A 72,089-nucleotide genomic window follows, 5' to 3' on the forward strand; every position below is an offset into this window, starting at 1 on the left:
AGGCATCCAGGCAGTGGGACCGGGTCCTGTGCTCATTGCATGAGTCGGCTGTTTGAAACCTGGGGCCTATGCAGGGATGCTTGGCTCAGCCTGGGAGGAGGGAACTGGACCTACCTGGACTGAGTCCACCAGGTTGATCTCAGTCTGTGGGGAAGGCTTTGCCCTGGAGGAGATGGGAATGGGGGGCAGGCTGGGGGGAAGGTGAGGGGGGCGGGAGGGGGGAGAACAAGGGAATCCGTGGCTGATATGTAGAACTGAATTGTATTGCAAAATAAAAATTTAAATAAATAAATAAATAAATAAATAAATAAATAAATGGATAGATAAATAAACAAACAAATAAATAAAAGAACATGTCAAGGCTGGGGAGAAGACTCAGTAAAACATTTGCTTGGCAAGCATGAGGCCTGAGTTCAATCCCCAGACTCCATTTTAAAAGGCCAACCAGTGGCAGGCACTCATGACACTAACAATGGTGAGACAGAAGGACCACAGCTTTACACCCACCCCTACACACTCACACGGGCAGAGGTGGAGAAGGAAAAGGTGCAGAACCATACACAGATTGGGTGTAGCCAGACCTTGAGCTGCCTTGAACCCCAGGATGACCAAGCTGCAAGCCCCGACACCTGCTCCCCAGCCTTCTTCACCTCTGTTTTGAGATCCCTGAAGACAGCTTCTTCAGAGGTATTGTATGGACCATGGCATTCACCTGGGAAATCAGCATGGTCAGCAGAGGGCTATCAGCAACCTGAAATGCAATGAGGAAGTAAAATCAATGTACTCAGTAGATAAGTGTAAGGCCCATGCCAGTGATCCTAGCTCTCAGTCCGTGCAGGCAGGAGGATAGCAAGTTCAAGGCTAGCCTGAGCTACAAAGCAGACCTTGGGGGAGAGGGGCAAGAGAAAATATTTCCTTTTAGAAATGAGGAAGAGGTCTTATTTGGTGACACATGGCTAATAATCCTAGCACTTGGAATGCAGAAGCAGGGGAGGTCACATGTTTAAGACCAAGAAACACTGGCTCAGAAAAACAGAAAAGATAATCAGCAGTTTGACACTAATTAAATTTCTTCTTAATCAAGGTATCTGTTTCAATAACTTCAGTTAAATTTCACTTCATTGCAGAATCACCTGTTGTGTGGCTTTTCCTAGGGACCCATAAACTATAACATTTACCCACTCCAGAGAGGGCACCAACAAGAGGTTATACCAGCATGAGGGTATGGCTACAGGAGTATGGGGAGGGGCTACAGGAATATGGGGAGGGGCAACAGGAATATGGGGAGGGGCTACAGGAGTATGGGGAGGGGCTACAGGAATATGGGGAGGGGCTACAGGAGCATGAGAGAGGGGTCTCAGGAGTATGGTGGAGGGCTTACAAGCACATGGAGAGGTAACTTGCAAGAACGTGGGTGACTCAAGGGCAGCTGCATCAGTGACTAGCCCACCCTAGCACGGATGACAGCTCACAGAAACTGCATCCTGGCCCTCCCTGCCCAACAGGCAGCTGGCAGTCTTCTCTCCTCAACAATTGTTCACTGCTTATATGACTCTGGGGAAAGGTCTCATGTGTCTTGTAAGTTTCAGAGATTTCCAAGTCTTAGAGCCTTCTGCCCTCCAGGGGCAATACTTTAATTCAGAAGAGGTATGTGCACAGCACCCCCTCTAAAAGGTATTCACTGTTATTACTTTCCTTTAAGAAAGAAAGTTTCAATGAAACAAGAATGGATGAACATTAGTCATTTTCCATAGTGCGTCATCTGCCAGGAAAGGCCACTCCCATCAGTGAGCATGCATGCTTTGCTACTTCTCGGCATCCATTCCTCTATGAGGATGCTGGCAAAAACGGGTTTCTTTCCTCTCCCACAATATTCCCTCCTAGCAAATATTAGTAGCATTGATGTGGAAGGCTCAACACCCCTCCCCTTAAGCTTCATTTCCTAGGTACACAGTTCTCTATCACATACTACACATGCATGTGTAAATGGATATGTTACATAACTTTTCTTGGGAAAACGTGAGCTATTTACCCCTGATAAGGAACGAAGAACTGACCGAGGAAACAAATCTATGCAAGACCAGCTTAGTGAACCAGGGAGTTTGTGAGGCGTACAGAGGCATGGGCAAGGGGTGATTTCCAGAAGCATGTGACTCAAAAGCTGCTGTGTCTGTGAAAACCTCCACCCCTGTGTGGGTGATGAGCTCATAAGAGCTACACTGATGGATTCCTGCCTCCTGCAACCTTCCACCTCCTGTATACTCTGCCTGCTCACCAAGACAATGTACAGCTGGAGGGAAAGAACAAGCAATGGGTGGAAGCCCAGGTAAAGGTCCTGACTCTTTCCCTCTCCAACTAACCTAGAAAGCACTGTATTATCTTCCTTTTTGTTGCCATGACAACAGAGCCAACTTTCCCTATATGTCACTACAGCAAACTCTGCTCCATGCTAACCAGTGGTCATGTCATTCCCAGACAAAACAGCTCAGTAGAACAGCATATATAGCATTCTAACCCTGAACTTGGGATAGTTAATTCTTATTGTTGAGCTGATCTGATTAATAAATACCAAGATTCATAAAACATATCTCTACAAATGTCAGTGACGGTGTTTCCGGGGACAGAGTGACAGGAATCTGCCCTAATTGATGGATTGACCTCTTAATGGATCCACAGATCAGTGGCATTATGGGAAGACAGGGAAAGGTAGGAAGTGGGTAGGTGTAGGAAGTAGGTCACTAGGAACATGCCCTTTAGGACTTTTTCTTGCCTTGGTCCCGTCCTGTGTATCCTTTTATGCTTCTTGTCCACCATGAGTTGAGAACCTCCTCATATTCCCATCATGATGATGTCCTGAGTGAGACCAGGTGACTAGGATTGACCCCTCTGAAACCTTGAGGCAAAAGAAATCCCTCCTCGTCCGAACTGTTTTGTCAGGTATTTTTTCACAGTGGGAAGCAGCTAGAACAGCTTGACCTTTGGGCACACAGGATGGGCGAGAGACTCACCCAGTTCACTGGTGTCAGTGAAGCAATCCAAGCGCAATTCTGAGTTCGGTCATTTTCTCAAACTTACAAATCCACAGCTGTCATGGAAAATCAAAATAATAGACAGAAATGAACACAGACATTTTCAAAAGTAAAGTGGAGAGTAAAAGGTGTGCACAGCTGCAAAATAAAGATGACGGGTCTCACGGTCAGTGCTGCTTTTCTGCCTGATAAGGCTGCCATTCTATAAGCAGAATGTCTTAGAAGTCTCCTACCCTATGGGACCTGGAAGCATTTGAAACTCAACTTTGGAGAATCTAGGAGACTCCCTCTATTGAAGGATTTTCAGTCTCATCAGATAAAATGCCTCAAGGTAGAACAGCCACATGGGAGTCCTCAGGAACTAGCAAGAGAGGGTGTATATTTTGCAGATCCTTGGTGTTATGAATTATTTCGGGAGGGACCCCCAAGAGTATCCCGTGCATGCAGGGAAACATGCTGGGCAGATGCACACCATGCTGGCATGGTAGTGGCAGTAGCAGCTGGTAATTCACAACCCAGATGCTGCATCTATGTGGAGAGTTTATTATAATAGAGAGATGAAGAGGAAGATAGGAAAGAAAGAGGCAGAGAGAAAGATAGAGGAATAGAGAGAAAGAGAGAGAGAGAGAGAGAGAGAGAGAGAGAGAGAGAGAGAGAGAGGAAGAGAGAGAAAGAGAGAAATATATGCACACCTCATAGGAGGAAAAGCAGGAGTAAGAGAGGAAGCAGAGGAGTTTTTCCTTAGAATGAGGTTTTTATGTCGGAACACAGAGTGGCACCAAGGGGTGGGATTTCAAGGGGCAGATCAGAATATTGACATTCCTCTGTTTTGACTATTATAAAAAAGGTGAGTTATGGGAGCAAGTAGGGGAACAAGAGCGCTGAATTCTCAACACTACTTCAAGCTGACAAGGGGCAAAGTGGGAAGGGGGTGAATTGGGAGTCGCACATACCCAAAGGTCTCAGGAACGTTCCTTGCGGGACCTGGGGAGGCAGGTTGCAGCAGTGGTGTTCCAAGAGCTTGTGGGGAATGGCACACCAAATCAGGAGTATAGAAGCCATGGCATCCGCTATTTCTCTGGAGGTCAGGTGGGAACAATGAATCTGCGAAATATGCTTGAAAAATGGGTGAGGTCAGAAATGGGCTCTGGAGATTGTTAGTTTTCATCAGACCAGATTTCTTGATGCAGTAGCAGAACTTTTCCCAGGAGCCTATAGGTATCTGTAAGACAGCTGGAATGGATTTATATCATGGCAAAAGGGTTAAAAATGCATTTAAGGACTCTTCAAAACTCTTTGTAGTCAATGTTCTATCAGTTTATCAAAGCCACATTTATCAGTATTAAAACTTTGAACCTCTGGAGTTCTATCCTGTACCCTGAAGTCTGTGAATGAGGCACAGCTGAGAAGAATAAATTTAAGAAGTGAGACATCTTTCCAGCTACCTAGGCAGCAATCCCACGTCTCTCCATGGTCATTGGGGTGGGCCAGAAGCCCCAAAGGCAGCACTTGTTCAGCTGATAAGCCCAGAAGATCTGACAGATTTTTTTCTGTGAAATAGAAATTTGGGGAGACTGACCCACCTTGACTTTGCAGTATGGGGCAATCAGTCCTCCATTGTTCCACTTACTCACAGTCTGGACAGGATCTCAGCTTATCGCCACATGGTCAGCTTTTCATAAGCTTCTGGGTAGAAGTTCTTCTGCAGCCATCTGTCTTCTTGGAGGAAAGACAGGATGCTGCCAGGAGCTGACATGTCTCTTTATCATAAAAAGGCTTTTATATTAAATGCCATATTCTCAGATCTCTACAGGTGTTTGAGGACTGGGGGAACAAAATCTGTTAGATGTGTTTATAACTTTGAGAGCATATATATGACTTAAGTCTGAATACACAGGTTTCCCAGTTAGTTACAGCTTAATGAAGTTAGCAAGGACAGGGAGGTTCACGTTCTTAAGCCTGAATAGACGTTGAGTAAGGAGAGACATTCTTTAAGCTGTTGGCAATGATATCTGAATCTCTTACCATTTTTAAGGCCCTGTAGCTGTAGTTCTGATCTTTGAGTACAGCTAGATTATAATCCTCAATGACTTATATAGAAATAATTATTTCTTAAGCTGTATCCTCAGAAGGCAAAGAAGAGTGATAGGGGAAAGATTCCAAGGCCGAATGAGAACAGGAGAAAAGGGGCTTGTGAGTCAGCCCCTGAGAAAAGGACTCTCTGAGAAAAGGAAAAGGACCCTCTTGGTGGACCCTATGCCAGGGTTTCCATCCATAACCTAGCCTTCCAGCCTGTCCTGGGAACAGGGAGCAGCTGCTTCAAGCTGACACAGGGTACAGGTGGTCAGAAGGACTCTGTCTAGTTAAAGGTAAGGAGGGAACCCAGGCATGTGGCCATCTGAACTGGCTGTAGAGGCAGGGTATAATACAAACTGCTAAACGGTCTTATTAATAAAAAAAAAAAAAAAAAAACAACCCAGAGCCAGATATTGATGTAAAAGCTGAAAGATCAGAGAAGCAGAACAAGCCACAGCCAACCTCACTTCATCAACTCCTCAGCTGATTCTTTTCCTCAAACTGAAAGCCTCTGAGTTCTCGCCCCTGAGGGTCTCAGTTGAACTGCTGCTCAGTTCCTGTCTCCTCACACCTTATATACCATTCTCCACCCAGCCACATCACTTCCTGGGATTAAAGGCATGAATGAAGGCATGTGTCCTTCCCAAGCAAAGGCATGAGATCTCAAGTGCTGGGATTAAAGGCATGTGCCACCACTGCCTGACTCTGTTCCCAGTGTGACCTTGAACTCACAGAGATCCAGGGGGATCTCTGTCTCCCAAGTGATAGGATTAAGGATGTGTGCCACCACTCTCTGGCCTCTATGTCTAATCTAGGCTGGCTCTGTCCTCTGATCCCCAGATAAGTTTATTAGGGTACACAATATATCACCACAGCAGGGAACAATTACATTTGCCTGGTCTGGTCCACATCACACAGACAAGAATCTCTGCTGACATCCGTAGCAGGGAAAGTGCTTCAGGTTATGGTCCACAACTGCTGCTTCAAGGTTTCTGCCAGGCTGCTGAAATATAGACTAGAGATGGGAGTTAAAATTTATTAATTTATTTGGAGCCTTTTGGCCCATGGTCTTAATAATTGGGAAGAGCAGGAGTCCCAAGACCAGAAGAGAGAAAAAAATACCATCCTTAGGAATAGACAAGTGAGGAAAAACTAAAAGTGTTAGATAAGTTAGTATTATCCATCAGTACTTGAATCCAAATCCTGGGAAAGCAGGTAATAGGTAGCCAAGGAAAATTTAAAATCCTGAGCTTGTGACCCAAAGTGTATCAAAATTGTATTAATATTATAATCTGAAATTTAAACTCTTAATATAATGATACTGCCTGCATGTGGTTCCGCTGATGCCCTGGAGGGGAGCACATCCGTCTCTGGGACCTGCCCACATGAGCAGCTGCAGAGGAACAAACGGCAGGCCTCAACTGGACTTCCCTCTGCCCAGATGGCTGGAGCCTGAGAGAGGCAGCTGGGGAACACCAGGCCAGGGCTGGAGGACTTTTCCTCGGGCCGTAAAAAAATGGTGAAACAATGTGTGGTAGGAGGCGATTCTGTAACCTCCCTTTATACTGATGGCTTGAGCACTAGGTGGCCCACCCACGCTGCCCTTAGTAAAGATAGCAGTGAGGTCATATGACCTGCCTATTTTGACCTTAGCCAAGATGGTGGCTAGACCCCTGGTTGCCCTTATTTAAGATGGCATCACCTGATCCCTTGATCGCCCCATCAAATATGGCACCTGACCAGGTGTTCATGTGGGGGTTTTTTTCCCCAAAATAAGCTGAGCAGATAAGAAACAGATAAATTGAAGCATTTAAAAGTCAGTCAGAGAGAAATATAGATGGCCGTACCAATCATACATTTTCATTCGCATGCAGGAAACAGACTTTGTGAAAGAAAGCCGGAGAAGCAGCAGAGCAGCCTAATCTTCTAGAAAGTTCATACGGTCGGTCACGAGGTCTTCTGGCCACGCCCCTCGCCTGTGTTCTGATTTATCCAGACCATCTAGGCTGGAGTGTGAACCAGCATGTTTAAATCTCTCTTCCTACACAAGTAACAGAGAGACCCATGTTTGAAAAGGCTCATGTACACTTACGTACACTTAGCTCTGAACGTGAGTTCAGAAGTCAAGTTCTACCTTCTTTTCTGTTGCTGTCATAAATACACTTGACCAAAGGCAACTTGGGGAAGGGAAGATCTATTCGGTTTGCACTTCCTGGTGAAGAAGGTAGGGCAGGAATTCAAGCAAGAGCTTGAAGCAGAACCACGGAAGACTGCTGCTTGCTGCCCTGTTTCAGGCTAACTTAGTTAACTTTCTTATACAGATAGCCCAGAGCTCTGGCCTGTTGCCTAGAGACAGTGCCACCCACAGTGGGCTGGGCCCTCCCACATCAATTAACAATCAGGACAATCCCCACAGACCTGCCCACAGGCCAATCTGATCTAGACAGTTTCTCCATTGAGATTCCCTTCTCAGATGACCCTAGCTAGGTCAAGTTGACAGTTAAAGCTTCCTAGGAAAGGTTAGAAGCTGAGGGCTCTGCCTTCATCAGTGGTGGAGTCATAATTTGATGATAATGTTGGGGGGTGGTAGATATCACCAGAGGGCATCAGATCCCCTGGAACTGGAGTTACAGCTGGTTGTGAGCTGCCATGTGGTTGCCAGCAATTGAACCTGAGTACTCTGTAATACCCTGGTTTATTTTTCTTAACACAATGATTTCCAGTGTTTTCTTGCAAATGTCATAATTTCTTTAAGGCTGCATGGACCATGTTTTTGTTGTTGTTGTTTTTTTTTTTTTAATCTGTCCATCTGTTGATGAACATCTAGATAGTTAACACTCAGTCTAAGAATATTATTCTATTCTGTTTCTTTTGGGTGAAATACATCTTCATTATTACTCTAGTATTTTGAAAACTACTATTTTAAAACTTAATCATTTTAAGGGCTTAGGAAATGACTTGTAGATGAATTTCTAAATAGTCTTGTTAAATAAAAAAACACAGAGCCAGATATAGGGGTGAATATCTGAGAGATCAGGGAAATAGGGAAAGCCACAGCTAACCTCACCTCACCAACTCCACAGCTTCCAAATGAGTGATACTTCCTGTCAACCCATGCCTATATGCCTTGCTGTTCTGCCATCTGATTTGCTCTCTCTGTCCAGCTTCATCACTTCCTCTTCCTGCCCAGCTCTGTCACTTCCTATCTTTCTGTACAGACCTCCAGATCTCCATGGTTAACTAGTGTTGGAATTTAAGGCATGTGCCACCACACCTGGCTCTGTTTTGAGTGTGGCCTTGAACTCACAGAGATCCAGACAGATTCCTGCCTGCCAAGTGACAGGATTAAAAGTATGTGCTACTGTTGCCTGACTTCTTTGTTTACTTATAATGGCTGACCTTTTCCTCTGATCTCCAAGCAAGCTTTATTTACTAAAGCACAAATAAAATATCACCACGCCGGGCGGTGGTGGCGCACGCCTTTAATCCCAGCACTCGGGAGGCAGAGCCAGGCGGATCTCTGTGAGTTCGAGGCCAGCCTGGTCTCCAAAGTGAGTTCCAGGAAAGGCGCAAAGCTACACAGAGAAACCCTGTCTCGAAAAAACAAAAAAAAAAAAACAAAAAAAAAAAAAAAAAAAAAAAAAAAAAAAATATCACCACATTTCAGCACAAATAAAATATCACCACATTTCCCCTTTTTTTGTCTAACAAAAAATTTTTTAAATGTTACAACCAATATAAGAAAAACTATATACAATAAGTACAATAACTATATATAGTATATACAAGCAATGAATATATCAACAATGTCTAGTCCATTTGTATTTGACAAATTCAGAGAAAATATTCCATTATCTATCCTATTTTTGTGAATCCAAAATATATCTAATTCACTTTCTATCCTATCTTGTATTACCAACAGAAAACTATCTTATGATGTCTTTCAAACTTATACACTTAACACCTCTTAGTAAGTTTATTTTCTGAATTTCTTAACAAGGAAAACTATAACTACAACTATCTAATCTTCAACTCCCTCAGACATCTGAGAAGGAAATAATATTACCTAGTAAAACAAGAAGTGCAAACAAGCGACTTCCAAAAAGTGTGAGTTATGACAGAAACAGCCAGCTGCCTGGACAGTCACCCAATGTTTCTCTGCAACATTGGGGCATCATCTTCAGCCTAAAGGCTTAGCATATCTGACAGACTCATTTATGAAGCAGGATATACGCAAGGCCTACAGCTCAATCCCACATTTGGTGCGAGTATTCGTTTATGTACCAGATTTTAAATTTGGAAATTTGGAATTTGGCTTCCCATTTTTCTTGACTTGTGGGTGGCTTCATCTCCTTTATTAAATGCCAGACTACCACTGAAAGGTTAGACTCTATCAGCCTAGTTAATCCTTCAAGAATAACTGTTCCATTGACTGTTACACTGCACAACAGAAGTTATCAGTCCACTGCCTGTTCAGCTGTTTTCCAAGGAAGGGACACTGTACCTTTTCCAGATTGCAAAGCCACTTCAGTGATGGTGCCATACTGTCCTAGCCTCAGAGGATGCCTGTTGCCAAAGCTGCAACCACACTTTTCTTGGCAAGGATCGGTAGTCCTTTGTTTTGTGTCCTGCTTGTCCATTTTGGACAGCATAATGTCAGCAGTCGATGCAAGGGCACTTTCTTGCCCAGTGGCTAACTTCTGCCACAGTGGAAGTTAACTCCATGTGGAGGTTCTTCAATGCCCATCATCTTCTCTGAAGTAGATTGGTGCTGCCAGGAGCAGACATGTCTCATAGTCATAAAAAAAGAAAAAAAACTATATTATTAAAACATCTTAAATGCCATATTCTGTAGATCTCTGAAGGGTTTGAAGATGTCCTGTCTATCTAAAATATATCTCTGCTTGACCTTGAAAACATACCTAATATGACTACAAGTTCGATTATAATGTCTAACTACTAACTTTCATTTCTTTATATCCTAATTAGTTGGTAATAATAACTTCCAAGGATTAGCAAATTGCATTACATTGTTAAATGAACTATATAGGTACAATATCTTGAACAAGATTAGAAATATATATATACAATATATCAATCTCAATTTGTTATCAATATACACAATTTGTATATAATATACAAAAATCCAATCCAATGTAAAATATTTAAAACTACTAGTTGCTTCCTAAAAAGTAGATTCAGTAGTCTACCTTTTTATCTATATCAATGGCTCCATGGTTAAGAGCATTGGTTGTTCTTCCAGAGGACCAAGGTTCAATCCCGGCATCCACAGGGCAGCTCACAGGCACTTGCAACTCCAGTTCCAGGGATCTCATGACCTCTTCTAGGCTCCGTAGGCACTGTATGGAGATGGTGCAGAGACATACATGCAGGCAAAACACCATTGCATATGAAATCACATGAATAAACTTTAATTATGCTGTATTTATGCTATTTTTCTGGTTTTGTCTGTAGTGCTGGGGATTGGCCCAGGGCCTCATGTATCCTAGATGAACAATCAATCACTGAGCTACACACTCAGCTTTTTGAATTCTTCCTTTTGGCCACAGACCACCTTGTCAAAATTCTTCATGATCCCCAACATGACAGGTGCTGAGGACAATTACAAGATCCTCACTGAAAAATCAAGAGTCCAACAAGGCAGATTTCAGGCAGGGCTAGATGAGAAGCGACAGAGAGGGCCTCTGCAGAATAACACAGTGAAAAATGGGAACTCCAGTCTTCTGTGGATGAGTCGGGAGACCCATGCAGCAAGACCCAGGACTGAGGTGCTCGTGGCAGCAGCACAGCATTGCTCATCAGCAGTGTCCCAGCCATTAGCTGGCCTGCTAAGGGGCCTCCTCTTGGTCCACACCAGACTGCACAAGCACCTGGTCCAGGCATAGAGTCAGTTGTGGTAGCACAGGCAGGTGGGGGATGCTCAAGAGGTGGAGGCAGGAGCATCAGAAGTTTGAGGCTAGCCTTTGGCTGGACACAGTAGTAATAATGCCTTTAATCCCAGCACTCAGGAAGCAAGACAGATAGATCTCTGTGAGCTCGAGGCCAGCCTGGTCAACATGGCAAGTTCCAGGCAGCCAGGGCCACATAATAAGACTCTGTAAAAAAGTTAAGTAAAGACAGAGAAACTTCTAAGAAACCAGTCCAAGAGCCAGATTAATTCAAATACCTGAAAAGAACATTTATAAAAATAAAATAAAACTGAAAATACTGATTATTGTTTTTAAGTTGTATTTGCAAAAGAATTTCACTGAAGCATAAGGCCTCACAGGCCTGTTCACCAGTGTCATACAATGGTAACAACTGATAAAATGATGACAGTCACAGTGAGGTTGCCATCACTCATGTGACCTAAACCTTACTCAGTTTGCCTGGCTTTGCATCCCCACCTTCCTGTGCTCCCATTTGTGTGTGCATATTTATGTGTTCCATGTAATTTTAAAATAAATACATTTTATGTATAGAGACCAAGCTTTAAATTTTATAAATGTGATTATTTTAGCTTTAAACCTTCACAGTGCTGGTGAGTTTCTTGAATTAACAGTGTATAAAATTCAAGATCACTATTAATAAAAGAAATTATATTTTTTAAGTCAAGATTTCATTTTGCCTTCAAAGCCAGCAGAGATTTCTAAATAACATTCAGCTCTGGAGAGTGGTGAGTCTAGCATTCTTCCAGGCTGCACTGGGAGTCAAGTTCAGTACAGATAATCTATAAACATGTGTTTATTGCGGGCGGTTCAGTTCTTTTCTGCCTTCTGGCCTAATAAGTCCTTCCTCAAAACCCTGCAAAAATATCAAAGAGTTCAAACAATGTTATGGCAAAAAGAGCAGGACAGGCCGAGAAATTTCTAGAGACTAGACTGAGAGAGAACCCAGTTAGATACTCCCCCACTCCACCCCCAAAGAAAACCCACAGGAAAAGAGGCCAAAAAGCCTGCGTTAGTGTTAGCTGCAGTATAAGAAATTGAAAGTAGACTAAATGTCAAAAAATAAGAGATTGGTTGAATAAATCAAAGCCCATAAATGTAATATTCTATTGTGTAATCACTGAATGTGGTGTTTTAAAGCCAGGGATGGTAGCACACAAGTGTAATCCCAGCACTCAGGAGGCTGAGACAGGGTGATTACTATGAGTCTGAGACCAGCCTAGGGTACACAGTGAGTTCTAGGCCAGCCTGGGCACTGAACAAGCCCTGGGCTCAAACAAACAAAAGTGTTTAGGGAGCTGATCATGCAAAGTGAGCCCTCACGATGAAATATGAGTGTAGCTCACAGTTCACGCTTGCGTAGTGGCGTATGTAGTTGAAGAGCTTGGGGAGGGAGGTCTCTGCTTTCCGCAAGGGTGGAGTATTGTGGAATAATCTTTTTGTACACTGTGAAGATTTGTCACTTGGACTGGTTTAATAAAAAGCTGAATGGCCAGTAGCTAGGCAGGATCTGAGGGGCAGAGAGGACACTGGGAAGAAGAAGGGTGGAGACACAGAGTTGCCAGCCCAGCATGGAGGAAGCGGGAAAGCAGCATGGGCAGAGTAAAGGTAATAAAGCCATCAGGCAGAAAGTAAATTCATAGAAATGGGTTAGTTTAAGTTATAAAAGCTAGTTAGAAACAAGCCTAAGCCATCAGCTGAGCTTTCATAATTAATACAAAGTCTCCATATGGTCATTTGGGAGCTGGATGGTGGGACAGAAAAATCCACCTACAGTGGAAATGGATATTCTTCTATTCCCTCTGCTAAGGAAAGATCTAAGCCCCTGAGAGCACAAGTAAAACAAACACATGAATAACAGAAAGGCAGACAGAGATGCACCCTGGCTAAGGACCTCAGTATCCAAGGGATACTGTACACACACACACACACACACACACACACACACACACACACATACACACACACACTAAAATAGGTGATTGCCACCAAAAACAGGGCCAGAAACAGGAATGAGGTGCAGGTAGCTTGTTTTAGGAGTAGTTTGCAAAGATGAGCATGAGCAGATGAGCCAGCCAGTGCTGGCATGTGGGTGTGGTCTCTGTCGCGGGGAGCTGCAAATCTTCTGAGACCTGTGGGAACATCTGCCCTGAGACCTACAAGTGGAGTCCCCATCCCCAGTCCCGCTTCTAGGCTTGCACCTTCAGCAGCAAAGCTGAGGGCAGAAAGTTTGCCACAGCGCGGTCCCAGGGCAGTTAAGAAAGTGACCCTGGTGAGTCCACACTGGGAGGGGTGCTACCAAGTGGCAGTGAGCCTACATCCCCTGCAAGGTGCATGACATGAACTCTTTCATCTACCTACCTGGAGATGTGGGCCAGTAGAACAGAAACCCTCATTTTCTCGTTAAGTCCCTTGCCCTTCCTATAACACTGTAGGGCCTAATAAAGCACATCTGGCAACCTAACTCAGTTTTTAGCATCTGGTCTGTGACCTTACATTAAGAAAACTTCCTATAATTATTTAACAACAGGGTCTCACACATTGTAGGCTGGCCTCATATTTGCTACGTAGCTGAGGGAGGCCTTGAATGTCTTCTGGTCCTTCTGCCATTCCAAGTGTTGAGAACACAAGTATATGCCAGCAATCTGGTTTCTGTAGGGATGGGAGTCAAACTCGGGGCTTTGTATAGACCACATAAGCACTCTGCCTAGTCAGTTACATCCCCAGCCCCTCCTTATATTTTCATGCAGGTATGTCATGTATTTGGATTCTATCTGTCCCCAATACCCTCTCTTGCCTCCACTCATGCTGGTCCCTCTTCCTCTTCCCAAATAATTCCCTTTTGATTTTATGTTTTATAGAAATAGGTAGGTAAATAGTAAGCCGGGCGGTGGTGGCGCACGCCTTTAATCCCAGCACTCGGGAGGCAGAGCCAGGAGGATCTCTGTGAGTTCGAGGCCAGCCTGGTCTACCAAGTGAGTTCCAGGAAAGGCGCAAAGCTACACAGAGAAACCCTGTCTCGAAAAAACCAAAAAAAAAAAAAAAAAAAAAAAAAAAAAAAAAAAAAAAAAAAGAAATAGGTAGGTAAATAGTAGGCATAAATAGGTAGGTAGGTAGGTAGATAGGTAGATAGATAGATAGATAGATAGATAGATAGATAGATAGATAGATAGATAGATAGGATAGATGATACATAGATGATTTATAGATGAAGGGATGGAGGATGGATGGATGGATGGATGGATGGATGGATGGATGAAGGGATGGAGGATGGATGGATGGATGGATGGATGAAGGGATGGAGGATGGATGGATGGATGGATGGATGGATGACTGCTGATAGGTTGATGGTTGGTGGATAGATGGCTGGATTGGCGATGGGTAAAGTGGTCCACATATGATATTTCCCTTCAGATTCTGATTTATTTCTCTTAACATGATGGTCTCCAGTTTCAACCATTTTCCTGCAAACAACATGATGTCAATCTTTACGGCTGAACAAAAGTCCACTAAATACACACACCATACATTCTTTACCTAATCGTCTGCTGATAGACATCTAGGCTGGTTCCACAGTGCCTGTTATAAATAATACCAGGTACCCACAAGGGTGGGCTGTCTTTTAAACTGTGGTGTTATGCATGAATGAACTCTCCATATCTCCTAATTTGATCTAATCCTCAAAGTGTTGTTGTTGTTGTTGTTGTTGTTGTTGTTGTTCTGTTATATTTTAAAGCCATGCCCTGGGTGAGTAAATGCATTGCTAGTGTAACATGTGGGTGAAGGCTGGCAAGAAAATAGTCACATAAGAGGCACCATGATAGACACGAAAAGCACAGGCCTCAGAAATTCTTTCACAGTAACAGGTAAAAACATTCTAGAAGTTTACAGGAGAAGCTGCAGAGGGACCACAGACTATACTAGCAATACCAGTTGCTTCTGAGAAGGACAAAATGAGATGGTGAAAATGGGAGTCTGTGGAAAGCATCATGAATATTTGAAAGTGAAAGTGTGTGTGTGTTTATTTGGGCAGTGGGAAATCCCTCAGTCTGAGAAAGCTCTGCACAGTACACAAACATACTTTGAAATAAAGGATGCAGCTGCTGTGAATGTGTTCTGCTCTATTCTCAAAGACATGGAGTAATCGTACAGCCCAAGCCCACACTGAAAAGCGCAGTTCTGAGCACAATAATAACATGCCATTGGGCAGATCCCTGCAAGTCATGAACAGACTGGCTTCCATCCTCTTCCTTGAGTCCAGTCACTCGGCCCCACATCCAGGTGGTGGGTTTCCGTTTCCCCAGTGAACAGGGGCAGACACAGCGTTGACACTGTAGGGAACCTCACCTTCCCTTGGTGAGTTCCTAACGTATACACTCTGATCTTCCGCTGAAATGGATTTCATTCAGGAGTTCCAAGTCCCCTTACGTGGGAAGTTCTCCAGCAAACACTGTGTGAGATGGCACCCTGAGCACAGCTTTTCTCAGCTCACTTGACACGTTGAGTGTCTCACAAGTGTCAGTGAGGAAACCACACTGTCAACTAGGAGCTAATTGTCCTTAAAATGGGACAAAATATTTCCTCGAGTGTTCTACTGATTTACTGAATTAGAAATTCCACTACTCGTTTGCTTCAGCTCCCTAAAGGCGAAGCCATGATTTGGGGAGATTACATTAAAGCCAGTGACACACGCGCCATCGGCATGTCAGTTGCCCTAAACCTGGAGCCACGTTAGAATCACCTAAGGTGCTTCCAACAATCCCTAGACACCCAGGGACACAGTGGAGTGGTTAAGTTGAAACTTCCTAAGGAAAGCTTTTCTGCTTTGCTTCAAGTCTCCAGGTCATTCATTCCAATTGCTACTAAGTGTGAGAACTTTAATATGCTCACACACCTGAGTTCTTCAATAAAGACAGGTTCTAACTCCACAAGCCTACATTAAGACCTGCAGCCACTGCATAAGTTCCAGGGTGGTGGAATAAGTTTCTAGATTCCTCACACAAGAATCTAGGAACGAGGTTAGAGAAGGATCAGCAGCAGTTAAAAGTACTTGCTGCTCTTCCAGATAGCTGTAGTTCTCCGGGGGATCTGATGCCCTCTTCTGGCCTCCGAGGGTATCCACAAATGTGACTGACACACAGAAATAAGACAGGTCTTTAAAGACAGAATAAGGGCCACTCTGGAGGCAGGCAGATCTCTGTAAATTTGAGGCCAGCTTGGTCTATAGAGTGAGTTCCAGGACATCCAGGGCTGTCTCAAAAATATGAAACAAAACAAAAAGGAAAAATAAGGGAGAGGTTTTTTTTATTACTTAACATAATTTCTTTATTGAATCTTTGAGAATTTCACATCATGAACCCTAATTCTGCTCACCTCCCAGTCCCCTACACCCATGCCATCAGAGTCAGTTCTCCCTTACCTGTGGTGCGGGGGGGGGGGGGGGGGGGGGGGGGGGGGGGGGACATTTCTCCCAAGTTCAGGAGGGTGCTAGCTCTCCCATGGAGGTTGGGGCCAGCTCTCTTGCTGCAGTGTCCAGCAAGGGGCAGGATCAGCTCAGCAGTGTCTGATTCCATCACACATGGTTCCTATGGCTCCCTGAAGTGACCCGGGCCACAGACATGAACACAGACCCCAGGTGCAGCAGGACCACTGACCCAGACATGGCCTGTCAGAGACCAAACATGGACCATGGAAAAGTACTAGCTAAGCCAGAGAACAAGCCCCTACCCTAAACCAAAGATAAGGAACAGGTCAGGCAGGTCAGGTAGCATAGCAACAGAACAATGGGCCCTGACCAGTGACCTTACCACCTAGCAGCCTCACGACTTGCACGACTTGCACGACTTGCACGTAGTCCTTCACCTGCACGTCCCCCTTCACCTGCACGTAGGGCATGTCGTGCACCCCTTCCCTCCTTCCTGCCCCCTCCCATGCTATATAAGCCTTGCTGAGGAGAATAAAATTTGCAGCTTGATCAGAACACACTGTCTTGCTGTCTTCTCTCGTGTCTCCCCCATCCCTCTCATTCTCTTCCACAGGTTGGTAATGGCCCTTGGTGGCAGCTTAGGCCTGAATGAATAAGAGAGATTCTCATCTGTGTTGTAGAATATTATTTTAAGGTATGCTACATTTGTTTATGCTGTGGAACATTTGTTTAATGATGCAAAGATGTGTTGCATTCTTTTATGTTGCATGTATTTAACTCTGTGAAGCTGTGTTACTGTGCCTGTCTAAAACATCTGACAGTCTAATAAAGAGCTGAACGGCCAATAGCAAGGCAGGAGAAAGGATAGGCAGGGCTGGCAAGCAGAGAGAAGAAATAGGAGGAGAAATCTGGGAGGAAAAGAAGGGAGATCAGGAACAAGAAAAGGAGAAAGAGCAAGAAAACAAGGAAAGGATGATGTTAGGGTCTAGCCACCCAGCCACCCAATCACCCAACCACCCAACCACACAGCCACACAGCCAGCTACACAGTAAGAGTGAAAGTAAGATATACAGAAGAAAGAAAAGAAAAAAGCCCAGAGGCAAAAGGTAGATGGGATAATTTAAGAAAAACTGGCAAGAAACAAGCCAAGCTAAGGCCGGGCATTCACAAGAAATAATAAGCCTCCATGTGGGTTTTATCTGGGAGTTGGGTGGTGGGCTCCCAAAAGAGCAGAAGACCAGAAAAAAAAAAGAAACAAACAAGCAACAACATATCTGTGGCTCAGTTGTGGAGCACTTGACTAACAAGCCGAGCTCTCTGTCTCATCCCCAACGGCAGACATGTGGACATCCCTGTGATCCCAGCACTCAGGAAGTAGAGGCAAGAGGATCATGAGTTCAGGGTCATATATATACATATATATACACACACATATATATACATATATATACATATATATATATATACACACACACAGCCTGGACTACATGAGATCCTGTCTCAAAAGAAGAAAACTTAAAAATAAAAACTTATCCTAGATGCATTACAGTAGTATCTGCTATTAAAAAAATACTGACTGGCCTCTGCATGCCTGCTGGCAGAGGAAGAACTATGATATGTCCAAACAATGAATCACATCGAAATAAGGTAAATAACAATGCTCAACAGACTATATATCATCAGTCTATAGGTATTAAAAGTACACACCAAAACACCAAAGTCAGGACTGCAGGTTTAACTGGGAGGGGAGGTGTACAGTGAGCCTCCTCCAAATCTGCAATGTTTTCTTCAAAAATAGAACAAAATAAAGCAAAGTCTGAGGAAATCGCAGAGCTCTGTGGTGTGTGCATGCAGGTTCACTTGATTATCCAACTTGTATGAATTGAATAAGTTTTAATTCTTAATTTATATATACCCTCATATACTCAGATTCTTAGAGTTGTCATTTATAATAGCCAAAAGGTAGAAGGAACCCAAATGTCCATTGATGGATGAATAGGTAAGCTACACATAGCCTCTACATGCAATAGGATAGCAGTCTGTCTTTTTAAATGAAGGCAATTTTGACACATAGTTCAGTGCTGAAGAACTTTGTGGATATTATGTTTAGTTAAATAAGACAGATGTAGGGGAGGGAGCTACAGGATCCCACTTATGTAAGATTGAGGAATCAAAATTCATAAGGATAGAAAACAGAACGGTGGCAGCCAGAACCTAGAGGAACAGGCAATGGAAGCTATAGCGGGAAATCTAATTGGTCTGCCTCCCGAGTGCTGATTGGTCTTAATAATAAAAATCCAGAGTCAGATATCAGAGTAAATGCTGAAATATCAGAGAAGTAAAGGAGCAGCCACAGTTACCTCTTACCTCTCCAAATCCTCCTACTGAAAAGGGGCAGAGTTCCTGTCTCCATCCAGCCATATCACTTCCTGTCTCCCGTCATACAGACCTCCAGATCTCTATGGTTAACTAATGGCTAGCTCCACCCTCTGATCTTCAGGCAAGCTTTATTTGTTAGAGCACAAACAAAATATCACCACAGGAGCTTGTGTATGAGAACAGTTTCGGATTGGGAAGATGAAAAATGCTCTGGAGTAGAACTGTGACCATGGTCACACAACAAAGCCAATGAATTTAACGCCACCACACTGGGCACCAGAAGTGATTACAGCGATCCATTTTGTTATGCATGTGTTACACCTTTAAGATTTAACTTTAAAAATCACAGTAATTTTATGTGTCCATCAGGAGGGGGATTCCCTAAACTAAAATTTAAGACTACACATGAAAGAAGGAATGAAGGAAGGAAGGAAGGAAGGAAGGAAGGAGGGAGGAAACAGGTCAAGCCACATTGCTGGCTGTTTGCATACTTGTGGTCACCAAAGGGAAGTGAACAGTGGGGACCGGCTGCCTCATCAGCACTGAACAGACCATCCCCAGAAACCACTCAGAAACTAGAGACCATGACTGCTCTGGTCAAGGGATGCAGAAACAGAATTTAGAGTGAGTTCAAGATTTAGCTTGTCAAAAAAAAAAAAAAAAATCATTTTGAAGATACTCCTCTAAATCACCCACAGTCCAAAGGAAGGAATGAGAAGGACCATCTGGACCTACCTCACACGGACTCCAGGACTGGCCTTGAGGCAGAGCAGGCACCAGGTGTCAGCCTGAGCCTTTTCCACACGTCCGGAGTACTTAACCAAACTGTCTCCTGAGCTGCAGCTCACTAAACAGAAACTCCTGCCCCAAATCCAGAACATCTGGGGAAAGCTTTGTGTCTTGAACTTAGTTTTGTGCTGTTCCTGTGCCGTCTACTCGTTCAGCCCTTTGCCCGTGACGTCTTTTTAACTCCCAACAGTCTTTTTTGAGGTTCGAATTCCTTACCCCTGTGCAGCTTGCACTTACCATTGCTTTATTCTCAGTTCTTGTCCACATGCAGGAAAATGTGGAGACAAGAGGTTGTTTTGTTTTAAATAAAGTAGGCACTCTGAAAGAATTGTGTTTGTTTTATGTAAAATAGACATTCAGTATTTCTCCCATAATGTCACTTTAGCAGCTCAATCAAGGAAAATATTCACGGATAACTCTAAAAGACACTATGCCTGGATATGCTTTATTTTCAAATAGATCTGAGTTTTGCTTCACTTACCAGTAAAACTCATACCCCGCTCCAAGTTTTTAACCAAAATCCTGATTTGAAGTTCATCACAACAGCTAACTGCAATATTTGAAGAGACCACAAGGTGGCGCTAGATACCTATGGGCCAAGTCTGTAACCTAGTAAACTGTTGTAGAAATCAGAGCAGAAGAGCCGCTGGCTGGCAAAGATTAGAAAACTAAGCTAATATGAAAGCCATCTTGCTCTCATGTGGGGGAAGGCTGCCATCCTAATTACATCTGAAGGTCTAATTACATACTTAAAGACCCAAACGCCAAGCTCAAGGTATCAACTCTGTCTTCTGAAAGCAGGTCTACATTTGCTCGCTGTATCACGGGCATGCCACCTTAAATGCATTCCAGGGGCTCCCGAGGACACAGCCCACGTGTGTTGGAGGTACATGTATGTGTCAGACACTTTTGTGTTGGGAAGACTTTGTCACAGTCCTGTTGATGTTCTCATTACACAGAAGTAAACTGTCCACCTTCCTCAACAGTCTCAGGATTCCACAGACAGGAATAAATCTTCGTGACTCGAGCTTCACCTCAAAAAACAACGTCTGAAAACCTCTTCGTAAACACTGTGTGGCCTTCACTCTCTCCCACCAGGTCGGCAACAGCCTGGGAGCATTCGCTGCTGCTCTTCCACACACAAGCAGCTGTGAAAGATGGACCCATCACGATCTGGGGGTGTGAGAAACCACAAAGTTGCTGTGACGGAGGCGCTGCTGATGCCCCGCATCACAGCTGTCTTTACACTCACGATCTCTTGGAAATGATTTAATAAAATGTGCTGATGCCTCGAGAATGTCACAAGTTCAGTGTGATCTATCCCCTTCATTGAGAAACATTTCTCCAGGTGGACAGAGTTTTCTGACTCTAAGTGTATGTGCCCCGCATCCTACTTTCAAAACCCCTAATGGCCACTTTAAAACTTATAATCTACTTTTCAGATGGGCATTTAAATTCAAAGCATGCTCCATATAACCCACAGCACTCCGTGATGACTGCATTCCACACTGACTGTATCTGTAGCCACACTTGACAGGTGAAACACCCAAAAGATGAATGAGTGTCTGATCTCTGATACCTTCCTTCCAAGCAGGGGTCGGCACTCTCCTGGGCTCATTTTCTCAGAATTTGAAGGGAACATAGATATGAAAAGGTAGCCACAAAACAGAGTACACACCACTCCCAGGCTAGATCTGGGGGGTAGGAGGAGGAAGGCAGTGTGGACAGCTAGGCCAATTCCAGAGCAAGTCCAAGAATCCAGTGTTCTAAGCCTAGGAAAGCATGCAGCAGACCACATGCCACCGTGAATGGAAAACTCACAGACCTCCTCCTCAGTGTGGGAAGAACACCTGTGTGCTAACCACTTAGTACCCTTCATCTCCAACTCATAACCAAGCACTTTTGAGACAAGACTCAAAAACTGTTTTATTAAACTGAACACAAAAAGCCTGTTACAATATCATCAAGCCTTTATCAGAAATCAGTACATACGTGAGAATATACAGCCAAGATGAGCCATCAACAGAAGCAGAAGCTTAAATAACATTCAGACTTCTATAGTTAATAGGCAGAAGGAAATAAAACTAAAAGAGCAATTTCAATTTCACAATTCACAGTTGATTGGTTTGAATCCCGTGACGTGTCAGTCAGCTCTGTAGTCCCTGAAGAGGAGATCTCCAGAGACTGGCCCACTGCCCGATGGCTTGCTCACATTTCCAACCCCCAATGACAAGTGGAGAGCATTCCACGGCACAGCCCCACTCTCCTGGTGGACTGGCACTTCTTAGCTACATTCTTCCGACTGAAACAGCAAAAGCACATCCCAGTTCCCCATGTGATCACATGAAGGCTTCCAAACTGTCTCTTGGCTTTCTACGTCACTTCTAATGTAAGACAATCACTGCATTAAAATGCACCCTTGATACTGAAAGTAAGATCAGCTTTGCTTCCGGACCGAGAGCACTCATCCCAGAGGGGACGTGTGCATCTCAGCGGACAGCTGGGATGCTCAACAGCAGAGCCTGGCATACCCAGTAAGGCATTTCAAAGACAACACACCTAACCCGCTCCAGGTCACTGCAGTGACTGGGGGACCACAGGTGAGCAGAGTCCACATGAGACTCTTACAAAATGACGCACTGGCTTACAGAACCTTTGGCAGGTATTCAGACACTAAAAGAGGGCAGAACAATGACAGCCACTTCCAAGAGGTTTGTTCCCAAGCACGGGCTTTGCCCTACGACAGTACCACTCATCCTGACTTATGGAGTCATTTTCTCTAAAAAGAAAAGAAAAAAAGCATCAGGTAGAGAGTGCACACGTGGTCAGTGATAAAGAACACCATTTTCACTAGGGAGGGGGTTACTTGAGCACTTACATTGACAGAGTGATCATGAAAGCCGTTTAAAGACAAAAAGAATCAGACAGACCCTGCATTAGTTGGTGTTCAATAGTGCAGTGAGACTTTAGCAATTGCTTTGGACTTAAAAACTACAATTATAGCCTGGCATGGTGGCACATGCCTGTAATCCCAGCACCAAGAGGTGGAGGCAGGAGGATTATGAGTTCAAGGTCATCCTCGGCTACATAGTAGGTAGAATTAAGACTAGCCTGGGCTAGATGGAACTTTACAAAACAAAACAACAACAAACGGCCATAAGGATATCTTTATGTCAAAAGAATTGTGAAATGTCGAAAAACAAAATTCTAATTCGTAAAAATAAATACAGTCCTTCTAAGAGTCCCAAAGAAGTGTTCAGTTACTTTGGATCCTAAGATTAAAATCCAGAAACATTCAAGTTTGGGCTCTGTTCATCTGCCCATCCCATCTCCCTGACCTGGAGCAAACCCCTTCCAGCTCTGCAGAGCTGTCCACGGCAGGTGGGCACAGGATGGAGGCAGAGGGCAGTGTTCCTCGGCATGACTGACTACAGACTGCTCCAAGGCTCACCCACCCCTCGGTGAACAGGACTGCTGAATTAGTGCTAATTCTGCTATGTACCTGATAGAAGGCGAGTGGTCACAGTACCCAAAGAGGTCACAACAAGTCCCGTCAGGAAAGTAATCTTTGAGGACCAGGAAACCTGGTGCAGACTTGTTGGAGACTCTAAGCACACCCAAGAACAAAAACAAGGAAGACTGATGTCCATAGGAGAGAATCATGACTGTTCACCGGCTCGTTATGACCTACACACGCAGCTTTCCTAAGGTACTAACATTTAAATGTTAAATCCCAGTGCATGATACCCACAGTACGGGCACTGTCGGAAATTGATACTGAGCCATCTGTCCTGATGGGCAGACAGATGAATACAGTGGAATACAGCTCATGGGGAGATACACAGAAATACAGTGGGAAAATGTTGACAAAGACAGAGTTAGCTATGCTCCAAATGTTTTCACTTTGACAAATATCCGAAATTCTTCATGATAAAATGTTGGGGCGTTACTATTTCTACACCAAAATTAGTTTTATCATACGTTCGAAAGGCTGTAAAGACTCAGGAAATTTAAAGTTGTCAGTTAATCGAACTAAGGAAATTGTTTTCAAAGGCCTCAAGCTTGCTTGGAAAGGCCCCTCCATCTGCACTAGATGACCCTGTGGATGTACAGAATGACCCGAGCCACTGTCCCTGCCAGTCCCTCAATGCACTTCATGTTCAGATACATAACTCTCTCCTCTCTACAGAAGAACCAAGCTGGGACAATCAGCATAGGAGGTTTGTTCCAATGTCAGCATCTCAAGCTGAGTCGTCTACATCATCAAACATAGCCCGTCCAGGTGAACTGCTAGCCTCGGCAACCAGGACATAGCCCACCCAGGGGACTACAGCCAGCCACAGCAACCAGGACATAGCCCGCCCAGGTGAACTGCTAGCCTCGGCAACCAGGTTCCTACTCAGAGTGCAGTTTTACCACAATAGCAAATTGAGATTGCACTAACAAAGGGGGGCGGGGGAGACATGGAACAGAATTCACAAGGACCTTTACTATTTCAAGCTATTTTATGAACTGTGGTTAACGGCAGTAAATTCTGTCATTTCTATCCTCTGTGAAATGCTAACGCTTGCTAAAGGCACTCATATTTTGGGCTTAACGGATACAAGGTCACATGGGACCATAAGCCAGGGCTTTTTTTTTTTTTTTTTTTTGGTAACTACAGAGAAAGGGAGTTCATAAAGAGTCTCTATTGATAATGGGAAGGAAATGTCACCACACACTATCCATATAAATGTCTCATGAGAAGCTATTTACACAGCTAATGTCCACTCGGCCACCACTAACAAGGTGACTCACAGAGAACTCGCTCACCCAAAACACAAAAGCAACAAAGCATTTCTTTAAATCACATATAAAACTCCTAAGAGAGACTTAAAGTGAGGGGCAGGTAGAATTCTTTTTTAAAACACCTGATCAAATTTCTACATTAAACTTCTACATACGCCAACAGAGTATTTCCCCACTTCTAAAGACACCCCACTGCTTGAGCACACACCTCACTGCTAGCAAATACTTCCAGCTAAATTCTGACATTTACAGAACCAAGTAGATTCCTCTCCATCCTCTCCACAGAGAAAACACTGTGTGGAAGTTACCTGTCTGTCCAGACTCATGTCACCGTCACTGTCCTCAGAGTCCCAGGCAACACAGGACGGAAGAGCCCTAAAGACCTACTGTCAATTTTTAGACCTTATCTACACAGGAAGACCTTCAGATTGTAGGCCGAAGGCTACCCAAAGCTCTGCAGGATAGCTCTGTGGGGTGAGGTGGGAGATTCTCCTCCGATCAAAGGACGTGCACAAGTTCTCAGCCACGGTCCGTCACTCACTGCCAAGGCTTCAAAACCACTCACTGACTTCTAAGCTCACAGTGAACTGAAAGGGAAGGAGCTGATGAGGTTTTTTTTCCAAGACAAATGGTGTGAAAAACTGCAGAATTCAGTGTGTAAGAGGCAAGCACACACGCATAGAACAACAGGCTGGCTTTCACAAGTAGCAGGGCACAGACCAATCCAGACCAGCCAAGTCTCCTGCTCAGGAGAGGTCTGAAAGGTCAGAGGGCATGGGCTGTAGCGGGACTTCAACGCTAATGCCCTCTGCAGGCATGTGGATGGGAACTGGACGCTTCCTCCCAGCCTTGGATCTGGGTGTTCCCACAGTCACAAGAACGGACAGAACTGGAATCTGCCGAATTCTGGACTAAGGTTTCCTTTGTTTAGCCTTCTGTCCATCCATGACTGTGGCATATCATGAGATCCACAACTCCTGGGGAACAGGGGGCCAGTCCTACAGCATGTCATATAACAGGACAGGGCTTCACAAAATGAAACCAAGAGAGCTCACTTAACTAACTCAGACGCCACCACAGCTTGGTCAGACAAGGTACAATTTCCATACAGAGTTCATTTCGTGAGAAACTGTACCATGCAGCTTCAACAGCCTCGGCTACCCTCTGCCCCACCCATTGAACAGTACAACCTTGGCCCGGGGATCGTCGGAGTGTTTCAGACATCTGCATAACCTCTAACAATGACCTTGGCAGTTACTTGTCAACTTCCAGAGTTTAGAAACGAGTTGAGTTATTGTAGGCAACCTGGCACTAGAGTGTCGTAGAACAAATGCATCGCTCTTTTTAGTGCAAAGGATATAGAAATAACACTATAAATCTAACATTTCTCTCTAAAGGAAACCACACTTATGCGTCCCTAACATCCATTAAGGGCACTGGGAGACTCGAAACCTGAATTCACGAGGCTTGAAACACATCAAGCCCTTAAGCCTACTGTTTTTGTACATACAGGAGGGAGAGGGGACTTACAGGAGAGTGGGGGACTTACAGAGAGTGGGGGACTTACAGGAGAGTGGGGGGACTTACAGAGAGTGGGGGGACTTACAGGAGAGTGGGGGGACTTACAGAGAGTGGGGGGACTTACAGGAGAGTGGGGGGACTTACAGAGAGTGGGGGGACTTACAGAGAGTGGGGGACTTACAGGAGAGTGGGGGGACTTACAGAGAGTGGGGGACTTACAGAGAGTGGGGGACTTACAGGAGAGTGGGGGGACTTACAGAGAGTGGGGGACTTACAGAGAGTGGGGGACTTACAGAGAGTGGGGGACTTACAGGAGAGTGGGGGACTTACAGAGAGTGGGGGACTTACAGAGAGTGGGGGGACTTACAGGAGAGTGGGGGACTTACAGAGAGTGGGGGACTTACAGAGAGTGGGGGACTTACAGGAGGGAGAGGGGACTTACAGAGAGTGGGGGACTTACAGAGAGTGGGGGGACTTACAGGAGAGTGGGGGACTTACAGAGAGTGGGGGGACTTACAGGAGAGTGGGGGGACTTACAGAGAGTGGGGGACTTACAGAGAGTGGGGGGACTTACAGGAGAGTGGGGGACTTACAGAGAGTGGGGGGACTTACAGGAGAGTGGGGGGACTTACAGAGAGTGGGGGACTTACAGAGAGTGGGGGGACTTACAGAGAGTGGGGGACTTACAGAGAGTGGGGGACTTACAGGAGAGTGGGGGGACTTACAGAGAGTGGGGGGGACTTACAGAGAGTGGGGGACTTACAGGAGAGTGGAGGGACTTACAGGAAGTGGGGGGACTTACAGGAGAGTGGGGGACTTACAGAGAGTGGGGGACTTACAGAGAGTGGGGGGACTTACAGAGAGTGGGGGACTTACAGAGAGTGGGGGACTTACAGGAGAGTGGGGGGACTTACAGAGAGTGGGGGGACTTACAGGAGAGTGGGGGGACTTACAGAGAGTGGGGGGACTTACAGAGAGTGGGGGACTTACAGAGAGTGGGGGACTTACAGGAGAGTGGGGGACTTACAGGAGAGTGGGGGGACTTACAGAGAGTGGGGGACTTACAGAGAGTGGGGGGACTTACAGGAGAGTGGGGGGACTTACAGAGAGTGGGGGGACTTACAGGAGAGTGGGGGGACTTACAGGAGAGTGGGGGGACTTACAGGAGAGTGGGGGGACTTACAGAGAGTGGGGGGACTTACAGAGAGTGGGGGACTTACAGAGAGTGGGGGGGACTTACAGAGAGTGGGGGACTTACAGGAGGGTGGGGGACTTACAGAGAGTGGGGGGACTTACAGGAGAGTGGGGGACACATCCTTTGACTTCATTCCCAGAGGAAAAACGCAAAGCAGATGAATGTCACTTTTATAAAATGTAAATCTATACCCAGAATCTTCAATGTTATTCTGAGATAAAGATGAGGTGAAATTCTCTCTGGGGTATTACATAAAACTAGGGGGCAGGGAAGCATGGATCTTCAGACACAGACACAGGGATACACAGACACACCCCTGCAGAGAGAGCAAATGAGACCGTTAAACAATCACAGAACCAAGTGGCCGGCACGATATTTAAATTTACCAAAGAATTATATTTAGCAGCAAAATGAACAACCAAATGGCTAACAAGATACATCCTAAATTGCCCTAAAGTGACCAACTCTGTAGATGGCCACAGAAGGGTTCTGGTATGAGGGATTGCAAACGGAGATCAGATCTCAAGCGAACACTGTTCTTTCTTCTGTTCTGAGAGGGAAATACTTAACCAAATAGTTCCACTTTTCAAGAAACCAGCATTTCAACAGGAGAAAGTAACTGGGTACTATTCTAGAAGCTAATCATAAAATTAACCTTTAATTATGAGTTTCAACTGTTCTGAAGCAAGAATGGAAAGGAGGACTGGTGAGCGTTCCTTCCTCTCCATCTGTTACCCTGGAGAACTCTCCAGGTTGCCGAGGTCTCCAGTGGTGACGTAAGTAATAAAATGTGCCTCTGTCACAGTGCTAACCACTGCTTGCTGTTACCTTCTGCAGAAGCATGCTGCCCTGTGAAGCATGGGCATGCCGCTCTTACCACATGAAGAAAAGTAGAAAACAGAGAGAACATGGTGAACACAAGTTCACATAATACTCCGGTAGTCGATCTAGACATACACTATGGCTTTTTATTTAAAAAATAAGAATCCCATTAGCATCATTAGACACCAAAGCCGTGTGTGTTTTCATTCTCTTCAAGGAGGCAAAGAAGAAAACACAAGGTCTGTGTGCTCGTCTACTGGAAATGACAATGAAACTTGATTAGCTTTTTAAAAAAGAGGACTTCCCACGTAAGAAATGGCAGAGAGCGGTATTTTCCAGGAGTGCCCATCACCTGCTGGGGCGGCGTCAGGACAATCATCAAAGAGCCACAAGGTAATGACTATCCCAGGAGTTCACATGATTACCAGTGAAAATATACTTCCAAATTGAAATCTCAAACACACCCATGCATTTCCTTGAATCATCTGAAAATACATTTTTTAAAAAGAATATCCATCTTCAACTCATTCGATAGTCGAATCTGGGTCTCGGAACTACAGGACAGCTAGGGCGTGAGAGCTCAGCAGATAAGTTGATCCAGTAGGAAGGAGGAGGTGGGGATCAAATGTGTGCAGGTCACAACTGGAGATGAAGTCACGTCTTCAAAAGAACATGAGCATTCTGCACGTGTCTGGAGTCAAAAACACCTGCATGTCAATGACGGACGGACATGCCACAGGGGGACGCACTGTTGCTGAGACCCAAGCGCACACCCTAACCGCACATCACAGACACCGCACTGTGATGATGGCTCCCCAGGAGCATCAGGAAATGGGACTCTCTGCTTACCTCTTTCCACTATAATCTGAGGAACAAACTCAAACCAAGTCTTCCTCTAATATGCATAAAACTAGAATTGCAAAATAGATGCCGTTTTTAAATGATCATAGCTCCAAACAGGCTACTCCTGGTTAAACAGAACTTGGCCAAGGTAAGAAGTTATTTCTGACGGGGCAGGTAGGTCACATACTGTAGGTCGTTTGACACGGTTGGCCCAAAAGAGCATTGTGACCTAAGAAGCACACCTCCCTCCCCGACCCCGACAACACGACGGCTCAGGGCACCATTGCAGGTTACTCATACTAAGCAGAGGAATGGAGGAATGTATGTATCAAGGGGACCACAAAGCAAGGCAGGTTGACAGAAGGCAAAAACAGGCAGGACCGGCTTCTCCGTGAGCGCGGCCGTCACTGTACATAGCCCAGATTCTCCATCTCGCTCCGGTACCGCTGTTCCGACACCTTGCTCTTGTGCTGCTTGCTCTCCAGATGCTGCCGGAACTCCACCTCTTCACCAGCACCAACGTTACACATCGAGCAGTAAAACTGGCCACTGGGAGTGACACACATGGCAAGATCTCGTGGGATTCTCTGCCGCGAGCGGGCATGGAAGTACGGACCTGCTGAAGCAAGAGGCAGAAGTGAAGTAGTCAAGGGCTGGGAGATGACTGGAAGACCCAAGTTCAGATCCCCGGCACCCACAAAAAGCCAAGCATTGTGGCCTGTGCCTGTGACCCCAGCGCTGGGACGGCGGAGACAGAAGGATCCCGGGGACTCACTAGCAGCTAGCCCAGTCAATTAGTGAGCTCAGAAAATAAGGTGGACAGCAAGAGAGAAAGATAATCCAAAACTGACCTCTAGCCTTTACACGTCTTTACACACCTTTACACACACACACACACACACACACACACACACACACACACACACACACACATGCAGATACTCAGGATGCCCATTTAGTAAAAAAACAATCCACCAGTTCTCATTGTAATATATAATTCTAATTCCAATTCAGATTCTAACTTTAAATAAAGGAGAGGTGGATTAATTACATGTGTATACAAGTTCAATCTATAAACATAAAATGATTCTCCAACTAGTATCAGGATACCTGCTACAGAGACAAGACCAGGTTCTAAATGCTTATGGCTCTTAGAAATAAATACAATGTTTAAAGACTGTAGCCAAGCATGGTAGTTTGTACCTACAATTCAGTACTTGGGAGCCTGAGGCAGAAAGATTGTAGCAATTTTTAGCCAGTGCAGGCAACACAGTAAAAACCTTCACCTCAGCCCTATCTCTGTAATTTTATTACTCTACACAGAGAACATAATCTCTGCCACCCACATCCTAAAATGCATTTTCCTTGACATTAACACAGCTATGGGAGGCTCCTTCATCTCAACTAGCTTTTGAAATCCAGCCCGATCATCTTTGTCTTTTAGTTGACTTTGGTCATAACTAGTAATGCGCTGAGATTGCATTCATCAGACCTGTCACAGGGTTGTCTGTCTCTATTTTCACTAGCTGTCTCTTGTTATTCAGTGAATTGTTTCTGTTTTACTGTCCATACAAACAGCCTCTGCTGGCATGTATAGTGTTGGAGGCTGTGGTTGCCCAGACTAGGATGAACACAGAACATTTCCATAAACACATGGCTCTCCATTAAATGTGCACATCACAAGAACTTCATAGATAATTCTCATTTACTACCTGGTTAAAAATCGCTGCTGTGTTTTACATGTGTCCCCCCCCCCCACCACCGTAGATGAAAACTGGACCAAGTGTGAACATGTCAAGTGTCTTCCTTAATCTCTCTCCACCTTATATTTTGAGACAGAATCTCGCTGAACCTGGAGCTTGCTGATTCAGCTAGACTGTTTGGCCGGAGAGCTCCAGGGACCTGCCCTCTCCACCTGAGGTTATAGGTGTGAACTGCTGTGTCTGGCTTGGGATCGAACTCAGGTCCTCATGCCTGCATGACTTACACCAGCTTCCCAGCCCTCAAAAAGCCCAGTTTCTAATCTGCTTTACATATTTCTTCTGACAAATATTTTTTTTTAAAAAAAAGGAATTAGAAAACACTATGATTTTAAAGCCAAGATAAATAATATACTGAATAAGAAATAAAGAATACCAGAAATAAGCAGCAGCCTAAACAGCCAGAAGAGCAATTCGGTAAAACAAGCACTAACCTAATTTCTTGGGGCTATTTACTGCTATCATTTGCAGGTTTGCGAACACTTGCAAGACACATGGGAGCATGCAGGCTACCTGAATTGTTCTGGACTGCGTACATATTCCTCCTGGTGGTCACTATCTTAAACTCACTCCCTTCTTTCCGGGGCCGCCTTTGCCCTGCCTCTGCGGAGTCCCTGGAGAAAAGAAATTTGAAATGAGTGAGACATCCAAACAAGGCTCCCTTTCATCTCCTCCTTTAAACAGGTTGCTCTCACAAAACCATCGGCCTCAGAGGCAACGGCAACACCTACGAGAATGAATTACTCTGAGCTTCAGACAGACGAAGTCTCTTGGCGTGGTTCTTGCCCTGGTAGTGGGCCTGTGCCACCGCAGGGGAGCTGAAGGAGGCGTCGCACAGCTTACAGTAGTCATTCTCTGTGGCCAGGATCACTCTGCTCCCCGGCTTGCCGGAGCCCACCTGCCAGCAAAGACACAGAAGCAGTTACACCTTCCCACTCCTCCAAGATCCTTCTGAGAAGCAGCCAAAGACCAGGGCATGGCCGCAGGCAGTTGTAAGAAGAAAGTAATTCCAGGGAAAGAGATTACAATTACCTATGAACCAAAGCACCAACTAGTGTGATGCTATATCCACTGAAGAAATGTTTTCAAAGTGTAGACATTTAGGGCAGGAGGCAGTAAGGAAGTGAGGCTAAAATCTTCCCAGAGAAAAGGAAGTCTGCTCAAAATCCCCCAATAAACACTTACTGAGCACCACCTGTATACTGAGCAGCCCACCTAGACCCAAAGCTGCAAAGTTTAGAAAGCTCCAGTCCTGCAAACTCCCCAAACCTCCTGTGGCTATATAACCAGGGGAAAGACCTAGTGAAGCCAGACAACATGTTAAAAGAATCCAAACACTGTCAGGATTCAATCCCATTAGGCCAACAAAAATTACAAAGCAAATTTGGACTACAAGTGAATATATGGTTAAGACTGTGGAGACCATACCTTATCTAGAACAGTTCAAAAAACAGCACTGTCTGACCTGGAAGAGAAGGTCCTCTGGGGATAGTACGGTATCTTCATACTTCACAGAGGTCTGTGCTAAACAACAAGGTGGGCCAGGCTGTTTGCTAAGAAGGAAGGGAACAGCCACCCGACTCTAGGGCATCCATCCTGAAGGAACTCATAATGTGAAAACCACTCAGTTGGAAGCGTCCCTGCTGCCATTTTTAATGTATCTTATTTCCTGTAGGTCTGAGGAGGAGGCTCGGCAGGGCCACCTACACACATTTTAAGCAGAGAAACACTCAGGAAAGTAACATTATACCTTGGTAGTTGGGAACACCAGGCTAAGATGACGCAAAATTTTTGCTCCACAACATTTCAAAATATGCAACATCATGGAAAGTTCCTCAGCTTTTCCAGGCTTCTAATAAAGCCCCCATGAGGCCCATGCTGCTGGCCCATGGACCAAGCTTTGAATAATAAGGCCAACACTTCCAAGTAACGGCAAATACTAAATGAGGCCAGGACCCAGGACTAGAGTAAAGCCAATTATAAATTTATCTAGTGTGCAGGATTTAAAACAGTATCAAAAGTACTCAAGATAAGTAATCCTTCAGTGGAATTTTTTAGATTTATTTTACTTTATGCATTCAAGTTTGCTGTCTACACATACTGTGTGCATCATGTGTACCTGTTGCCCTCAGAACAGACGAGGAACTGGAGTTACAGACAATTGTGAGCCACCATGTGGGCGCCTGGAACAGAATCCAGGTCCCTCTGCAAGAGCAGTAAGTGTTCTTAACCACTTAACCATCTCTCACTTAACCACTTAACCATTTCCCCTAGGGCAAAGCCTAGATATCATCACATGGTCATTTAACCTAGAATTCTAAAAGACACACAAAAATAGACATAACAATATTTTTCCATCATCTCGCACATCACGGTCAAGTCGAATGAGAGATCTCAAGGTTCAAAAATGTTGGCAGACACAGCTCAAGGAGTTAAGAGTACCGAGAACCTTTCGGGGTGTTGCCCAGACTGGCCCTGACCGACAGTCACAGGACCTGTACTCACGACCACGTGTGTGTGACAGCCTCTTCACTGTGTGCTGCTCACCTGCGGAGGGACAGGAACGAGGGGTGTGGCCACAGGCTCTGGCACACTGCTCACCCTGGCTGGAGGAGGGCAGCTGTTGGCTGCATAATAATTCCGGAGTTTCTTGCCATGGTTCTTACCCTAGAGGTAAATACAAAGAGGACAGCTTATCGGAGGCAATCAGCACACTCACACAGGTATGCAGTCTTTCCTGAACACCCAGGACAACAGACCCCCGCCAGATCTGACTCCAGCAAATCTATCATAGGCTGGAGTCTGCTGCTGTGGTAAACACCATGACCAAAAGGAACTTGGTGGAGAAAGGGGTTGATTTCAGCTTACACTTCCAGGTCATAGTGCATCACTAAGTCAGAGCAGGAACTCAAGGAGAAACCATGGGGGAACACTGCTTTCTGGCTTATTCACTGGCTCATGCGCAGGCTTTCTTATACAGCCCAGATCCACCTGCCCAGGTAAAGATGGCACCACCTGCTGTGGCCTAGCTCCCAATCATCAATCAAGACAACCTCTCAGTCATGGCCACAGATCAACCTGACGGAAGCGATTCCTCAACTGAGGTTCCCTCTTCCCAGGGCTGCGTCAAGGTGACAATAATAACTAAGCAGGATATAGGCTATCATTTGGTTCTAAGAAAACAGTTATATTCATCTGGAAAAGATAAAAGACTGAGGCCAAAGAAATTAACTTCTTCTCAGTTTCTAGAGAAGCCCTGCCTGCCACGGTGCCACATCCTCCCTGAAGCTGGTCCCCATTCACACACCACTGTGTCCATAGGACCTTGCGATGCTCTGAGCTAACTGATTTCAGAATCCATAATGAGATAGCTAATCCAATCATTTTTACAAAAACAGCACTTACGGAGCATCACTTCATACAGAGGACTTTGATGGGCCTCAGTTCATTCACTGCTCACAGAAACCTTGTTAAGAATCTGCTGGCATCACCCGTGCCTCACAGAGGAGGAACCGCAGTGGGGTGGGCACACACCATGGTGGCTTGTGGCTGCACTATGAACTTCTGCCAACTCAGAATGGTCTTTCTCACCATGCTGGGTATTTTTTTTTTTTTAAGTTATAATTCACACAACTATGTTCCTTGAGCTAATAAATAAATATAAACTGGTGGCACCGTTCAGAAGCCCTCTGGTGCGGCTGGAGAGATGGCCCAGAAATGAAAAGAGCTTGCCACTGCTATAGAGAACCTGGGTTCAGTTCCCAGCACCCACATCAGCAGCTCACAATAACTGCAGTTCTAGGAGACTGATGCCCTCTTCTGGCCTCTGTAAGCTCCTACACACACGATGTGCATACATTCATGCAGGCATACCCACATAAATAAAAGTAAAATCTTTAAAAGCACTCTGAGTAAGGGTGAGACAGTTCATCACTTGTTAAACCATGTTGTAAAATTTAAGCCTACATACCAACATTTACCATCTGCTACCTGCTAACTCCTAAGGACCAGCACACAGCCAAAAGACAGCTAAGTTCCATCCCCTGCCATCCAAATGCTCTGGCTACACCATCCCTGAGGAACTACCAGAGTCAAGTTTACAGTCCCCTCTATGGTTGTACCTTCAATGAGCTCTTAGCAGCACACCACCATCGATCTCCCTCCTTCCGGAAATAGTCCCTCTCAGCACGTGGTTTTCTGTGGCTCCCTCTTTCCTCTTCCCACCTCCCCTCCTCTATCAGACCTTGAGTTCTGCTGGGCCCAAGGCCCACCCTTGGCTCTCTTCTCTGTCTGTGCTCCAACTCTAGTTCTTTGCCTGGCCTCACAGCTTTCTAAGACAATGAATAGATGTGGAGAGGGTGGGGGAGTGGGGGTGTTCTTTGCTGTTGTTCTGAGGCAGTCTCTCATAGCACAGGCTGGCTTGGAACTCACTATACAGCTGAAGATGACCTTGAGAGCATTATCCCCGGGCCTCTACCTCAGGTATGCTGAATTACATCTAGTTTATGTGGTACAGAAGATCCACCCACAGCTTTGTGCACACCCACAGCTTTGTACACACATTCACATCTAGTGTATGTGGTACAGAAGATCAACCCATGGCTTTGTGCACACATTCACCAACTGAGCTACATCCCAGCACTAAGACAATGAATAAATTTATGGGTCCCCAGAATATGGCTGCATCTCTGACCTTCAGACTCACATTCCCAAATACCTTCTTGTCAGCCACATTCTGGGGTCTTAAAAGGAACATGAACTTTACTCTTGAGTCCTTCTAACAGGACATTTCATCACCACCCAAGTCCTCCACATGTCCGTAAATGCCACCACCCACCCATTACTTGAAAAAACTGCTGAGGCCCCTCCTGTGCTTGAATCCACACTTCCGTAAACCTGGCACACCTAATCTATTGACAAGTCCTGTCGGCCTGCCTTCAAACACCCCCCCAGCCACTCCACTTCTCTCAGTTACACCAACTATATAGTAACTCAAACTGCCAACACCTTGTACATGCGGCCACAGCCCCACCCGCTCTGCTCCCAGTCCTGTCCCTTTGTAATTCTCATAAGCCAGTGATGATTGAAGGCATAAATCAAACCATGCAGCCTGCCTCTCTTAATCAATATTAATCCAGTATTGGCTAGGTATGTACTCAGCAGGAGAGTGCTTGTCCAGCATGGGCAAGTCCCTAGGTTTGATTCTCCAGCACCACAAAGAACATCTACCAACATCTCACTGACAGATCTTTTAAGGCCTGACCCCACCCACCTCCCAGGTCTATGTCCTCCCCAAATCCTCTCCCTGCTGGCCGTTCTCCTATCCTACTGGCCTGTTCTCCTGAGCTGCTGGCTTCAGGGCCTTTGTCTACTGTGGCTTCTGCCCAGGAGGTAGCTAGCTCTTTCAGACTTCTGCAAGGCTGGATCACTCTGATCGTGAAGTGTCAACTTGTAACACAACTCATGAATGGACCACAGCTGCCCCTGCCTGCCGCACGTGCATACATGTGTCCATCACAGTATCACATCACCTGATTTCACTTTAACGTAGTACCACTCACCACAGCCCCAAATCATATGATTTGTTTCTCTTTTTCCCTCCTCTGAAATGTAGAGTCCTTAAAAATAAGGACCTCAACCATCCTGCTTTCTTCCATGCCTAGAATGCTTTCTGACATACAACAGGTAACCAATAATAAAAGAATCAGGTAGTATGGCAGGGATAACTTTAAAAAAGAAAACGAAACCTAGGAAAGCGGGGGGAGGGGATCTTAAAGCAGTAAGACAACTCATGGAGAACAAGAGGGTACACACAAGACAGGAACCTAAGGTGAGTACAGTCAGAACCAAGTGATCTGGGGACTTGAAAAGACAGAGGTCAAAAGGGATCACTTCCATGGAGCAACACTAGAGGAAAGGTCAAGCGGGGTGGATTAAGGAAGGGCTGCAAAGCGGGCAGTGGAGAAAATGGTACAGGCTTCACAGAAGAGCTCCCAGAGAAGGGGCCACCGCAGGGGCAGAGGAGGAAGACACAGAATTAGGGGAAATGGAGTCAATGGACCACTTTTTTAAAGACGTAATGGTAGACGGTCGTGTTGGAACATGCCTTTTATCCCAGCACTGAGGTAGCAGAGGCAAGTGGATCTCTGTGAGTTCAAGGCCAGCCTTGTCTATATAGTGAATTCCAAGCCAACCAAGGCTACATAGTGAGGGCCTATCTCAAAAACCAACCAAACAAACAAAAGAGACATGGTGTTACACGCCTGTAATTCGACTAGTTGGGAGGCTGAGGAAAGAGGTCTCACAAGTTCCAGGCCTGCCTGGGTAACAGGAGTGTCGGAACACAGTCCAAGAATGGAGTCATGGGAGGGGAATTCTGAGCGCTTGTGAGAAAACCCCAAGAAAAGAAGATGAGTCTTGTGACTTCAGTTCCTTCAAAACACAGAACTGTTCTTGGAATGTGTTTTTGTGCCCCTCCCAGGTGTGGTGGATGGAGTGAGTTGACTTCAGCTGCTGTTATTCACCTGCCTCTATGAAAAACACGTTTTTGCCACATGCAGTTTATCCTCTGACTGTACATTTCACTCAATGACCCTTCCTAACCCTCAGAGGATAAGTTGTCTGATTCTCTAAATAAAGTTGGCTATTGCATGAGATGTTTGTCTGCCTCACGTTTAGGCTCTGCTCTCCCAGGTTCATGGCGCCAATGAGAGCAGTAAACACAGGAGTATCTCAAAACTAAGAATTGAGAAGGGGTTAGGGGCATAGCTCAGTGGTAAGAGCACAGGCCTCACAAGAACAAAGTCCTGGTCCCATCCCCAACACCACCCCTTCCCATCAACACTATCTGGCAAGCCCCACTGTAATTAACAGTCTCTGCAGACAAGAATCATCAGTAACGAAGCAAAAGTGTGATGAGAAATAAAAACACACATGTGGTCTCAAAATGGTCTCCACATGATCCTTAGTCAACAGATAAACAGTGTCTTTTCCAAGGAGATCCTTGTAGGCACCACCTTAATTGAGAGATAATTAACACCATGAGAACCACTCATGACTCATGCAGCAGGAAGGACCCACAGCATCGTGTCTGTAGTACTACAGCCAAAAAACACAGAACCTGAACTCAGGTAAACAAGGCAAGATCTGGAACCCTCTACAAAACACTTCTTCAAAAACTGTAAGACCATTAAAGAAGACAAAGAGGAAGAAGAGGAGGTGGTGGAGGACTGGACTGTCCAAGTTAAAGAAAACATTAAAATTACACGTCAGTTTTCATTCAGGGTTGGACACCAGAGGCAGGAGGGACTATGCGTAGACAGCAGGGGAAACAGAAACAGTTGAGCGCAGAGCGCACAAGGTTTCCATCAGCATTGGCTCTTTGGTTTGCTTTGGTTGCGTTTGTTGCTGCTTCTGCAGGCTAGGTAGCTCAGGCTGGCTTGGAACTCACTGTGAAGCCAAGGTGAACACATGACCACCCTGTCTCCACCTCCCAAGTGCTAGGCTTATCTACATGCCACACACCCCGCAGAGTATTTGTTTCTCAGTGTTGATAACTGTACTTTTATGTAGACTATTTACTTGGGCAAACTGGATGAAGCATAAGTCTACAGGTCTAACATGACTCAAACTAAAAATAGTAGTAATGTTTTCCAAAGCCATAAGAAAGTGCCATAACAGGGGACAATCATCCACTTGGAGAATCCATGACACATTTTAAAATGCTTGTAATTATGAACGCCCTGGTAAAATGCCCAGCTGCCATGCTTCGTCTGCCTGGATGGGACTCATCTCTTCCTCTGGTCTACCTATGCTCAACCTGCTACCACCTCAGTCCTTAGTCACCAACCAGGTGATGGATGTCACTCACTGTATCACAATACCCGTGTGCCAAAAACCTCATTTCACTTAATGATGGCACCACGGTATAAGCACTACAATGCTGGCATTCATGTACAACAGAGAGAAACTGGTAAGCACTCACTTGAAGTGAAAAAGGAAAAATTCTCAACTAGACAAGGAAAGAAAAACAATGTTCCAGGGTGGCTTGTGTCCATGCTGAGCGCAGATTTATCCATGAATTGTGAAGGAAGGAAAGTGTTGTGGAATATTAATTTAAGGTGTGTTACAGTCATTTATGCTGTAGAACATTTGTTTAATGATGCAAAGATGTGTTGCATTATTTTATGTTGCATTTGTTTAACTCTGTGAAGCTGTGTTACTCTGCCTGTCTAAAACACCTGATTGGTTTAATAAAGCCAGGCAGGAGAAAGGATTGGCGGGGCTGCCAGGCAGAGAGAATAAATAGGAGGAGACACCTGGGGATGAAAGAGAGGATCAAGGAGTCAGAAAAGAAGGGGCCAGCCACCCAGCTGCTACACAACCAGACACGGAATAAGAAGGAAAGAAAAGATATACAGAGATAGAAAAAGGTAAAAGCCCAGAGGCAAAAGGTAGATGGGTAAGTTAAGAAAAGTTGGCTAGAAACAAGCCAAGCTAAGGCCAGGCATTTATAAGAAAGAATAAGCCTCTGTGTATTTACTTGGGACCTGGGTGACAGGCTCCCCAAAGAGCCAAAGAGTAAGAGTAAAAAAATAATCGCCGGGCGGTGGTGGCGCACGCCTTTAATCCCAGCACTCGGGAGGCAGAGCCAGGAGGATCTCTGTGAGTTCGAGGCCAGCCTGGGCTACCAAGTGAGTTCCAGGAAAGGCGCAAAGCTACACAGAGAAACCCTGTCTCAAAAAACCAAAATAAATAAATAAATAAATAAAATAATCATCAACGAGGAAGTCCATGCTAGAACCACTGCCACCCTCAAACTACAGAAGTTACAGTCATGTGCACACATGTGTAGTTAAACTTGTGAATGCATGTGTAGGAAAACATGATACATATAAAGTGGTACCATCTACAGTACCTGGCAACCCTGGAGGAGGGTCACAGAATGGTAGCCCCAGGGATAAACAGAGATACTGCATAAAAATAACAGTCAAAAATCCAAAATATATAAAGTATTTATCAGTACATCACTATATTTTAATAAATTGGGTGGGGGGCGCAAGAAGAAAGCCATCAGTCAAAGGAAAGGGATTATAAGGTTTCCAGAAAGGGGGAGGGAGGAAAGAGGATATATTTTTAAAAAATTGAACTATCTCCAAAGCTAAGACAATGGATGAAAATAGATAGAAAGGATCTACTAGTGCTGTCCAGAACAAATTTTAAAGACCCAGACCCAGACACGTCCATCAATGTGAAATTTCAGACTCAACAAATAAAAAGAAAAGCCTAAAACCTTACAGGAGTTTGACAGAAAAGGGCCCCCACAGGGAGTGGCACTATTAGGGAGTGTGGCCTTGTTGGAGGTGTGTGTCACTGTGGGGGTGGACTTTGAGGTCTCTTTTGCTCAAGCTTCCCTCAGTGTGACTGTCAGTCAACTTCCTGTTGCCTGTAAGATGTAGCACACTCAGCTCCAGCACCATGTCTGCCTGCACACTACCATGCTCTCTGCCATGATGATAATGGACTGAACCTCTGCTGGGGGATGTCTTTCCGTATGCTGTGAATATGTGTTACTCCCATTGGTTAATAAACAAAGCTGCATTGGCCTATGGCAGAGCAGAATGGAGCCAGGTGGGAAATCAAAGAGAGAGAGAGAAGAAAGGCAGAGTCCAAAGAGATGCTGCAAGCCATCACCAGGAGAAGCAAGATGTGAGAGAACAGGTAATGCCACGAAGCCACGTGGCAAAACATGATTAACAGGAATGGGTTGAGTTAAGTTGTAAGAGCTAGCTAGCAAAATGCCTGAGCCATAGACCAAACAGTTTGTAATTATTACTAAGCCTCTGAGTGATTATTTTATAAGCTGCTGTGGGCCAGGAGGGACACAGGAAAACTTCCAGCTACAAACCTCTGAAACTGCAAGCAAGCCTCCCCCAGTTAAATGTTTTCTTTTATAAGAGTTGCCGTGGTCGTGGTGTCTCTTCACAGCAAAAGAACCGTGACTAAGACAAAGGGGAAACCAAAGGAGAGAAAATTAAAGCAGGTCACCTACAAAGGAATAAAACCTGGAGGAAGGTTTCTCCTCAATATTAGACGAGTCTAAACAATGGGAAACGAGCTTTAATTCTCAACCCAGAGCTAAGCTATGTTTCCAATACGAAACAAAATGCAGACACTTTTTTGAAATATAAGAGCTGAGAAATCTTTACTTCCTGTTACTCCCTCATATTATTTAAAAGTAGGGTTTGTTGGTGTCTTAGTTAGGGTTTCTATTACTATGATAAAACACTAAGACCAAAAGCAACTTAAAAAAGGAAGCACTTACTTCATCTTATAGCTTATAGTCCATCACTGAGGAAGTCAGCAAGAACGGAGGCAGAAGCCATGGAGGGATGCTGCACACTGGCTTGCTCCCCAGGACTTGCTCAGCCTGCTTTCTCATACCATTCAAGACCAGCTGCCCAGGTATAGCACTGCACCCAGTGGGCTGGGCCCTTGCACATAAATCATTCATCAAGAAAAATGCCCCCCTACAGCCTCGCCTACAGACAGTTATAGAGGCATTTTCTCATTCGAGGCCCTTTTCCCACATGACTCAAGCTTGAGTCAAGGTAACATAAAATGAATGAACACAGTGAGGATACACAGTTATGTTTGTTCTCTCTTCCTTGGACACTGTGACTATATTATACTCTGAATAAACAAAATGGGGGTGGGGAACAAGAAAAAAGAAAATAATATTTAGAAAATAGTTGGCCAAGGAACAGTTGACAGGTATGGAGCAATCCAGAGGACAAAAGAGTAAAAAAATGGCTAAGATAGAGATGTACATTAAAAAAGGAGCGTTCTCTGAGATAATGTGGGTGGGAGTGTGTGGAGGGGGCTATAACACACATGATATCAGAGAAAGAAGGAAAGAAAAGCAACTAAAAACTCCAGGAAATAGGAAAGGCTACACAAGGAATCAGGATCCAAATGTGAAACAACCCATACAAATCACAAGAGCAAACCAGTGGGCCTCACGCAATGATTAAAAACAGGAAAAAGACTGAAGAGGTAATACAGGGAGGAAAGAGGGTGAAGGATTTCTTTAGGGCATATGATTCTTCTTCCTGCTCTCAAGAAACCTAATAGAAAGTCAAGGGAAAATGACACAATTTCAAGTTTATAATCCACATATGGATCAAAATAAAGAAGACATCCTTGTGAGCGATTTCGATGCTATCCACGTGAACACCCGAGTACCTGGGGTCCGACCTAGGTGGAAATAGAAGGAAACAGCTGCACTGGACAGTGTTTCTCCACTCACAAGGAGGCCAAGGCCCAAGGTCAGTCTTCAACAGCTGGAACCAACCTGTAAACAGAGCGCGGAACACTTATTTTGATAACAGACTAGACAAAATTATAACCAATCTTCCTAGTGTAAACCATAAAACTGCGGCCAATCCAAGCTGAGAGCTAGAAAAAAGGAAAAGACACAGACGGTGTGGAAAATGTCAGCAAGCATCCCACTTTGTCATCACAGTAAGGTCCTTGTTCCACAGACATGACTTTGAGGAAAAAGATATCTTCTTAAATTGTTTGAGAGGGAAAGTGTTACCAGTACCAAATGTCACCAAGATGTTAAGAGAGACTCAACCAGATTTGGCCTGCAAAGTCACTGGTGACCCCAAAGGGACCAGGAAATATGGTGGAAGGGGGGGCAGGGCAGAAAGAATTTAACAGCCGGAGAGCGGGAAGGAGAGCTATGAAATGCTGCCTTCTGAACATGCACTCAGGAACTTAGAGCAGCTGTAGAAGACTTACACCAGATCAAGCCAGGTAACATCCCAGCACGGATGTGGTGGGATTCATGAGTTCCCACCTGCAGCTGAGAAGCTCTTGGCAGCTGAGAGCTTCTGGTGGGGCGGAGTCATTTTTCTTCAGATGTGTGGACTCTATGAAGTCGTCCATGCCCAGTGGACATGCATTTTGGGCCCCATACCCAAACACATCATCAGACTCAGGAGCTCATTTTTTTTAAAAGGAAAAAAAAAAGAGGACATGAAGTTGGGAGCGGCAAGGAAGGAGGAGCTGGAGGAAGGAACGGGAGGTAAATATAATCAAAATACATTGTGTATACAGATCTGAAAGCTCAATGAATGAATAAAATAGTATGTGTTAAAAATAATGAGCTGGCCATCGTGGCACACGCCTCTAATCCCATCCCTTGGGAGGCAGAGGCAGGTGAATCTCTGGGAGTTAAAAACCAGCCTGGTCTACAGTGTGAGCTCCAAGACAGACAGAGCAACAAAGTGAGACGCTGTCTTAAAAAAACCAAAGTAAATAAATATTAAAAAATACAAATAATGGTGAGAAGTAAAAAGAAAAAAGGCATGAAGGTGGGAGAGGGATTGTTGAGACGGGACAGGGGAGTTGGCGGGGAAACTTGGGGTAGCTATGACCAAGATACATTGTATATGTGTGAAATTTTTGAAGAATAAATAATAATTTTTCTTAAAAAGAAAAAAGTAAAGGGAAGGTTGCTGTTGGTATTTCAATATATTCAGAAGAGACCTAGCCTATTTTATTTTTTTATAATCTGAAAGTAAAGAGACGGGGAAAGCTGGCAAAATCCAGAGCACAGGATGGAGAGTCCAACTGGTCCCGAGCAAGGATGTCTCTCTGAAGGGGGAAATGAGAAGCGGATGGACTCAGCTGGAGAGGCAGCAGGCTGCCAGGATCCAGATAATAACTGGATAAAGAGAGCTGCTGTCCCCTAACAGAGCCAAAACAAGGACTGGAAGCCCTTGCCATCTGGTGATCCAGACAGCAGAACAAGAGAACCAGCAAGGGTTCCTCCTCAGGTAAACGGACCAAGCTCACAGACTTCCAGTGAAATAAAAATCACATTTGTACCTAAGGATCATTTTCTATGACCTCATCTATTGGTTGAATTATTCTTATGAGGATCCTTTAAGATACTCAGGATGTAGGACCTGTAGGTACTCTTGTAATTCAGCTGCTGGGGAGACTGAGGCAGGACAACTGTGAGTTCAAATCCAACTGGGCAACTTGGTGAGATCTTGTCTCAAAATCAAAGGTTTAAAAGGCTGGGGATGTAGCTCAGTAGTAAAGTACTTGCCTAACATGTTCAGGGCACTAGGTTTAATTGCCAGAGCTGCCCAAGCAAACAGATAAACTGGTGTCTAGATGTAGGACAGCATCTTTGGAGAAAGACTAGGAGATGAAGTTTTATTTACTCATACAAGGTCCTAGTCACTATGACAGCAGCTGCAATAGTAAGACCACTGCATTTCTTCACTTAGTATAGCCTTCTAAAGCAACAAAATGAAATACGGTTCTGCCACATTTGTGCTGGTTGGGTTTTGTCGACTTGACACAACCTAGACATATCTGAGAAGAAGGGATCTTAATTAAACAAACTTCCTTAACTAAGATGGACCTTCAGGCAAGTCTATGGGGCATTTTCTTGACTAACAATTGATGAGGAAGGGACCAACCCACTGGGGCAATGCCAACAGAGGGCAGTTGGTCCTGGGTATATATAAAAGCAAACTGAGCAAGCCAAGAGGAGGAAGACAATAAGCAACATTCTTCCATGTCCTCTGCATCAGTTCCTGCCTTAAGTTCCTGCTCTGACTTCCCTCAGTGACAGATGTGACCTGAGAGTTGTAAGGTGAAATATCACCCTCCAACTTAGTTTTGGTCATGGTGTTTTATCACAGCAATGGAAACCTAACTAAGACACAAACTGGTATCAAGAGTGGGGTATTGCTGTGACAGGCCTGACTATGTTGTTCTGGGGAGGACTGTGGAAGGACTTTTATGGGAACTTAGAAGCTAATGCTGATGTGAGCGCAGAGGATGGAGGCCTGGCTTGTGAAGTTCAGAGGGAACCATCTCTATCAGGAACATTCATTGTTCTGACTTAAGAATCTGCAGCTCTGGTCAGCTGAAACTGAAGAATTCAGCTGTGATTAACAAGAGACCAGAACCACTAATTGGTCAGCAGGGGCTGAAAAATCAGCTGTGATTAAGAAGAGACTGGCACCACTGAGGTGAAAAGTCTTCGGGGGAGTGTTTCCTCAGAGTCCGCACACACAAGCTGTAGTCTAGAGCGGGCCAAGGCTGTACCTCGCACTGGCAGCCTAACTTGGTAATGTGTAAGTTTCTCAAGTGGTACTGGTCTTGATGGCATGTAGGGGTCACGGGGAGCAGCTGAGGCTTGGCACTGTGAGAAGTGAGGAGAGGCTACTGGTGAAGGTGAAGCCTCAGTTGTAGCAGAAGCCCCAGGACTGAAGGGTCATGAAGAGAAGCTGAGGTGTGTCACCATGTGGCAGAGTCAAAGGCTCTGAAGAGAGCCCAGGACAGGCTTTTTGTGAAGGTGTGGTCAATCTCCAGTGGAAATACCAGCACTTTGGAGACTCCAGTGCCATGGGAGGACCACAGCAGCAGCTGTGGAGTGGAGCCCGCCTGAGCCTGTGAGACAAGCCGTATGTGCTGTGGACGGCAGAGCCCGAGACCGGCAGCTGCTCAGGCCTCTGGAGCCCAGAAGACCATGAGTCCCAGATGTCGGACCCAGAGCTTCATGCTGTCAGACTTCGATCTTGCTTTGATTTTAAATGTTAACTGTGCCCTGGTTCTTTCCTCTGTGAGTAGGAAAGTATTTAACTTTTTTTTTTTCCTATTTTACAGGAACCCAAAGCTCTGAGGCCCATCTCAGAAAGTCTTTAGGTATTTTAGAGGGACTTTGAACTTTTAAGAGATGTTGAATTTAAAAAAAAAAAAATGGACTTTTAAAGTATTGAAGTACTTTAAAGACTGAGGGACTTTTCACATTACACTATGTTTAAATTATAACATTCATATGAGATTGTGGGGATGAATAAGAAAGGACAGGTTATGGTTTAATAAGTGATGTATGTTAAATGACAAGTGGTCAGTTGTGCTGGTTTTTTGTCAACTTGACACAACCTTGACTATCTGGGAAGAGGGAATCTCAACTGAGAAAATGCCTTCAGAAGACTGGCCTGTAGAGAAGTCTGTAGTGCATTTTCTTGATTCATGATTGACAGAAGGGCCCACCCCACTGAGGGAGGTACCACCCTTTGCAGATGATCCTGGGGTGTAGAAGGTATAAGAAAGCAAACCAAGGGGTTGGGGATTTAGCTCAGTGGTAGAACACTTGCCTAGCAAGCGCAAGGCCCTGGGTTCGGTCCTCAGCTCTGACAAAAAAAAAAAAAAAAAAAAAAAAAAAAAAAAAAAAAAAACAACCAAAAATAAAGAAAAAAAAAAAGAAAGCAAACCAAGCAAGCCATGAGGATGGAGCCAATAAACAGCATTCTTCCATGGTCTCTGCTTCAGTTCTCACTTTTTCCCTCAGTGACGGAGTGTAACCCAAAAGTGGTAAGCTGAAATAAACCTTCTCCTACCCGTCTTTGGTCCTGGTGTTTTATCACAGCAATAGAAACATTAAACCAAAACATTCTAAACAACAGGAACCCATCTCAATGAATCAGAACTTACTAACATAAAATATTCAATTCTCACACTCCTGCAAGGAAAAATAATGTCTTGTGTTTTACAGATGTTGACTAGGGAAAGGTTTTCTGGTCTAAAGCAATAATCAGGATTCCAGCCCAGATCTGTAGCAATTCCTAAGTGCCTAGACCACTTAGGAAAATGCACAAACCACCCCAAACCCAAAGAGTATTCTGACCATTCCTAGTTCATTTGGGTAAGAAAACTTTGAAAACATAAAAATGAGCTGAGGGCTAGAGAGCTGGTTCAGCAGTTGAGAGTGTTGCTCTTGTAGAGGACCCAGGTGTGGTTCCCAGCACCCACACAGTGACTCACACTCATCAGTAACTCCAGTCCCAGGGGAGCCTGCATCCTCTCTGACCTCAGCAGGCACTAGGCAAACACGTAGTACACAAGTATACATGTAGTCAGAGCACACATACACATAAAATAATAAAGTTAATTTGTAATTAAAAAATAAACTGAGATTAGAAACACTGACATCCATGCAATCCTGGACGGTTGATGTTAAACTGTGTCTAAATCTGTGGACTACTGTAATGGAACCAAAATCCTGCCGGCTGAGAGTGAATAGGAAGTAAAGGCCTTTATGGTCCAATCATACCAGGCCAAACTCTGAAAACAGCAGAGGGAAGAGGAAAGGGAAAGTTGCCGCTATTTTAATATATACGGGAAGATCCAACCGCTGCGTGTGTACATTCCTGAATAAGCAGAAGCCAGTTGATGCAAAGTGTCTTCCTCTATTGCTCTCCACCGTCTTGTTGTCTGAGGTTGGATCTCTTGCTGAACCTGGAGCTCGCCCTTTTGGCTAGACTGGCTGGGCATCAAGTCCCTGGCATCCTCCATCCCCACTCTTTCGGCCCCCAAGGGCTGGCTGGAGTTCCAGGTGAGAGTCACACCCAACGTCTATGTGGGGGCCTGGGATCGGAACTCTGAGCTGGCACAGAACTTTCCCACTCTGCCGTCTCCCCAGCCCACATTCTGTTTATCATCAGAGGTCTAAAACCACTCAGCTTCTCTCAGCAGCGCAGCTAACATGACGCTCATCAGATACCAAGCACCATCTGCCTTGATGATAAACTTCAGAAAAGTGCTCCATGTAACTAGTTCTTGTTCACGTGACTATGCAAATAAATTTCTAACTTTCAAGGTGGACACTTAGTAAACTTTATTCATGTAATTTGCTTTTTTTTTTAAAGTGGCTCAGCAGATAAAGTCTGATAACCTGAGTTCGACCCCATCCACACACATACATACGTAAATATAAAAATATTTTCTGTTACTCTCCTTCTCAAAGCAGCTCTTCCTCTGGGTATTTATGCTGATGAAATCCTATTATATTTCTTCATGCCAGGCTTGCACTAAGTAATCTGAGCATGCAGATAAATTTCAATGAAACGAAAACTCATTTATCTTCCAAAAATTTGATTTTAAATTAAGTTATAACCAAAGCCATAATTTTAAAACTGAAAAATTAGATAGCCTCATTAAAAAATAAATGACTCAGCTGAGGCTGCTTCGAAGCTAAACGACGGGGCTAAACAGCCTGGGGTATAAACCATCTGTGATGACCACCCAAGGCTCGAGAAGGCAGCCCCTGATTGGGAGCCTCAAGATGTCAGGAGAAATGGAGATGAGGCTGAGGGAGTGTTTACAGAGCGATCGCCACTGTATCCTGAGCACTGGAATGTGATACAGTCGAACTCCAGGTAACAATGGCTGTTTACCACACTGAGCAATATGAAACTTCGATTTCAACGGCATCAGCTCACTAAAGAGGGTTAGGTAATTCAGGGAGTGAATTGTGCATTCACACAGGGCCTTTCCACTTACAAGCATGTGACTGAAATAACAGATGTATGCCCATGATATCACCCTGAAATAACAATTATAAGGCAGGTTTTTCATCTTGAAATAAAGCTTTACATCTGCCAGCTCCTTTCACTGTAAACCGTTGGTTTTGCCAGTCTGCACTCGCTGCTCCTCAGCCTCAAGTGCTTAGCGGGTCCTCACTCACTGGTGTCACCCCTGCCTCGAATAGCTTTCTTTTATCACCACCCATTGAGACCTACTCACTGATCCATCTTTCAGTCTGACATTTTTGTTTTATGAGAACATGGTCTCAAGTACCCCAGGCTGCTCTGGAGTTCCTGGCTACTGTGTAGCAAGAATGCCTTAAACTGTAGCTCCTTCTGTCTCCACCTCCCAAGAGCTAGAATTCCAGGTGCCACCATTGCTGGCTCCAGGCTAACACTGCAATGGCTTCCTTCCATGGTGGGTCACGTTCTCCGTTCCACATGCTCACGCTCTGATTACTTATTCACTCTCGTGCTGACTACTTCTCTCACAGAAATCCAAATCTCAGGCACCAGAGAGATGGCTCCGTCAATAAAGCTTTTGGTGCATGAGCAGGAGGACCTGAGTTCGGATCCCTGACATACACATTTAGTTTCTGTTGGCTTGTTTTGAGACAGGATCTCACTAAATAGCTCTGGCTAGTCTAGAACTTGCTGTGTAGACCAGGCTAGCCCTAAGGAGGAAGAGAGACAGGCAACTCCCTAGAGTGCCTAGCCAAATTAGGGAGCTCTGAGTATGGTAAGAGACCCCATCTCAGAAAACATGGTGGATAATGATTGAAGATGACACCCAACATGGACCTCTGCCCTCCAAATACAGTCACACACGTGCACCCACATACAGGAACATGTAAAAACACATGCAACATGCAAGAGGTTCTATCACTGTGTAGACACAAGAGTCACAAAAGCAACCCAAGGTAGAAGGATAACCCACACAAACACATTAAAGCCACACATTGCCTCATTTTCCCTAAAAGGTAATAACTATGAAAAGGCAAAAAGCAGGTGTATACCCAATAAAAATCTAGGAAGGGCTTCAGAGAGCTAAAAATCTTAACTATCCAACTCATCCTTGACTTTTGCAAGTGACTCTTTACGGAAAACGAAGTATCTCACAGGAATAAAGGCAGAGGTGAGCTACATTTATGTCTGTTTGAGAAGGGTCATCATAACAGATGCCACCTGAACAGAAGACAGGAAAAGCAGCCCCCAGTATCTGCCATCTCGCGGGGAGCAGCACACAGGGATGAGAGATGGGACTACAGAAGAAAATAGGAAAGAAACACAGAAGCCTTGATTACCCAAGGCTGTGCTAAGATCTGCTGCAATGAATTCCGCCCCGCTGCTGGCAGCGGACAGAGCTGAACAAGGCAGAGCAACAGACCTTTGCTTCCCAAGGAAATGTTTCTAAGGCAAGATGCAGTGCTCAATTACCCATCTTTAGGATCAAAACAAAATTAAGTAAACAAAAACCTTAAAGTGGAGAAAAGTGTGGGGAGCTGATGAACTCCTGAGTGAGTATGTCTTACTGACATGAGCAAAGCTATGTCAAGGACCCAGTGCCTCAGACTCCGAGGAATGGCAAGGCCTGCCTCAGATCAGAAGGCCTTCCTAGTCCTCTGAATGTGAGCACTAGTGTTTGCAGGGTGTGCAGAAATAATCACCACAATGATGACTGCACCCTGAGACTGCTCTCCTATGGAGTCCCCCTCCAGGGGTAGCTAACCTGCCTCCGCCTTGTTCCCGCTCTAACGCTGAGTTTCCTGGCCACTGCATTCTCGTGCATTCCCATCAGAGAATCTGCCCACTGGAGCCCAACTTTTCTAAACAGCGTCCGTCTTTTCTCCACTCTCTGTCACCTCAGTGAGGTCCACCTGAAGGCAGTGAAGGTCGCCACAGAAAAGTACAGTTTCAGGCGAGAAAAAATACTGTATAGCTAACAGCTTTCTGCCATGTGGTCTCAGCAGGGATAAAAACTAAATCAACAGTGGTCCAGGAGATAACCTCCATTCGAAGGTTTCTGTTTTCAGGTCTCTTTTCTCCAAAAAGGAAAAACATCAATTTGTATACAGACAAGAGTATAAAATAAAAAGAAATGCTGGAGGAGAGAGATGGCTCCCCAGGTAAGAGTGTTTGCAGTTCTTGCAGAGGACTGGCGGTTGCTTCCCAGCACCCATATCAGATGGCTCATAACACCTGCAGTTCCACCTTCAAGGAAACACTCTCCTCTTCTGGCTGCTGCAGACACCAACAAGCACATGTGTAAACACACAGCACACACACACAAACACATACCTAAGACTAAAATAAAAATTTCAAAACAAACCCTACATCCTCTCCTAGTTCCCCATTTATTCTTAGGCAATGACACCCTTTATAATGGCCTTTTCCACAAGCTATTCTACAGAGATAAAATGATTTAAACCTTAATATTCAGTATCAGTTCACTCAGATGACTAAAAGAAACTAAGGTGTGTTTTTGATGAAGTTAAGACTCAGTAACTGAGTACCATACTATTCTCTTATAAAATAATCATATTTTTATAATGATTGTATTTGCCTGTATTTGCCTCAGCTATAATAGGACCCATAGAAAAAGTCTGAAGTGAAAAAAGTGTAAGAGTTGTGTGGCAGGTGGCCTTGATGCAAGTTGTACAAACCTGAGAACAATTTTACACTGAACTAATATAGTACATTTCTCCTTGGAACCACGGGCAGAACCCACGGTGTGAAACATGGTGCCCTATTCTCTACCTCTTCTGAGTTTCCCAGTCTCAACTGGTCATACCTGGATAGGTAACTTGTGGCCACACAGTGCCCAAAATGTTCACCCCATTGACAGCTCCTCCACCCAACACCCAAAATGCTCACCCACTGACACCATCTAACCAACCAGCCCCCCACCTCCAACCAAAATGCACACCCAACTGACACCATCTGTGGTGATTTGAACGCTCAAAGGGAGTGGCGCTATTAAGAGGTGTGGCCTTGTTGGAGTAGGTGTGGCTCTGTTGGAGGAAGTGTGTCACTGCGGACAGGCTTTGAGGTCTCAGATGCTCAAGCCAGTCCCAGTGTGGCACTCTCTTCCTGCTTCCTGCTAATCCAGATAGAACTCTCAACTACCTCTCCAGCACCATATCTACCAGCAAGCTACATGCTTCCCACCATGACAAGAATGGACTAAACTCTGAACTGTAAGCCACCCTCAGTTAAATGTTTTCCTTTATAAAACTTGCCATGGTCATGGTTTCTCTTCACAGCAATAGAAACCTAAGACATCATCTAACAAAACAGCACCCAAAATGCTCACCCACTTCATGACCTAACCAACCAAAACCCAAAACACTTACCCAACTAACACCATTTAATCAAACAGCACCGGGAAAGTTCACCCCACTGACACCATCTAACCAAACAGCGCCCAGAAAGCTCACCCCACTGCCAGCTGCTTTTCTTTCCTTCTCTTACCTGATAGTGTGCCTGGGCTTGCTGAGCAGAGTTCAAGGTGACATTGCAGAGTTTGCAGAAGAGGGGCTTACACAGCTCCTCCAGGGCAGAGTCTGGCTCCCCTCCCTTAGCTAACTCCTCTTCCCCTGCCAGAGGCAAGGATGTCTCCTGCCCAAAAGGCTTCTGTGGTGGAAGCTGCAAGGTCCTTGTGGACCTGGCAGCCACTGACATAGGAGGAGAGGTCGAGGGCCGCTTAGGTGGAGGAAGCCCTGCCTGCTGCAAGAGAATCATCAGGCAGGAAAGCCACAGGCATAATCCAGTGGGTGAGGAGGGATGGAGTCTTCAAACCTAAAGCAGCCAGGGAAGAAAATGAAAAATGAGATCTCAGCAATATGACCTGAAAAGGACACCCAAGTCTTTCTCCTCTCTAACCCCGCCTTTGGGGGCATCTCTCCTTAACCTTAGCCTAGCAGACTTTCCCTGTCTGGTTATCCCCACTGACATAAGGTTATCCTCTGAGAATAGCTCAGAGATTTGCATTTATTTTGCTTGGCTCGGTTCCAAACGCCATCCCTCTGGCCATGGGCATTAGCAGCATTGCATCCACATCCAATTAAGTTGAAAAGTCACGTGGCTGGAATTCGACATCAAAGGTCATCCGAACCCCTTCCCTCCGGAGTGCTGAAACACTCTTGATGGTAACATGCATCACCAGAAAAACAAACAAACAAACAAATAAAGAAGCCAAAAAGAAAACCCACCCTGCCCCATAAGAAACTCTTCCCACCCAAAGGATGTCCAAGAGTAGAAAAGATTATCACCTCTGAGAATCTCTTTTCTTTTTTTTTCTTTTAGGCATTTTTGTCTTATTTGTTTTTACCATGTGTGACTATGTGTGTGCACCACGGCACAAGCTCTTCCTCCACCTGTACACACACGTGTACCTAAGGGGCGCAGCAAGCACTTTACCACTGAGCCACATCACCAGCCACCAGTTTTTAAAGACAGGGTCTCACGTAGCCCAGGATGGTCTCACATAGCCCAGGATGGCCTCAAATTTGCTATGCTGAGAACTTTAACTCTTGACCTTCCTGTCCTGTCCCCACCTCCCAAGTGCCGGAATGACAGTCCTGTGCTGCCACACCCAGCCACAAGCAGAGCTTAAGGCATTTCTACAACTAGTTGAAAGGTGGGTGAGATGTAGGAAGAGCGCCGCACTCCGTCTCCTCTTGAGCAGCCAACAACAGCTAAGCTCTGCACGGTGGAGTTGACAGCCTGTGGACCTCCGATGGCAGTGTGCTGTTTTGCTTTTGTTTTTAAGTTGAATTAGTTGTCAATATTTAAAAATCAAAAGCTTCACAGAATCTAGCAATGAAGGATAATCTGGCAACACTACACCCACGTCCTCCATTGCACACAACCACCTGTTTGGTGCCAACAACATCATCCTCCATACCCAGGCTAGCCTTGGGGGTGAGGAGGGCCTCAGCCCTACTCAGGGCATTTCGTAAAGGCAATCTATTTTATGTATTTACTCCATACAGCCTTAGACTATACTCCTGAGGCCCTTGTAAAATCAAAGTATCTCTCAAAGTATCATCCAATCAAGATAAAGCATCCAGATTGAAAAATGTCCAACCAAGTAATGGACCACACTGTCCTAAGCCCTATGGTGACTTATAGGCCATTTGTATCACTCCCCTTTCTTACTAAATAAAGATATACACAGTGATGGTTATAATTTCATTTGTCAATTTGACAGGATTTGGAATTACCTAGAAAAGACATCTCAATGAGAGGTGACCCAGATTAGGATGGCTGTGGGCATGCCTAAAGGGATTTTCTTAATTAGGTTGAGCTGGGAAGACCCATCCTAAAAGTGGGTAGTACCACTGCATGGTTCAGGATGGCATCAAAAGGAGAGAGAACTGAACACTCACATTGCTCTCCTGACTGTGGGCCCCATGAGACTGCCCCCGCATGATAGTGTGACCAGCTGCCTCAGGCTCCTGCTGCCTAGGCTATACCACTATGGTAACTATGCCTTAAACTGTAAGACAAAATAAATAAACCCTTTCTCCCTTAAGTGGCTTTTGTCAGGGTATTTTATATTGGCAACAAAAAAGAAACCAAGGCACTCTCTGAAAGGTTTCCATACCTGATACTGGGTTTCTCCACTGACTCAATAAATCAGATCAGGCTGAATTAAAAGTCCAGGTTTAATGAGCAAAGCACCCTCCTCCCCCTGGGTGATCCTGGGGGGAGGGGAGGAAGGAGCAGGAGAAAAATCATATGGCAGGTCTAGGGACCCTGTCTTAAATACCCTGTGGGCTTGGTCTTGAGACTCTCTGTGGCAGAGCTGACCCTTGGTGGGCTTTCTGAAGAGCAAGGTCTGGAATGGGAGGTGTGGGGCCGGAGCAGAGATTCCCAACACTCTCTATTCTGTTTTCTTCAGAAAATACCCACTATGACCCACTCCCTCTTCAACTTTCCCTGATTCCTCCTGCTCCCCAATCAGATGGCATCTTTTAGTTCTGACCACCACAGGAAAGACCCTTCGAGTTTTCCAGATTCTAATTATCTAAATTAGAAGCCTTATTTCAAAGTCTACACTTTCCTTCACTCTCACTATTGTTAAAACTCTTCTTGGTCAATAGGATGTGGTGTCTTCAGCTGCTGAGGTTTCTGTCTGGAATGAAGATGTGTAGGCTAGGGTGGTAACAGGTTTACTAAAATGACTCAAGGACTGTTTAAAAAGTAAAAGTCTATTTAGCACATTTGGTAAACACACAGTGAGAAAGAGCCACTGACTGGAAAGTCATATAGTTAATAGCAAGATGAATAGATGGTTAGTCGTAGAATTTAACAGTACTTTTCATTAATCGTAATAGCTAGAAAAGGATAATATTCAACTGCCCATATCTCTGGAAACACAAAGAAAAGTGATACAGATTTAGAACATTTAAACAATAAGTTTCTCTGAAACAGTATTATTTCTCCCAAATAAATAAAAGGCATCCAAAAAGCAAAGATGATTATGGATACTGGGGTGGTGGGTAAGGAAACTCAAGGAACAAAACCATCTTTTAAAATAGTTTAACTGCTCAGTCATAACTGACTGTCATTCACTAACTTGTCACACACATTCTGTTTGGTCATCGATGCTGTTAGGTCATGGCGAAAGGACAGAGCAGGGTACCAAACATCCGGATAAAGAAAATCAGCAAAAATACACTGGGAACTGAAGCAGCCTACAGCCAAGACATGCCTGGGCTTGTTTCTTACAAGCTTACTCCCACCTGAGGAAACCCTAGCATGCGCTGTCCCCACTGTGACAAACAGCTTTCCAGCAGAAGCAAGGCCCTCCTCAGGGCAGAGGCACAAAAGGCCTAATTCCAGAGCAAAACATCGGTGGGGGTGGGGTGGGGGTGTTTACAGTGCAAGCTTGCCCATTACTACACTTTATCTTCATAATGTTCAAAGAAAGGGTAGAGACCTCAAAAATATTGCTGCTATATTTAATAATCAACATAAGGTTAACCCCGCTCAAAAAAAAAATCTATAGGCAACAATCACAACAGGTATTACATTTGGGTAATAAATAAAAACAAGGCTTCAGTGAATGCACAAACTCTAAATAGAGAGACCCATAACACTCGGATCCGTTCAAACTGCTGCATTAATTTAAGAGACTAATTTAGAAGCCGATATAAAAATACTTCTCAGATCTTAAAATCCATCCGATTGGACGCGTGCAATGGCATACAAGAAGGATGCACAAGGCTTGATGTCCTAATTTGGAAAGGAGCTAAGAAGACACTAAAGAAAAATCACAGCTCCACCATGTACCGGTTTAAGTAAAATGAATGACAACAGCACACGTTTCCATGGCTGGGCTGGGGCCTACTCCTCTCAGGCTGTAGTGCAAACAGCCCTCCCCTTGGCAGAAACGGACCCAGGGAAAAGAAGAAAATCCAGGAACAGGTTCCCGGCGTCCGCGTAAAGCAGGGAAGGCTCTCCCTGGGTATTCTAGAGAAGAGAAGAGAGAACCTTACTCAGAGGTCACCACAACGCGGCAGGCAGAAAAAGCAGCACCCCCGGAGGCTGTTCTACATCCCAGAAGGAGGCTGAGACCGGGAGGAGGCCGTGGCGACCCGGGCTCTGCTCCTAGGACTCAAAGCTGCGCCCCTGCAGCATCGCCCCCGCCTATGCCATTCCTGGGCTGGGCGCGCACACACGCACTCGGGTCCCGCGCCGATGCCGGCGGGGAGCACCGGGTCGCCGAGGCGGCTGCGCGAACGGCTGCGGGCTCGGGCTCGGTGGCCCGCCGGACGCCGCGGGCGAGGCTGACACGCGCACACGGACGCAGCCGCGCGGACCGACCCGCGCTCCGCACTCACCGGAACCGGCAGGCCGCAGCCGCCGCGCGCCGCTGCCCGCTCCAAGACCACTTTCCGCGCTCGCCGCCGCCGCCCGGCCGCTCGGCTGCTGGAGGTTGACTGTCAAAAGTCGGTCGGAGCGGAGCCACCGGGAAACAGCTGCAGGAAGTGACTGCGGAACCGGGAGGCGGCGGCGGCGGAGGCGGAGGCAGGGCTCCCGGCGGCGCCACTGCGCATGTGCATAGGCAGCGGCGGCTCCCGCAGACCCGGGGCGCGGGGCAGGTGCTGGACGGCGACGCGAGAGCGTACAGTGCCCGGGCACAGATGTCTCCTCTGAGCTGCCCCAGCCTACCCTGAAAGCGATGCGGGCAGAAGGCTGGCACAGCCTAGTAGGAGGGCGGAGGTCCTCATCTGGGACCTCGGAAACTACTCTGCCTGCGCCTCCGCCCAGAGATGTAGGGAAGCAGCGCGGCCCAGGCCTCACAGGGCTGCAGAACCCGCACAGAGGACCTCTGCTCACCTGCACGAGGCTGGGAGAGGATACTGCCCTCCTGACCCTAGCAGCCTCACCTGCAGGACCAGACGGGCAGCAGACGCCTAAGGGACATCTTCAAGAGAGACGCTAAGATGGATTGCAGCCCTAGGGTTCTGCTGGCATAGTACCTTCTAATTCTGCATGTGATTACTTGTATGGTGTCTGGGTTTTTCTCCTTGGACAACATGACACAGATTTTTCCATTTACCATCGGCAGAGTATGGTTTCGCACCATCAAGTACTTTTACACTGTGTGCGGTTATTGTGTAATCATAAACTAAAATGCCAAGAAGGTATGGTAAGATATGCCCTAGTAGCAGGCCGACTTATGCAGGAAATTAAGGCTCTGTGGCTGGAGCATGTGCCATCCAGTACCAATAACAACTCAGTACTTGCTTTGAATATTCGAGGGCTGTTCAGCAGACACACGAAGCTAATGTGCACCAGCCATTGGGAAAAGTAACCTACCATCCAGATGTGTCTAGTGCATGAGCAGTATATGTGAAAATATCAAGCGGCTTCATTGTCTTTAAAATAACAGAGTAGACGACATGCATTTCCTATAAGGCTTCAGCCAGTCCCAGGACTTTACCACTCACACTTGTTAGCTGGGATCATGCCTGGGCCCTGGCTGACCTTTCTCGGCCCTAATCCTCATTTCCACTCATAGGCCCATAGTAGTTACCCGTCCTGTCTTATGATAAAATGGCTAACAAAGACAACTGAAGAAAAGAAAGGTTAGTTTTGGCTCACGGTTTGAGGATGCAGTCCATCACAGCAGGGAAGGCATGAGAGCAAGAGAGGGGCAGCTGGTCATGCCTGTCCACAGTCAGGAAGGGGAGGAGCTGCTCTGCTGCTTCCTGTCTATGGGGTGCCGCCGCCCACATTCAGTTAACCAGATTGGCAGTCTGTGTACTGTCTCCCCCAGGCCCATGATCTCACTTTACCTCTGTGATTTAGTTCAGCCTGTCCTGAGCATCCAATGCCTTTCTCCTCCCTGTCCACTCCTCTCACAAGCTCCCATGGTGTTCTCAATGCTCCACCATGTTGATTCCTCACATTTTTAATTTCTTATATACACCATCAGCCTTAAACTCCTTAGAGTCCAGGAAGAAACAGGTCTTGGGAGTTTTCAGATAGTATTTTATGGTTTTATGCATGTATTTATGTCAGGATAAAAATCTAGAAACTGAATGTAGGGACCTCATCCTCTAGCTCATACATGCACGTACACTCAATACTTTTTTGCTTTGTTTGCTACCCCTGACCTTACACTCACCTCAGACAGCTGAAGCATTTCCTTCCCTGGCCCAGGAAAAAGTAGGCAATCGGAAGATACGTGTTCCACAGACATGTAATTCTCATTGCAGAGACAATGGCCCCATAAATCAGAGCCTTTGTTGAGCATCACTGAATCTAACGAGTTTCAGCACATGCACACACACACACACACACACACACACACACACACACACACACAAAATAGATAGTGAATGTAAAAGAAGCAGTCACAAACTATTCTGTAGGACAAAAGCAAATCTCAATGACGTGTGGCCACAGCCTACTTGTGTGACCGTGCGCTGACGGTGAGCTGGCTGAAGGCACACCTGTATAGGACTTAGACAATTCCTGAAACAAATGAGAGGATCGGAAGCGCTAGTGGAAACCAGTGGAGTCGCTTAAAGCTACATGTCACAGTGTGACACTGATGTGTTATGGTCCATCTACACAGATCCCAATAGCCAAAGCCACTCCTGCCACTAAACCTCAAGCCAGTACGGCCATCTCTGCCTGCATGGGCATTTGGCATGGTGATGGGCGGCAATGGAGATGGATCATTCCAAATGAGAATACAATCTGGGGCCAGCGAGATAAAGTGGGTCTTTGCTTTCCACCAAGCCTGGTGTTGTGAGTTCCATCCCTGGGGTACCCATACAGAAGCCAGGTGCAGTGGCATGCACCAAGCTTGGTGTTGTGAGTTCCATCCCTGGGGGACCCACACAGAAGCCAGGTGCAGTGGCATGCACCAAGCTTGGTGTTGTGAGTTCCATCCCTGGGGGACCCACACAGAAGCCAGGTGCAGTGGCATGCATCTGTAATCCCAGCTCTGTGATGGTGAGATGGGAAGCAGAAACAGCTCTCAAACCAGCTGGGCTGGAGTATGCAGCACAGTAGGAGAAAAGAGAGAGACCCTGCCTCAAAGTGGAAGGTGAGAAATGATTCCCCAAAACTACCCTCTGACCTTCACAGCAGGTCTTTGTTCACTCACACACATAGTAATAGTAATGGTAATAATTGTTTTACAAATGTGGGCAGTCAATCTTGTCACTTAGAGGTGTTATAATTATAAACCCCGAGAAAGATCTCATTTCTACTCCCCTCCCCCAATCAAGAAGTTCCTGAGGTTCTCTGGAAAGAAACTGTGGACACAGAAGTAGTGGAACTGCTAGGCAGACCTGGAGATCTGCACCCGGGGGACACCTGAGCTGGCACAATAGGCAGATGCAAAACGTGGCTGAGGTCCGGAGGTTTCCACTTCAATAAGCCCTCAGAGAAAGCAGCATGGCTCAAGCTTAGTGCTCGGTCATGAAGAACGAAATGTCTCCAAACTTGCTATTTCTTTAGTACCTGCAGCCTTAAAACCCACTCACAGGAGCTGCAAGGGGCGATAGATCACCAATGGCCCTACAGGTCACGGTGGAGAAAGGACAGAGCTGGAGATACAGATCGGTCACCCCAAAGCAGCATGCCAGATGTGAACTTTTGAGGCCAAAGTCGATGGGGTGCAAGATTGTACCTAACACCCCACTAAAATGCCTCCCCTAGCCGCCTGCTTGCCACCTTGCCCTGGCCCCTCTCAAATGGTTCACAAGCCCTCCTCAGAGGAGCAAAAGGAGGTAGGTCCTTTGCACGTGGTTACTCCTGACCCACAACTATCTTGAGAGCAGAAGAGACCTGCAAGGAAGAGAGGCACATGGGGCATTTTCTACAGTAAGGGTTTCTCCATGAGAAAAGGGCTCTCGGCATTAAGACCCATTTCATTTTTTTCTTTGAGATGTGGTTGTGCTATCATCCAACTGGCCTGAGCCTTCTGAGTGCTGGAATTATAGACATGCACCACCATGTCCAATTCAGATATCAAGAAGGTGAAGGAGAAAAGGAGGAAAAATCATTTCACATACTTGAATTTTGTTAGCTGATACTGCACAACCAGCCTATTTCATGGCCACAGTTAACTGAGTAACAAATATCATTCAACTAATGCAGAATGAACGAGGAATTGCTCTACCTCTACTATTTAATAGGATTGCAATGTCTGACAATTGCACTTGACAAAAAGTTCTCTCCTAATGTAACTATTATATAGGAAACAATTTGTCAGGAGAAAACTCCCATCTTAAAACAAAGATAAAGGATCTGGAGAGACGACTCAGCATTAAGAGCACTTGCTGCTTCTGCAGAGGACCAGGGTCCAGTTCCCATTACCCACCTGCTGGTGCCCAATCATCTGTATTTCCAGTTCCAGAGGATCCAGTGCCCTATTCTGGCTCCTTAGGAACCAAGCATGCATGTGATACACCTATATATGTGCAGGTAAAGCACACATACACATAAAATAATTTTTAAAGAATGAAAAAGTGGGGAAGTAGCATAGGCAATCAAGGTCATTATCATCTACATGGCCAGTTCAAGGCCAGCCTGGGCTATGCGAGACTTGACCTCAAAATATAACAAAGAGAGAATTATTTTCATTATACTAAATAATACACAGCAAAAATCTACTGTGTTGGATTGTTTACCAATAATATAATTCTAACATACTTTGGATGGCTTGGCTTGAACTTTTACGGTGTCCATACGAGGAATCTTCATGTGGACCCATAATCAGAAGAGAAGAGACATTTTATCATCTCCAAGGATTGGTGCATATGTCAGGTCAGATCCCTGTCTTGTGTGGAAATTTGCATGGAGTTTGAGACACCATGAACCTTCACTTTCATACTCAGGGCACAATGCACAATGCCTTTCAATGTTACTTTCTGACTGTCAGCATCAGAGAAAGACTCCCAAAATACTTTTGCTGCTCTTAGGCACACTTCTTCTTTTACAATAACAGCAACATGATATACCAAAAGTTTCAATTCAAGCAAAACAGTCTCTCAAGTGTCTTCATAACATTTTCCCCAAGGGAAAAGAAAAAAATGTGGGGCCATAGTGGGAGGATGTCGACAGCAGCGGTATAACTTCCCCCTTCCTTTCACTCCTCTAATTAAAAGCTGCATCATGTAGGTAGCAAAGCCAAAGCCTGTAGCCAACGACCATACTGATATATCCTCCCAGCCTCAGAATATAGTTGAGGATGGAGACAAATCAATCAAAGCTAAAGACTGTGTGGCGTGGTCAGGCTGAGACTGAAGGAGCTGACAGATTTGTACAGAAGAGACACAGTGGATGAGCGTGCCCTGTCCAAAAACTAACTAGCCCAGATTTGCTCTCCAAACTGTAGAGAAAATGATGGAGCTGGAATCCAAATGTATAGGTTAGAAGAAAAGAAAAAGATTGAGAGCAGAAGGGGAAGAGGAGCCAAGATCTCTGATAGTGGTAACCACCACTGTGAACACTACAGGAAAACAGAAGAGGGAAAAGTAAAAAGGCTCCCACCAACACACCCTGTAGTGTCAGTTGTGAAGATTCATACAAGGAATGTAGCCACGCATAGTGGCACACACTTTTAATCCCAGCATTTAGGAGACAGGGGCCTCCTAGTGAGTTTAAGGCTGGCCTGGTCAACATAATGAGTTCCAAAACAGCCAGAGCTATGTAGAGAGATCCTGTCTCAGATAGATAGATAGATAGATAGATAGATAGATAGATAGATAGATAGATAGATAGATAGATAGATAGACAGATAGAAGATAAATGATAGGTGGATGGATGGATGGAGATAGACAGATAGATAGATAGATAGATAGATAGATAGATAGATAGATAGATAGATAGACAGACAGATCAGAAGACAGATAAGATAGAAGTCAGGAAGTCAGGACTAGGGAGATGGCTCAGGGAGTAAAGTACCTGCTGCACAAGCATAAAGTAGTGAGTTCAAACGCCAGCACCTCCAAAAAATCAAGTCTAGTGGAGCATACTTGCCATGCCTGCAGTAGAGAAGTAGAGCCAGGGAGATCTGTGGGGCTCTCTAGCCATTCAGCCCGGATGAATCAATGAGCCCTAGGTCCCAGTGGCTGAGGAACGACATTGAGGGTTGACTTCCGGTCTCCACATTCATTTGCATGCACGTACAAGAAATGCAGAGAGAATAGATATGCTATTTATGGTGCCTAGAGAGATGGCTGCTCTTCCAGAGAACCTGGGTTCGATTGCCAACACCCACATGGCAGCTCAGACCTATCTTTAACTTCATTTCCAGGGGATCTTCTGGCCTCTGTGGGGCACCAGGCACATATATGGTGCATAGACATACATGTGGGCAAAACACCCAAACACACAAAGTAATAACTTTTTTTAAATGTTGAAGAAATACTGTGTATGGGCCTATACTCAGCAAAATCCAGATTGTGGGACAATGACCTAGTTTTCTCACTAATTTACATAGAAAAGGAGGGACAGAGACTGAGGAAAATGAGATTTTTTTTTAATCTTAAAAATGATTTTAAAGACTGACAAAACTAAATTAATTATAAAGTGTAAACATACAGACCTATTTGACATGTTATAATGAAAAGCAAAGGTGCATTACCACAGAAATGGAGACAGGGGTCACTTCCAGGCGTACAGTAAGGGGATGATTGAGACAGGGGGTAAGGGGGGCTTCTGACACAGGTTGTAATCAAGAAATCCAACTAGCATTCTGAAGGTACCCACCTTATCTTAGAACACAGTATATATCCCAAGCTGATGTTGAAACTCTGCTGCTGCTGTGAGAGTGTTGGGGCAGAACTTGAAAAGGCTGACTAGTTCCTGAAGAGGGACAAAGGCAGTTCTTGCAGGGCTGGCTCAGTTACCAGTGGAGCAGGTTGTCATGAAACAAGCCCCGCCCTGTCGGGTTTCCCTTCTGCCCTGTTCACTCTCCCTTCCGCTCCACCACATCGTGATGCAGCACACGGCTCTCACCAGGGAGAGCCCCCTGATCTCGGCTGCCAGCCTCCAGAAGCATGAGTTAAATAAACTTCTTTCCTTTCTAAATTATTGGGCACTCTGCTATAGGACCAGAAAACAGACTAAGACACCATTCCATATAGTATATGTAAAGTCTTATAAAAGCAGGAAAGCAGCCAGTTTGTTTTCAATGCAGAAAATGCAAAAGTATATAAAGCAGTCTATTTAATAGACAAAAAACAGGTTTCATTTTTATTATACATTCATACACACAGAGAGACAGACAGACAGACAGACAGACAGACAGACAGACATGGGGGTGAGAATCTGCCAACTGATAATCTTCCCAAATATGCCTAAGTCCTGAAAGCCTCAGGCTTTTAGCTTCACCCTAAAGATTCACCTTACTAAAACAACTTATAGACAAAGCCCTTTGGAGGTGGAGGCAGGAGTTCAGGTCATCATCACCTACACAGTGAGTTGCAAGCCACCCTGGGCTACATGAGAGTCTCAAAAACAAAAACAAAACAATTCAGCGTGTGGTCCAAAGTGATGACTGAGGCTGACATGGGTGTATTCCAATCTTAACTACTAATATTAACTCTCAGGCCATATATTACATGTCACACAGTAAGTATGTCTATATGAATATATGTATACATGTTCATTACAGAATGACTGTTAAAGAGGCTGTGATTGAACTCAAGGAGTCCCAGGAGGTCTAGCCCAAAGGCAGAGGGCTGATAAGGAGTGGAGCAGATCTCTGTAAAAATCAGAAAGCGAATCTGCTGGAGTTCTGCTATAGAATTAAGGCTGCAGGATCCAGTTAAGCTGCAGAAGTGAGGTGTGAATCCCTAGAGGCCATACAGATGAAGGGCAGGACGAATAGGGGTCACACAGATGAACAGACAGACAGACAGACAGGTGGCAACCGGAGTCAGCCAAGTCCACTGAGGTCACCAAATAGAGCTGAACCACTTGTACAGCGGGAGCCCTCCACCTGTCAGTCCATTACCACTGCAGTGGGAGTTGTCCTACTCATCAGGAGGTTTGTTGAGGGAGTTGCACCGTTTCTCAGGTTCGTGTGCTCTACAAGTGCTCAGGCCTGGTTTCCCTGGTGCAATTTCGATGCCCAATGCACATATGTGATCCTGTTCAAGCCTGGTGAGTTTGTACGGTGGCACACTTACCACTTGTAGGTATCAGTTATCTATCCAGTCTGTACTTCATGGATAGACAGACAGATGGTGGCGTTTGCATGCACGGTGAGGTGCAAAGTCATCCCGCTTCTATGTCTGCTCTCAAAACAGTGTCAAAAGCTGCTTGTAAGACGGGATCTCTCAGGGCAAGGCAAAGCCCCAAGGTGCTGCTTTTGTTGTTGTTTGTGTTTTGAGACAGGGTCGCTCTGTAGTCTTAGCTGGTCTGGAATTCACAATATAAACCGGGCTGTCCTCAAATTCACAGGGATCTGCCTGCACCTGCTTCCAGGGTGCTGGGATTAGAGTGCACTGCCACACTCAGCAGAAAGCTACTATGTCACAGTATGGAGTGAGTCCAGGCAGTACTCAGCTTGACCTCAAGACCATAATTATAAGCTTTTGCTTATCCTGTCCTTAACTCCGGTGACCTTTATTGTTGGTTGTTTTCAGTCTTTTGGGGGATCTTTTTACTCTTTTGGAGGGGCCTGATATCCATCTCTCAAATAAATCACACAGGGAGGCTTATTCTTAATTATAAATGCCTGGCCTTAGCTTGGCTTGTTTCTTTCAGGTTTTCTTAACTTTAAATTATCCCGTCTACCTTTTGTCTCTGGGCTTTTTCCTTTTCTTACTTTCACTCTTACTATATCTTACTCCCACTCTTACTCCGTGGCTGGCTGTGTGGCTGTGTGGCTGGCCCCTAGTGTCCTCTCTCCTTTTCTTACTCCTCCTCCATTCCCAAATTTCTTCTCTCTGGCCGCCAGCCCTGCCTATCCTTTTCCCTGCCTCTCTTTTGGCTGTTTTGTTTGTTAGACCAATGAGGTGTTTTAGACAGGCACAGTAACACAGCATCACAGAGTTAAACAAATGCAACATAAAGGAATACAACACATCTTTACATCATTAAACAAATGTTCCAGAGCATAAACAAATGTAACACACCTCAAAATAATATTCTACAACAGACCTTGGTCATGACCTTGACCTAGCTCCTTCCAGTGTGTGATCTTTCTTCCCTTGTCATTTTCAGTCATGCTCCAGATAAGTTAGTCTGTAATTTGACTTTAATTACTGGCCCAACAGCCAGGAAAGGAACAAAAGACAGATCCTGAGGGGTCTTCTTTTGTCCACATGGATGTGACCTCTGCAGAGCCCTTCCATGTAGGAACAGGTTACAAGAGCAGGAGCCTAGAGACAAGTCTGGACCCAAATTCCTTCGGCTATCCATAGAATTTCTCATCCACGTGTGAGAACTTCACTTTCCCACCCAAAACCCCATTGCTGGCAGGGCTTCCTGCCTGAGATGAGCATGCAATTATCTTTGAAATTTGGTGACTCTAAGCCCTGAGTATGACTTTCAATTATTTCTGTTCTCCCACTGTGGCAATAAAGGCTTTTGTAGTTACCAAAAAGACCCTATCAAAGTCACTCTTTACACACCTGCCTGAAACACTCACTAAGTAGCCGTCTGTACTGTCGCCAAAGCACTGAGCAACTGCTGGTCAGTTTCACATCCCTATGTGTACTGTCTTCCTGCTCCACCCATGTACTTTGCAAAAGCATGAATTACTATGCCAGCCAAAAGGTTCTCCTCCGCCAGAATACTCTTCTAAATCACCGTTGTCTTCAGTTTTTAGTTTTTTGTTTGTTTGGTTGGTTGATTTTTTGTTTTTCAAGACAGGGTTTCTCTGTGTAACAGCTCTGACTGTCCTGGAACTCACTCTGTAGACCAGGCTGGCCTCGAACTCACAGAGATCCACCTGCCTCCGCCTCCAGAGTGCTGGGATTAAAGGTGTGCGCCACCACTGCCGGGCCATTGTCTTGAGTTTTGTTTGTTTGTTTGTTTTTGTTTTTCCTGTTGATGTGACAAATTACCAAGACAAAAGCAAGTTAAAGGAGAAAGGAATTGTTTTTGTTCACAGTTCAGGGCAAGCCATGAGGCTTGGATGTCAAGGCTACAGCAAGAGTTTGAAGAAGCTTATCACATAATTCCCACGATCATGAAATGGAAGCAAATGGATTTCTGCTGCTCCTTAGGTCCTAACTTCAGTCCATCATCCCAACCAGGGAATGAGTCCACTCACCATTAAGATGTGTCTTGCTGTACTAGCTAGTTTTATGTCAACTTGACACAAGCTAAAGTAATCCAAGAGGAGGAACCTCCACTGAGAAAATGTTTCCACAACATTGGGCTGTAGGAAAGCCTGTAGGGCATTTTCTTATTAGTGATTGATGGGGGAGGGTCCAGCCCATTATGGACAGTGTCATTCCTGGGCTGGTGGTCCTGGATTCTATAAGAAGCAAGCTGAGGAACCCATGGTGAACAAGTCAATAAGCAGCATCCCTCCATGGCTTCTGCATCAGCTCCTGCCTCCAGGTTCCTGCCCTGTTTGAGTTCCTGCCCTGATTTCTTTCAATAATGGACTATGATGCAGAAGCCAAAGTAGCCTTTTCTCCCCAATTTGCTTTGATCATAGTGGGTTTTGTTGTTGTTGTTGTTGTTGTTGTTGGGTTTTGTTTTTGTTTTGTTTTTTGTTTGTTTGGGTTTTTGTTGTTGCTGTTGTTGTTGCTGTTTCAAGATAGGGTTTCGCTGTGTAGCTTTGTGCCTTTCCTGGAACTCACGCTGTAGCCCAGGCTGGCCTCGAACTCACAGAGATCTTCCTGCCTCTGCCTCCCAAGTGCTGGGATTAAAGGTGTGCGCCACCACCACACAACTAATCATAGTGTTTTATCATGGCAATAGTAGCCCTAATTAAGACATGCATCAATCTCAACACTCGAAAGGCAGTGGCAGGCATATATCTATGAGTTCCAGGCCAGCTGGGGCTACATAGTGAGACCATATCTGTCTTAAATAGGGTTTCTATTGTCATGAAAAGACACCATGACCACAGCAACTCTTATAAAGGAAACATTTCATTGTGGTGGCAGCTTACAATTCAGAGGTTCAGTCTATTATCATCCTTGGAGGGAGCATGGTGGTGTGTAGGCAGACATGGTGCTGGAATCTAACATCTTACAGGCAACAGGAAGTCGACTAAGACACTGGGTGACATCCTGAGCATAGGAAACCTCAAAGCCCGCCCCCACAGTGACACACTTCCTCCAACAAGGCCAAACCCGCACCAACAAAGCCACATCTCCTAATAGTGCCAATCCTGATGAGATTATGGGGGCCAATTATACTCAAACTACCACACTATCTAAAAAAAAGTGTTCCCACATCAATTTCAATTAATTCAATCTAGATAATACCCACAAGTTAGCCGGAAGGTTCACCTCCCACTAATTCTAGATTCTGTCAAGTTGACAATACACACTGACCCTCACATCACTATTATAAATTTCATCTGTTTGTCAACTTGTTTCAGAAACTCTGTGTATCACTCTTCACCTGGGGTTGGGCTTGCAAGTGTGTGTGTGTGTGTGTGTGTGTGTGTGTGTGTGTGTGTGTGTGTGTTGTTGGGGATCAAACCCAGAGCCCTGTACATGTTACATCATGGATACCTTCTGTTTAAATTACATTTATTGTGTGTGTGTGTGTGTGTGTGTGTGTGCGCGCGCGCGTGCGCACATGCATTCATATGTGGAGGAAACTTTCAGGAGTTGGGTCTCTCCCTCCAACATATAGGTCCTAGAGCTCAAACTCAGGTGTCAGGCTTGGTGGCAAGGGCCTTTACCTGCTGAGCCACCCTGTGGACCCACCATCCAATCTTTAATGCTGTTGTCTGCTTCAGGTGCTGAATAAGCAGTCATTCAACGTGACATCAGGGTTACTAAGGAGTTGTACGTCAAAATAGAGGATGAAGCAGTCCTGGACAGAAGAGCTGCCAGATATCAGGAGAAATCCTACTGCCATAGCAAACCGCACTGGGCTCCAGAACAGGAACACGATTCTACTGTGTATGTTGGCTGCAATATGGAAACAGTATTGAAAATCATTTACCACCAGAGAAAAGATGAGTCTGATGGTAAATGAGCAGGATACTATTGCAACAAAGTATCAATTTTGCAAACTGTACACACATTGCTACTCTCAAACTTGGTTGCAATTGTATCAGTTTTCTCGACTAACAGTACTTCAGAAATCTCTGATTCTCCTAAACATGTAGACAGAGGTAACAAAAAAAAATCTGAATCTGAACCTGAAATGTCCTCCAAGCTCATGTTTTGAATGTTCTATCCCTAGATTATGACAATATCTTCTAAATTCAGCAAACGTCAGGATACGGAGCCTCGCTGGCAGAAGTGGGTCACTGGGGGCTGGATCTTTGAAGGACCTACTTCATGCCTTTCTCTCCATCTCCTGGTCTGCAGTGATGTGGATGGTCTGACACATAGTGGGAGCACTGCTGTGAGATGAGCTGCTGGCTCCACAACTCCTGCACCCTAAGTGACTCAACACTGAAGATGGACTCCAAAACAGATCTCGCCTCCCTTAAGTTAACTATAGCACACCAAAGTATGTGTCACAGTCACACAAAAGGATGCAGTATGTTTAGATTTGTTTGTTCGTTTTTACCATACACTGTAAGTTATGGAGTAAAATCAGAGAGAGAGAGAGCCTTCAGATAGATAAGCTACAAGGATAAGATGCAAGCACAAATTTCAGACTGCCACTATATACTCTGAAAACAGGTCACCAGGACATAGGAGGCTGGTGGTTCCCCTAATTTAGGTCAGTACGTGCAGCTTTAATGATCTTATTTCATGGGTATTCTGAGTGTGTGTTCAGCACAGGTGTGCCACCATGCCCGTGTGGAGGTCAGAGAGTAACTATTGAGAGTCAGTGCTCTCCATCTGCAGTAGGTTTGGGGACTGAATCCAGGTCATCAGGCTTATGTGGCAAGCACTTGAGTTCACTTTCCCCCCATAGAACCATCTTGCCAGTCCTAGATCAGTAATCTGATTTTATAATCTAATAACTTAGCAAAAATTGTTTTTAGTGAAACAAGTGCCACTTCACTCTTTTGTTTGTTTGTTTGTTTTTGTTTTCAAGATGGGGTTTCTCTGTGTAGCTCTGGCTGTCCTGGAACTCCCTCTGTAGATCAAAATGGTCTCAAACTCACAGTGATCTGCCTGCCTCTGCTTCCCAAGCACTGGGATTAAAGGCATGTGACACCACCACCCAGCTATTTTATCGTGTTTTTTGTTTTTTTGTTTTTAAGCACATGTAAGTTGAAAGGTCTAAAATCATCCATTATTCCTGGGATCAATTTTCTTGTCTTTCCTTTTGTTTTTGTTTTGAGACAGGGGTCATATATCCCAGGCTAGACTTGAACTCTTGTGAGTAGCAGACCTCTTGCTCCTGTCTCCTGAGTGCTTTCCAGGGATGTGCCACCACGTCCACTTTACCCAAGGTCCCAGGCTGGAATCCATTTTCTTCATTTAACCCTCCAATTTCATTTTTTATTGAACATTACTATTTTCAGGGAAAATGCAACTGTTAAACAATCGAAGTAGAATGACAAAAAAGTTAAATGAGGTGTTCTTAGTAAGTGATGCAGTCATATGTAACAAACTCAGTAGGTGAGCACCACAAAAGTTTACTTTTGTTTTTTGTTTTTGTTACCGCTCTATTTGACACAAGCTCACATATCTTGCTGAAGATATGTGAAAATAAACAAGACTTCACAAATATTCCTCTAATTCAAAGTATTAAATAAACATGGAAAGCTATATCAACAATGTTTGTCTTCAACATGTTTTAGGTAGATAATAGGTAGGTAAGTAGGTGGATAGGTAGGTAGATAGATAGATAGATAGATAGATAGATAGATAGATAGATGATAGATGGATGAGATGGATGGTAGGTGAATATATAAGAGACAAACAGTGTGTGTGTGTGTGTGTGTGTGTGTGTGTGTGTGTGTGTGTGTGTGTGTGTGTTTTCAGAGACAGAATATCAGAATCTCATTTGACTAGGCTATCTTAAATTTTTCTATGTAGCCCAGGCTGGCCTTGAAGTTCGAATCCTCTGCTTCCACCTCCCAAGTGCTAGGATTACTACTAGCATGTGCTACCTTAGCAGCTTCAACTTTAAATTTGAGTTCATGTGCTCAGTATGTGAAATTTGTTCTTCAGAAGTACAGTTAAGGAAGGTTCACTGTCAGCTTGGCTCTGAAGCCAATTTTAAAAGTTGCTTTACTGCATTAGTTTTCTTTATGTCCATCCTTCACCCTTTCTTCCTCTCTTACTTCTCTTCCCTCCCTCCTTTTCTTCCTCTACAACCTCATTCTCTCCTCCTTGAAAATTCATGGTGACTTATCCTCATGATTCAGGGTGTTCTGCACAGTGGCCCAGTGTTTGTGGCCATAAATCACAGCACAGTTTAAAGCCATGCTCATCCTCAATGAGGCTGAAGCTGACAGAGACACCAGTGGCCAAGGTGCAAGCCGCTCTTCAAATGTCATGTGTTCCCCCACATCTCCATACGTGAATGAGGCTAGATAGACCCGCATAATAGTCTTCACAGAACTGAGAGAACAACCCACACAGTTTTTTTAATTTGATTTTATATGTATGGGTGGGTGCATGTCTGCACCATGTGTGTACCTGGTGCCCAAGGAGGCCAGGAGAGGAACTGGAGTTACACATGGTTTGAAGGAAGTTCTGACATCAACACTAGATTTTTTAATTATTAGGTGTTTATCCTGCAAGTATTTCTGTACACCACCTGTGTGCAGTGCTTCCAGAGGCCAGAAGAGGGCATCAGATCTCCTGGAGATACTGGAATTGAAACCAGGTTCTCTAGAAAACTGCCAGGTTCTTAACCCTGAGCCACCTCTCCAGCCTCAATCATCAGAATTTTAAAGACGAAGTGAAACTGTTTTGCGTGTAAAATAAGCACTGAGCGCTCCTTCTGGGCTGGGCTTCTCAGAGGGAGCTCAAAGAGACATGGAGTAAGAGCTGGAGTGTACTGTTAAAATATTTAATCATTGTTCTTTTTCCAACCCATTTGTGTCCTTAAAATCCCTAATGTAGGTGTGAGTGAGTCAACCCTAAGGGCATGAAAGTACCTTACTCATTGCTGCATAGGGTGAACTAGCCAGGGTGATGCTAGAGTGCTCACTCTGGTGGTGGTGGTGGTGGTGGTGGTGGTGGTGGTGGTGGTGGTGAGCTGGTGGGCTGACTGACCCTGCAACTACCCAGGCCCAGAACCAGGGTTATGAATTGGCTCACCCCAACATCCACCCCATCTATGATCTGCTGGAACACAAGAAGGAGCTGGTCCTGCAGACCCAAAGCTGCAGGATCTCCACAACACAGGGCAGCAACACGATATCCAAGAGGAGTCCCAATGAGGGCCCAGCACCCATAGGGTGATAGAAACCAGAGACCTTAAGCCAGACCAATGACTCTTTGCAATGCACACTTGCAAGTAAAGATAAATGGACAAAAGGATACAGTCTGTCACGTTACACATTACAACTTTCATGACAAGATTTTTCTTTTCTTTTTTCTTCTCTTAAATTTTATTTCATTTTATTTTGGCAGGAAGTGTGCAAGGGCAAAGGATAGATACAAAGGGACGGAGTGATGAATGGGATGGAGATGCACGATGTGAAAGACACAAAGAATAATAAAAAGGAGGTTTAAAAACATCCCTAACTTGCACATCAGAAGCCCTTTAGGCAGGCAGTGTGGCCCCTGCTGTAAGGGGATGTGGCGGCAGTCACACGGAGGCTGCTCTGAGCCTCACTTTCTCAAGTGTCACGCTTAAGTGTGCTGGGGTTTGCTTCCCTTTTACAGCTAAGACGGCCATCCTTCCTTCATTTCTTCCTCCCTCCCTCTGTTCATTGCGCTCTCTCTCTCTCTCTCTCTCTCTCTCTCTCTCTCTCTCTCTCTCTCTCTCTCTCTCTCAGGCAGGGTCTCATCTAGCCCAGGCTAGCCTCAAAGTTGCTATGTAGTCAAGACTATCCTTGAAATCTTGATTCTTTTGTCTCCACCTCCCAAGTGCTGAAACTATAGGCATTGGCCACACTCCTGGCAACGTTGTGTGTGTGTGTGTGTGTGTGTGTGTGTGTGTGTGTCTGTGCGTGTGTGTGTGTGTGTGTGTGTGTGTCTGTGCGTGTGTGTGTGTGTGTGTGTGTGTGTGTGTGTCTGTGTGTGTGTCTGTGTGTGTGCGTGTGTGTGTGTGTGTGTCTGTGTCTGTGCGTGTGCGTATGTGTGTGTGTGTGTCTGTGTCTGTGCGTGTGCGTGTGCGTGTGTGTGTGTGTGTGTGTGTGTACATGCAAATTCGCATGCATGTGTATTGCTGTGTTCATGTGGGGGGTGTGTATATACATATATGGTACACATATGTCTTGGTGCACATGGAGGCTACAGGACAACCTCAGGTGGTGTTCCTCAGGTGCCAAACACTTTAATTTTTGAGACAGGGTTGTCACTGGCCTGGAGCTCACCAGATTCACAGTTAAGAGGTCTGGCCAGCA

The 72,089-nt window shown here is 45.2% G+C and overlaps 1 protein-coding gene across 2 annotated transcripts; it reads right to left on the reverse strand.

Annotated features, from left to right (window-relative positions):
* Positions 1–27,260: 27,260 nt before the first annotated feature.
* On the reverse strand, positions 27,261–56,018 carry Zmat3 (zinc finger matrin-type 3). 2 transcript variants are annotated; one of them, XM_059265327.1, is made up of 6 exons: positions 55,825–56,018; positions 51,446–51,772; positions 33,123–33,242; positions 31,307–31,473; positions 31,089–31,189; positions 27,261–29,431 (listed from the first exon to the last, which is right to left on the reverse strand). In XM_059265327.1, the coding sequence occupies exons 2-6, from the start codon at positions 51,713–51,715 to the stop codon at positions 29,220–29,222; spliced, it is 870 nt and encodes a 289-aa protein (XP_059121310.1). In that variant the 5' UTR covers positions 51,716–51,772; positions 55,825–56,018; the 3' UTR covers positions 27,261–29,219. The 2 variants fall into 2 exon arrangements, with proteins under 2 accessions (XP_059121310.1, XP_059121309.1); XM_059265326.1 differs by having other exon boundaries at positions 27,261–29,434.
* Between the last annotated feature and the right edge of the window lie 16,071 nt (positions 56,019–72,089).

The sequence above is a fragment of the Peromyscus eremicus genome, chromosome 6, assembly GCF_949786415.1.
Source record: "Peromyscus eremicus chromosome 6, PerEre_H2_v1, whole genome shotgun sequence".
NCBI classification, from domain to species: Eukaryota; Metazoa; Chordata; class Mammalia; order Rodentia; family Cricetidae; genus Peromyscus; species Peromyscus eremicus.

Coding starts and splice junctions, on each gene's coding strand:
- Zmat3 (XM_059265326.1), bottom strand. CDS start 51,715: ATGATTCTCTTGCAGCAGGCAGGGCTTCCTCCACCTAAGCGGCCCTCG. Junction 31,474..33,122: donor TCGTTCCTGTCCCTCCGCAG/GTGAGCAGCACA, acceptor CTTTGCTGGCAG/GTGGGCTCCGGCAAGCCGGG. Junction 31,190..31,306: donor GCTCAGAGTAATTCATTCTC/GTAGGTGTTGCC, acceptor TCTTTTCTCCAG/GGACTCCGCAGAGGCAGGGC.